This window comes from Pristiophorus japonicus, chromosome 13, assembly GCF_044704955.1.
Source record: "Pristiophorus japonicus isolate sPriJap1 chromosome 13, sPriJap1.hap1, whole genome shotgun sequence".
In the NCBI taxonomy this organism is placed as follows: Eukaryota; Metazoa; Chordata; class Chondrichthyes; family Pristiophoridae; genus Pristiophorus; species Pristiophorus japonicus.
The window spans coordinates 171369682-171441770 of NC_091989.1; positions in this window are offsets into that span (position 1 = coordinate 171369682).

The window sequence follows — 72089 nt, forward strand, 5'->3', positions numbered from 1 at the left end:
TAGATTTTTAACCAATAAGGGAATTAAGGGTTACGGGGAGTGGGCGGGTAAGTGGAGCTGAGTCCACGGCCAGATCAGCCATGATCTTATTGAATGGCGGAGCAGGCTCGAGGGGCTAGATGGCCTACTCCTGTTCCTAATTCTTATGTTCTTATGTTCTTATTATGTTTATTATCATTTTACTGACCTACTTCTCATTTATATTTCAGACCACAATAAACTGACCCACAGCAAATACATCAATTTTTGAACCTAAATTGGAAACCTGAGTACAAACTTTGTTTCGAAGACAGTAAGTGGTGGTTGTCACCCAAGCAAAGCGAGAGATTTAAATGTGGACCTTTGGGACAATAATGGTTGTGAAGGCAAAACAAAATGATGTTATCAATGCTGTTATCATATCTTAGGGTTTCAGTGTTCTGAAAGAGCTGTGCTGTAATCTTTACCATCTTAATGTTTCTGTCCATTAAATTACTGGAACAATAGCATTCACCAGATCTACGTCATACTTGGGTCAATGTATAGACCATGACTGAACACTGAATTGTTTGTCTAACTGGTAACAATTTAACTGATAATTTACCATTGAACTTTCTTGTGTCTGGGCCTATTTATAATTAATAATTAGGTAGGATACTAATTTTCAGAAGACAGAACGGGTTCCCTAAAAATAAAAAAATTAAAATTCTACAGAAAATCTTTTTTAACATCCTTTATTCCAGGAGCAGGTAAGTCACTTTGAATATACCACCATTACTTAGCTATTTGCCTTGACACTGAACTGGCTGGTGACTCTACTTCTGCTCCCACGCCACTCTTGATTTACTGAAGAGGTCTATTTAACCTTAGCAAACATATATTTAACATTGGCAAAAGTAAGCAAATAAATGGATGTAGGAAAATGAAAGTGTTATGTTAACCTTTGTAGTCCCTTCAAGATGCTCACTGACCAGCTGTGCATATCCAGCATTTTCTATATTTTTTTAAGATTTACAATGTTCATGGGTTTTCTTTTTATCTCTACTTTGTGGCAGCTTGGCTCAGTTGGCAATGATGTCACCTCTGAGCCCGAAGGTTGTGGGCTCAAACCTCATTAAAGACTTGAGCACATCGGTGCAGTATCGAGGGAGTGTTACATTGTCAGAGGAGCCATCATTTGGAATGAGACATTAAACCGAGGGCACAGCTGCCTGCTTGGGTGAATGTAAAACATCCCATGGCACTATTTAAAGAAAATAAGCTCTCATTTTGTCCTGGCCAACCTTTCTCGATCAACCAAAGCCACCAAAAAACAAATTACCTCGTCATTCATTCATTTATACTAATGGGAGCTTGCTGTGCACAAATTGGCTGCCATGTTTATCTAGATAAGAACAATGACTGCATTTCAAAAGTTAATGACTGGCTGCAATTCACATGCTGAGTATATGATGAGGCACCATGTAAATGCAAGTTTTTTCTTAGTATTTTTTTCTCTTTTTCTTTGAGGCATGAATGATTGTCCAGAAGAAACTCTTTGTTGTCTCTTTCCTCCTGTTCACCAATTGTTGTCCCTTTCCTTTTTCGTTTGTGACACATTTTGATGAAAGGCACACAAAATCCTGTACCTTCCTCCCAAACAGCACTGTGGGAGCACCTTCACACACGGACTGCAGCGGTTCAAGAAGGCGGCTCACCACCACCTTCTCAAGGGCAATTAGGAATGGGCAATAAATGCCGGCCTTGCCAGTGATGCCAACATCCCACGAACAAATTTTTTTTTAAAGTTTTTAAATACATTTATATTTCTTTCCCTTTCACATGCGGACTAACCTGTTGCTCATCACCAGTTTTTGTTTTACAAATGGAAGTAGAAGCACGTCATCTTTTGGGGTTGTTCACACAGCTAAATAAAGAGAAAATGTACAAAAAACATTTTCTTCTATTTTTACCAAAGATGGGAAAGAACACACTTTTATTATGATATTTTCCAAACTTTTTTCCTGGAAAATTCTGTGCAATTCTGCCAGAGCACATATTTGGATAACTTTGCCGAAGTTTTAAAGAATTATACATTTAAAAGCCAGTGCACAGAGTTTCATGTGTATCAGTGCACTGTATCATGGAATGGTATGGGAAGATTCATGCGCTGCTTCACCAACCAGGTGAGTTCTCAATTGAGATGCATCACCTGGGGAAGACACCGACTTGTCCATAGAGAGGAAGACAGAGTTGATGGGCACATCATCCTGGGCACACATGCACACTTCGTAGCAACTAGTTATAGAATCGCACGTGCAGGGATCCAGAAGGATGCTTTTTCCACTTTCATGACTTGGAAGTATTGCATAAATAAAAGAAAATGGTGCTCAGTGCTTACCCCCAAGGTGTCACGGTACTTAAATATAATTCCTAAAAAAATAAGAATTAATGAATTTGACAAGCACTAAAAAACTATCCCCAACTCGACTTATCAGGCCCATGTTTAGCCCCAAGTGAAAACACGTGTTATCACGTGGAAAACATCACCCCTATCTTTTGGCTTCTTTTGCTAAAGCTAAAACAGCATAGATTTTCCAATCTTACTTTTCACTTAAAATGCTGAATATTATTAATATATATAGAATCAGAGGGATTAAAAAATTAGAGTCGATGAAGGTTTTGGATGTGAAAAAAATAAAATCGAGTGAGAAGTGTGTAAAGCGCCATCAAAACATTGCTTTATGCAGAGATTTTATTTTTTAATTTGATGATCCTAATTGAAAGGCCAAGGCCCATGGCATAACACACCACCATGACTGAAAAGAATAGGGGACATTACAAGAAAAGTCAACAAGTAGGGTAGGTGATAACAAGCTTGTGTTTCAACAGCCTGTAGGAGAAAAGGAAGACTGAAAGATAAGGCTTTCCACAGTTTTGTGGCCCTCAGGAAGAAAGAGTTAGTGAAGGAGACGGCAAAATGATCCTTCATTTCAACATAATGAGGATGCAGGAAACTGGAAGATGCCATACCCGAAGCTTAGAAGAAACAAGAGAGGACAGTTCAGAGGCTCAAACACCATAAAATAGAGGGACGAGAAATGTTATGAAGGAGAGAGACAGCATGGCTAGAGGTAAAGAACAATCACCTGTCAGATTCCTATATCTAACTTGGTCGAGAATTTGAGCACAGTTCTCAGAGGGTTAACCCACTGCACGAACTGTCCCCATAGGCAGCTACTTGCTATGGTTGTCCCAGTGGACGTTGCTGATTCCAGCCGATAATCCACGCACTGACAGGAGTATTCACTTGACCAGCTGTTTGCCTTCTTGGCTTAATAGGCTGATTGGTGCTTAACACGCAGAGTGCATTATTTGACAACAAAAATACTTTGTGTTGACTGACAAATGAACTGGTATGTGACAGATTGGAGTACAAACACAACATGCAGTGTTAGTCTAAAAGTGGTGGGACTGAAATAGCAAAACTAGAGGTTGAGTATTTACACTCAAGAAAAGATTGGAAATGAGATAAAATACCTAAATGGAGATAAAACATTCATCAGCACATATTTAAAATGTCCAATTGATCTCTCTGAACATTAATGGGCTGATAAGAACAGTTCACAACACTAAAGCAATTAGTCTGCATTTTGTAGTGCTTTACAGGGAGTGTCGTGATTTATAAAATCAAAGGAATCAGTCAACTGAGTCCAAAAAATCCCTGAATACTGTATTTAGTATTACAAATCGAGAAGACTGAACATCAGAATGATACAGTTCAAGCAGTGTTTCCAAAAGATATTTTATAGTTTGACCTGATGAAACACTTTTATCTTTATGCTCAGTTTGTCAGTCTATTTTATATTAAACAGCCTGTGACGTTAAGCAAGCTTGAAAGGACAAATGGAAGAGTAGAAATAGAAATCAATTGGTGATTTTTCGAGATGAACTCTTGGCTGGGATTAGTTGCAGTGCAAGTGGTGGCTGCACCCACATTAAAAATTGCCTTTAGCAGAGGATGGTTTCGATCCATCAACCTCTGGGTTATGGGCCCAGCAGGCTTCCGCTGCGCCACTCTGTGGTACTTTACCACAGGTGCATTTAGCAGTAGTCACCCTGTTTAATAGAGTAAGAGGTAAAGAAGTACATTGGATTCAGTGTCTCACAGTTCATCAGTTCCCATTTTAAATCAACAGTAACATTATGCACTTTACTGATTTTAAGATAAAAGTGAAAACAAATTGTAATTAGCCAAATCTGCATATGTGAATTAGCTGCAATGGCCACTGATCATTACCTTAACCCGACTGACATATCAAAACTATCCAAGTTTTATAAAAGTTGCGGAGTCATTAGAGAAAGCTTATTTCATATGAGTTTGGATTATGAATATTAACCCTAATGACATAACACAGTCCAGGTTTTAGCAAGGTTGCGGCGTCATTCGGGAAAGCCGATTTTAAATGACTTTGGATCACATAGGCAAATGTATAGGTAACTCGTATAATTCATGAATACGATATCCTTAACAGCTGTACCTTTCAAGTTTGTACTGGTAAATGCGATTGTGAAAAAGCCAATAATTGAAGGATTGCTGCTCTGTTAGAGGTGCCATCTTTTGGATGAGATGTTAAACCAACTGCTCTCCTAGGTGGACGTAAAAGATCCCATGGCATTATTTCAAAGAAGAGCAGGGGAGTTATCCCCGGTGTTCTGGCTAATAGTTATCCCTCAATCAACATAACAAAAAAATCGGATGATCTGGTCATTATCACATTGCTGTTTGTGGAAGCTTGCTGTGCGCACATTGGCTGCTGCGTTTCCTACATTACAACAGTGACTACACTTCAAAAAGTGCTTCATTGGCTGTAAAGCGCTTTGGGACATCTGGTGGTCATGAAAGGTGCTATAGAAATGCAAGTCTTTCTTTTCTTTATAATTTTAATGCGCCATCTTTCACCCCTCTCATACGTTGCTGGGTGACACATGCAAAGCAAAACTAAATGAAAGGATAGAAACTTTGGGCAACCTGATGCAGAATGGGAAGCACTTCCATTGCGTGAGTTGAGTTTGCAAGAGGGGAAAGGTGCTGAGATCTGCCGTTAGCATTGGTGAGATCTGAATGAGCTCTTCTGTTAATTTAGAAAACACGTGGCTGTATACTCTTACGTTTTCTCTGTAAAGAAAGATTAGCCATTGCCCGAGGGAATTGTTATCTAACAAAAACAAATTTCTACTGATGCAGATTCTGTCAGCACTAGAAACAGATTAAAGGCTGCCTCAGAGAGTTTCTCGGCAGTCAGTCTGTTCACGTGATTATCATGAATATTTTCATGTTTATTGAGCAAGGGATTATCAATCAGATTCTTGATCTATTGACTTGTGGCTTTGTATGTGTGCCTTTACTGGTTCTACTTTATAATATATTTGTGATGTAACCATGAAGTAAAGCCGCCCACACACGTCTACATCCAGCAGGGGTCACTGCACAGTAATCAACAACAGAAAATTGGCTGAGATTCTCTCCTCCCTATCGCAGGGAGCTCGAGTGCCAAGTAGCATCTCTACTGTTGCCCCAGCTCATTCACAAAGGGCTATGTCGTACAGGTCGAATCTTGAAGCTTCCTGGTCTGTAAGCGGTGTAATGTCTGCACCTGGGAGTATGCTCACAGGTTTGTAGAGCTGTTGATAAAGTTTAATTTGTTTAAGTTGTCGGTTTTAGTGCCCCCCCCCCTTTTAGCCAGGGGGCACTTGTATAATTTGTGCTTCTAGTGCCCTCAAAAAAAAACAAGGGAGCACTTGAAAAGTTTTTGGAGTGTGCCCCCCTTCCCTTTAATAAGGGGGCACTTGATTACTGATGCAGCTAAAATAGTTGTAGAGCTGTTGAATTGTGAGCAGCTTAGCCAGTCACGTGATGTTCACAAGACTCAATAAAACCCCAGCCAGTTGGGTTTAGGGAATCCATGATGAGGCATGCGGTTGTGAGCCTGGTGGATGAACTGGTAATGTGTAGTGTGATCGTTAAACCTTTGCTAATAAAGCAACTAGTTCTTAATAGCAATGTGTTGCTGTGAATTCTTAAGCAAGTAACTCATGAAGCAAATAAATTACGTGCAGGTAATTTTAAACTTCACTGCCTGGGCAGTAACCTAGGCCGTTCCCCGGTCCGGGCCTCCAATTGAAATAGCAGATCAGGTCCCAATGACATCATCGGGCCCCGAGCTGCATATTTAAACTGGACCCCGCCAGCAGGTTGCCGTTGGGACACGGCGGGAAGGAAGCGGGATCAGGTTGGGGGTAAGTGGCTGCTCTCATTTTAACTGCTCTCCCACCCAGTTTCCGCTAGGCACAGAGGAGACTTAAAATCATGGCCTCACTGTTTTGGTTCAGAGCTGAGAATACCTGTGGGAGTGTACACCCATCAATATTACTATCTTCAAGACAGATGGAGAGAAAAAGGGAGAGGATTGGGCGGTGGGAGGGGGGAAGAAATCCACGCCCATAATATCGCCCAGCGTTAGTTTCCACACGGAATTAATGCCGAGATTCAATAATACCGCCCGCCCACTTTTTTTTGTTGTAAAGATCATATTTGCCAAAACTAATGGCCATGAGATCGGCCATCGTCACTTTCACCACCTCGCAAACATATCGTCTACAATATCACTCGCCCAAAAAAATGCCCGGAAAAAGTAGAACTAACCGGAACTAATCACAGCGTTATGGGTCCCATGTTCTAGATCACATGTCGCATCCTTTAAAAGGCTGCTCTGCTTCAACCTTGGGGGGTGTTCGGATGTACTCTGGAGGTCTTTGGAGGTGATGTGTATAAACATCTTGACCATACTGTGACCGATTGGAATTTAATAGGTGTCTTCATCGGGACATTCATTCTTTGTGACCAATTGGTAGAAAACAGAGAGCTATTGCAATGGGGCCTGTCCTTACTCACCCTCTCTTGATGACCAATTACATGCTGCAGACTCGAGATGGCCGAAGGTACGCTCCACAGTATTATGTGTCCAATGTAAGATGTGCCAGACTGATGAGGAGGACCAGACGTTACACCCCCCTCAAGTACAGGGACAAGTGGTCTTACCTCGACTTGCCTGACACCACTTGCTTTCGGAGACTGCGCTTCCACAAAGATGTTATCACTGAGGTATGCCAGCTCATAAGGGGAGCTCTTCAGCCTGCCAGCACCAGCACTGTCCATCGGGTTCTTTTCAGGCCTCAGCTGGTGACATTTGCGGTCTGTCTCAGCATACCACACATTGCTGCATTAGACAGGTCACTGAAGCACTGTACGCACGCAGGAGGGACTTGATCAGCTTCCCTATGATCAGGGAGTCACAGAGTGAGAGGGCTCTAGGATTCTCCAGAATTGCAAACTTCCCCAAGGTGCAGGGAGCAATACTCTGTACGCACATCGCGATGCAGGCACCTTTTCAGGTTGCAGAGGTTTTCAGGAACCACAAGGGATTCCACTCCCTGAACGTCCAACTCGTTGTCGACCAGCAGCAAATTATAATGGTAGTGAATGCTAAATTTCCGGGCAGCATCCATGATGCTCACATCATGCGTGAGAGCACTGTATCTGACATGTTTAACAATCAGCACAAGGTTAATGACAAAGGATATGGACTTGCCACCTGGCTAATGACCCCTCTGCGTGACACCCACACTGAAGCCGAGCAGCGATACAACGAGAGCCACAGAGCCACTCGCAATATCATGGAGAATAACCATTGGAGTGCCTAAGCAGCGCTTTAGATGCCTGGACCACTCAGGAGGCGAGCTCCAGTACCACCCTGAGCAGGTAACTCAATTCGTGGTAGTGTGCTCCATGCTGCACAACTTGGCTATCAGGATGGGACAAGATTTGCCTGAAGAGTCTGACAGTCCACCTCACCACAGAGAGGAAGAGGAGGCCGAGGAGGTGGACGCTGACATCGGCCCAGAAAATCAGGCTGATGCTGAAGCCATGCCCCCGTCCCACTGTAGACCACATGAAAGGGCCTGTCATGGCATGATAGCTGCAAGAGCCTTACATCAGGAGCTCATCAATGAGCACTTTGCCTGAAAGACGTTGGTGTTATTTACAAGGCTGACACACTGCTGGGTGTGCAGGTCATACATCAATGCTGGGCATCACCTTGGTGACTGTTAAAGTTTAAGTTGATTTAAGTTAAGTGTAATTATACCCTTTGATGTTAAGGAATCACTAGTACATAACGGTGCAGCTATCTGAGCCAATGCACAACAAGGTTTTGTTAAATAAAAAACATTTAAACTGAACATTTGTCTGAAATCATCAGTATTTCTGTAAAAAACAATCCTTCCCCCCCTCCCCCCCATCCCACCTCACGCTTCTCCTCTCCACCTCTACCCCTTCCCCTCCTGACTCCAAACCGCCTGTCTGAGGAGCTCCTCAGGTGATGCTTCATTTCGTGGGGGGGGGGCGGGCGGGGAGAGGGTGGTGGTGGGATGACGGCCGAACAGCTGCTTGGACGGATATGGAAGCGGACGGGGGTTGGCAATGGGGGTGCGGCACCTTGGGGTGCAGTGCCACACTCTAGGATCACTGGGAGCCCTCTGCCACCAGTATTCCTGGCTACCAGCTCCAGGGCCTCCACCATCCCTTCCATGTTATATCTTATTTGTTGGACAAAAAACTCAATGTCAACTATGTTCTTGGTGCTTAGTAGGCTTTTTGCTGCTGATGAATCTCCCTCGTGTCTCCCACAACAGCCAAACATGCAAACACCACAGCCACTCACACTTTCAGTCCCTCTCAGCTCCCTCTCTTTCTTTCTCCTCTTCTGCACATGTCATGATGACCCTTGACCTCCTGAATCGTGGGACTCGAGTGTTGCCATGCCGTTGCTAAGGATGGCGACACTTTACGGCAGAAGGTCAGGGAGATTTAACGCTGCCGCCCATTTCATATCGCTCGCGGTAACGGCCAATTTCAAAAATTGAGAATGGGCGAGAAGCCGGCGATTGAAAACCCATTTTTACCGCCCACGCCGGAAATAATGCCCATTTTTGGGCGATTTGCACAAAAGTGTAAAATCTAGCCCATGGTACCTCATTGGGTGAATTTTATTTGGAGCACCACATTTGATTATTGCTATTTTCATGCAATACTTCAAAAAGCCATTCATCATATCTTTAAATCAATCAAAAGATTAAAAACCTTATGCAAGATTCTAACACAATAACCTATAATTTGAAGTGACGTTTGCTTTTTCAAATATTCTCCGCTGATGACGATTCATTTTTAAGGGTAGACCTTTCCTGGGTGAAATCCACAAATAAACATTACTGTGTCCCGACTACATTTCTATGTACGGAGAGGAATTAACTTGTTTTCAGTGGATTATTGTATGAGCATGGTAAATGTTTGATTGGAAGTTCCTTTCATTAATCTAATATTCAGACTGAGGTTACAATAGCAACTTGCAGAGTGCAATCTATCCTCTTTTTTTAGCATATTATAATTGTGTCTTCTTAATGTCCTGCATTTCAAACAAATTTACAAATGTAATTAACCCTCCAGGGACTTAAACTGACCTTCCACATGATTTTTATCACCATATAATTTCCGCTGACACATACTTTCAGGATTATATATTGACCTACTGGAGCCCAAATATTAAATGATCAGGAAAAGGTTTCCATGCTTATGAAAATAGCACAGCACTTTTCTGACCTCCTGTTTGTGATTAAGTATTACATTCAAGATAGATTTTGTGGAAATTAGTGATTTCTGACACTACATTTAACCCACAATGTAACATAAAAGATATTCACACCAAAGATAAATTGTGTAGCATAAATCAGATTTTAAAGTCCAAAATGTTATCTGTGGCTCGGTGGGTAGCACTCTCTACCTCTGAGTTGTGAAGGTTGTGGCTTCAAGTCCCACTCTAGAGATCTGCTCACAGAATCTAGGCTGGCACTTTAGTGCAGTACTGAGAGAGTGCTGCACTATCAGAAATGCCGGCTTTCAGTTGAGTATTTAAACCAAGGCCTTGTCTGCCCTCTCAAGTGGACATATCATTAATCAAAGAGTTCTTCCTGGTGTTCTGCCCAACATTTAGCCCTCAACCAACAGATGATCTGGTCATTTATTATATGGCTGTTTGTGGGAGCTTGCTGTGCGCAATTTGGCTGTCATGTTTTCTACATTACATCAGTGACCACACTTCAAAAATATTTATTTGGTTGCAAAGTGCTTTGGAACATCCTGAGGTTGTGAAAGGTGCTATATAAATGCAAGTTCTTGCTTTCTTTCAAACTGAGTGCAAGGCAAAGGTGAGTGAAAATCACTGTCCCAGGCAGTCTCATGTTGCTTCACTCTACTGTCACTTCAGGCTTTGACTCCAGAGTCTGGTCTTTACACTGTAATTGCAGTTTCACCGCAAATAAAACAGCCGTTCAACCACAGGCACGGTGACATTAAGGGTATGGCGGAGGGTGTGGGGGGCGGGGGAATTACGTAGTGCCCCATTTGGGAGTGGTAACAGCCGCGAGGCAGGATTTCCTGTGCCAGGTGCGAAAGTCTCGCCCCGCGACCTATATTTGGGTTACCGCCCCTGAAATATTGCACTCCACTTGCTCTGTGGGGCACGGGCGGGGCACGAGCGGGGCGGAAATACTCCCTGAGGGGGTGCAGCGTTACGTGGTGGGATGTGTCGCTGCTGCATGGACAGGGCCCTCCCCTTCATTAAAGGGGAGGGCCAACAAACCTCTGACTCTGCGGGGGAGAAACGGGTCCCTCCCCGGACTACCAGGGAGCAGGGTTCCTTGGCATCAGCCCAGCACACAAGTGGAGTGCTGAGCTGCAAGATCCAATATGAAGAAGGTCGCGACCAGTAAGTCGGCCATTTTTATTTCAAGTTGCCACCTCCCTTTTAAATTTTGCTCTAGGAGCGGTCTACATACCCCCGAAAATGTCACTGGCATTGCCCGGCACAGCTTCAGGGGACTCTACCGAATTTTCTCTCCAGGGCAAAAATGGGTCGCTGCGCATGGTGATGATGTTGTCATCGCCAGTGCAGCAGAGCGGGACGCTACCGGTTACCGTGCCGCTAAACTCCTGTGGAATTCCTTTGTGCCCCATTAGCGCCCCCAGGAGGCGCAAATGCCCCGAATTTCTCCCCCATAATATTTATTGTTTGATATACATTTGCAAAAATACCATGGGCTAGAATTTCCCAAAAATCTGCCAGCGCCGGATTGCCATCCAAAATACCGCTAAGATTTTAAAATTACCGCGGGCAAAAAATTCCACAAAAAAAGAAAAAATTCCGCCCAGCGAAAAAAAATGGTCCTTGCACCCCGATTCTCAGCAGAAAACACGATCTTGGGTCAACTGGGCGTTTCTTAAACAAACTGGCCGGTATTTACTAAAATTTGGGTCAAGGGACAGGGGGGGAAACACAAAAAATATTTTTTCCAAAAAACATAATGTAAAAAAATCAGAAAACATTCTCAGGACCCTTTTCAACTTAATCGCTGCAAAAGAAATTTAAAATAATTGTTAAAAACCCTTTAACTTACCTTTTTTTGCAGGGCTACTTACCTATCACTCAGCTCCAGCTGCTTCTCGTGGATGGTTTTTTTCTACTTACCTACGGGTCACCGCTGAGTCAAAACTCGGGCGGTGGTGGTTTTTGGGCAGTTAACGCCAGCGATCCGCCCCCCAGCAGTATTTCGAAACTGCCGGCGGAACTCTTGCTGGAAATTTTTACCGGGTGGCTTTCCGCCCAAACCGACCAATACCGCCTAGAAACCGAGAGGAGATGTCGTGGAAAATCCAGCCCTTAAGTTTGTAAGTTTGGAAAATATTTTTGAGCAAAGACATTATATTGTTATCGAATTGATCAGAGTTACAAGTTCCCATATACCAGATGTTGATTTAATATTCTATTTATGCCACATCTGTGTTTAGAAAAATGCTTGTATGTTTCCATGAATTTTTTATATGGAATTTTTTATACAGTTCACTTTGCCGAAGAGTGGAATATTGCTTTGCCATCTTGTGAGGTCAGGTTTCGTGCTGGTAGCTATTCAATATGGTGATGGAGTCCATAAAGTCTGCCTCAAGTAAGGATGTTTTTTTTTGAGCAGTGGAATTTTGTTTTTACAGGATATTTGACTGTGTGTGGAGGTCTTGCCGTCAGTCTTGATCAAGGTCAAGTGCAGTTTTTACAACTATTGAGATACTATCTCAGGGAATCTCTAATTTGACAGCAGTCAGAAGTTGCGGTCACTTGGATCACACAAAGGCCTACAGGAGAGCTGCCTCAAATTCACGTTAATGGATTTTACTTTGCTGTTAGAAATAGTTCCAGCATCTTTATATTAATTCATCCAACGCTGCCTACAACCCTAGATATAGCACAAAACCCAGTGGGTTTTAAGTTTGCTGAAAACCATCTTTTCAGAATTTGTAGTTGTTACAAGGAATGAAAGACAAGTGTACACAATTTAATTAAATGTCAAATACAATCAAACTGGCTGTTTACTGTACATTCTTTGCTATTTGTCTCCTAACCTCTGTTATTTACTACATATTTTTGTCCTGTTGATGATAATTAGTTTATTTTGCAATTTAGTACAAAAACATGTCTTATAGGCAGTGCTCATATCTTGTCTAATGCCAGTATGAGCGTCTGTTTTTCACATGTAGACAATATAAGTTCATTTGTAAAGAAGTCGGGAACCCTAAATAAGCACTATTGGTACATTTTATTTGGACCTTTTAGTGTGCATTTATACAATAGGTACTGATTTGAAAATGCAACCTATTTGTGCATCCCCGATTTTCATCGTTACACCATTGGCGGCTGAGCCTTCAGCTGCCTAGATTCTAAGCTCTGGAATTCCCTCCCTAATGTATTTGCTTCATGGGCTCTTTACTTAAGAATTCATAGCAACACAATTGCTATTGAGAACAGATTGGTTTATTAACAAACGTTTAACAATCAAACTGTACATTACCAGTTCATCCACTAGGTTCACAACTGCATACCTCATCATGGATGACCTAGACCCAACTGGCTGGGGTTTTATTGAGTCTTGTGCACATCATATGACTGGCTAAGCCGCTCACAATGCAACAGCTCTACAAACCTGTCTCTCCTCCTTTAAGACACTCCTTAAAACTTACCTCTTACCTGCCCTAAAATCTCTGACGAAGGGTCATCGACCCGAAATATTGATTCTGCTTCTCTCCACAGATGCTGCCTGACCCGCTGAGATTTCCAGCATTTTCTGTTTTTGTTTCAGATTCCAGCATCCGCAGTATTTTGCTTTTGTGTTGCTAAAATCTTACATGGCTCGGTGTCAAATCTTGTTAGATAGCGCTCCTATGAAGCGCCTTGGGACGTTTGACTATGTTAAAGGCGCTATATAAATGCAAGTTTTTGTTGTTGTTGTTTAGAGTTACGTCGATTTGACAGACCAGAGTTGTAAAGCCAGCCCTGTGTTATTCTCTAGCCAGAGAAACCAGAGCACTGCACATGTGCGCAAGTACTTTTCTAATATTAAAAGGCTGTAAAATTGTATTTAATAGTTTGCTTTGCACCATTTGTAGTATTACTGCAGGCAGGATGAAGCCAAAGTGGCGTTGGATGATGTCCTTTTGTTTGTCTCGCCCGGCATCCCTAAGTTCGATTAAGGGAATTTCACGTCCAAGTTACACTATGCAAACCCAAATCACCTTGCACTGATAGAAAGATAGACTTGCCTTTATATAGCACCATTCATGGGCAACCCATAGCACTTACAGCCACTGAAGTGCATTTGAAGTGTAGTCACTGTTGCAATGTAGGAATCGCAGCAACCATTTTATGCACAGCAAGCTCCCACAAAAAGCAGTAAAATAAATGGCAAATCATGTTTTATGTTTTGGTTGAGGGATACACATTTACAGGGTCACTGGCAGAACTATGTTGCTCTTCTTCAAAATAGTGTTGTGGGATCCTACTTATATCTCCACCTGAGAGGGCAGACGATACATCGGTTTAATGTCTCTTCCGAAAGACAGCATCTCTGTCAGTGCAGCACTCCCTCAGAACTGGACAGAGGTCCCAGCCGAGATTATGGGCTAAAGTCTCTGGAGTAGGTTTTGAACCTATAACCGTCTGATTTGGAGGCAAGCATGCTACCACTGCGCCAAGGCTGACACAAACTGTGTAGTTTAATAGACAATATTAATGGGCTGGATTTTCCGGTGCTCTGTGCCTCTGTTTTCACCCACAGAGGGGCGGGTTTGGCGGCAGTGAGCTCTTCTGGGCGGGCGGTCAGCTTCCAGTGTCCTGCCGGGTTTTTCGGGGTCGGTTTTGTCGGGGTGCGGAGCAGTATCATCCGGAAGAGATGAGTCGGTTTGCAACGCCCCTGGCTGCAACACTGGCTTACTGACCCCCGCCCGACCCATACGCCCGCAGCGCGCCCTGCTGGGACCACCTGTGAAAACGGGAAGTCCGACCAAAACTGGCTGCAGTGAGGTAGGTAATGCCCACCTCAGGTAAGTGTGATAGTTTTTTCTCTTTTTTTTTTTGCGCTTTATATTGTGGTGGCTTGGGCTATGGATTGGGAAGTTTTTTGGTGTTTTTTTTCTACCCAGGCCTCTCTTAGAGTGCTCCCAGGGCGGCTGTTTAGCTCGGGATTTTCGCATGCTCAGCCGGCCTAGCGCCCTCAGACAGGTGTACAATGCCTCCCTTAGCGCTCCCCTCCAAACTCAGGCCCAGTTGACCAATTTTGATGACTGAGGTGCAAACTGTTCCCGGGCACAAACTTTACCGCCCCACCGCCATTACCGCCCCAAAATTAGCAAAGTTGAAAAGCCAGCCCCTTATAAAGCAATGATGAGGATACTTATGCATGATACTTAAATAGGATTGACCAAATTAAAGAAATGGTGCAAAAAAAGTCGGTTGCATTATCACTTCTGCTTTCCTACTTAAACAACAACTTGTAATTATGTAGCGCCTTTAATGTAGTAAAACATCCCAATGTGCTTCACAGGAGTATTATGAGACAAAAAAAGGCAGCATCTGTGAAAAGAGAGCGAGAAACAGAGTTAATGTTTCAGGTCCATGACCTTGCGTGGAATTATTAGTTCAACATTTCACACAAGTAAGCAATTTTCTTTTCATTTTTTTCATTGAAGATTAATCCAAGTCACCAATTAAGCACAGGAAGCCACATCTTATTATGCAATAGTTCAAGCAGTTTTAGGATGCTTCTCACCCAGGAATTTTTTTTGAACTGCCGAAAGTTTAGAGCGCGTCAGTCAGCCATGGCTCAGTGGGTAGTACTCTTGTCCCCGAGTCAGAAGGTTGTGGGTTCATGTCCCACTCCAGGGACTTGAGCACAAAAATCTAGGCTGTACTGAGGGAGTGCTCCGTTACCCAGTGTTAAGGAAATGGAATATTAAATCGTGCCGACGCTATGCGTTATTATGCAGGGCCTGAAATTGGTGGAAGCTAAGCTCCGCCCAAGTACCATCCAAAAGACCGCTGAGAAGTTTCATGGAAAAATCTGGGAAAGACCGCCCGGCGGCAAAAATGGGCTTAGCACGCCAATTCTGGGCAGCAGCAGGCGGTAGCTCCCACTCTTGACGGCAAATGCAATCCTCGGCAAAGTACCGTCGAGGTTAGAGTCGGGCCCAGGGAGGGGGGAACTGTTGAAATAAAAAATGTTCAGAACATTAAAAACAACACTACAAATCCTTCAGGGGAATTCCATCCACCTGAATCCCAGCAAAAAAATTAAAGGAAAGAAATGGACTAACCTTTTTTTGCAGGTCTTCATACTTACCGTTGAGGTTAGACCTGCCTCCACTCGACGGTCTTTTCCCCTGCTGCAGCGGATGACCGCCCGGACCAAACTGGGACGCAGCGGGTGGGAGGACTCTTGTGGGCGTTGCATGTCGGCGGATGCCAGTGGACGCTCCCCAGCGGCCTTCTCTCCCCGCCGGTGTGAGGACCTGACCAAACTCGCTCGGAGGGGAGACCGCCAAGAAAACTCGGCGGCAGCGGACGGTATGTCCATCAATTTCGGGACTCTGCTTTGGATTAAAGTTACGTTTGCGTTGTGTATGTATATATTTCTCTTAGGTTTATAACATTTAAGAATCAAAAATGGATTGCTATCCAATCTCATCCAATCTATTCATGTCGCGTGTATAATAAATCAGTGTACACTTTAGATTGTGTATAAAATAATAGCCAATAATGTTAATAATGTTGGTGGATTAGCTGGACACTTTGTAATGCCTTGTTTTGATGTGTGATTCTTTCTCTCAGACAACGTTCTTCTTTTACCTCAGTCTCTATTTTGCCCTGTAAAAACTGGGTGATTTAATCCCTCTATTGCCCATTCCATAATGGTAGTATGTGCCTCGCGTTGATGGAAATTGACTATAATTAGATATGACACCAGCCACTAAGTAAAATAATCTGCTGTATTAAGGTGGAAAAAAAATTCTGTGTGCTTTGGCACAGTAACGCAGCATGTGGATTTGTGAAAATACCGTGCCACACAGTGTTAGGAAAGAAGTATAAACCCCGCGTGACATGCTCTCAGTCTTGTGCAGTATGTCAGTTCAAATCCTAAAATGAGAGTAGCTTACAGAGACTAGGCTCCCACAGACAAGAGGAAGATAAAATGGAGCGGAGTTCGCCCAGGCTGTTGCAGAGCATCATTGGCAAGGCCACATGAAAAGGTTACTTATCCTTTAAAAACTAGAGGAAACCAAGAGCATGTAGCACTCAGTATGGTTGGTTTTCTATGGAGGGTGATATTTGGGATCATTGGAGTCAATTTGATTTTTGGATGATTGAGCAGCAGAGAAGGTTTATATCTCGATACATTCTGTCCCTCACAATTTATCTTCTTTTGTATGTATCCTGAAAGTCTCCTGGGGTGTGTGCTTGAGGAGACTGATGGTCATCTCATTCCCAGCACCATGTTCCACAGACCACTTAGACCCCTCTCCCGGTCTACTGCCAGTGCAAGTTCACTGAGGAGCACTGGGATAGGTAGGCATGTACCAATGGAAAAGTAAGGAAGAGGGAAGCATTATATTGATAACGACTGGACAGACACACCTTCCGTTTGTTGATAAATGACAGTTAGAACGATCACTGATCGCTTTGTGACTTTTTCTGTAGTTGAACAGGGAATGCAAATGTTGGTGTGCACACTGAAGATTTGGGAATAGGAGGAGTATGCACATTTGAATGGGAGGATTTGTATTCATTACATGATGGAACTATTGCATAGGAGCATAAGAACATAAGAACTAGGAGCAGGAGTATGACACCTCAAGCCTGCCCCGCCATTCAATAAGATCATGGCTGACCTTGGACTCAACTTTCCCGCCCAATCCCCATATCCCTTTATTCCCTTAGAGTCCAAAAATCTAACTATCTCAGCCTTGAATATACTCAATGACTGAACATCCACAGCCCCCTGGGGTCGAGAATTCCAAAGATTTACAAGCTTCTGAGTGAAGAAATTTCTCCTCATCTCAGTCGCAATTGGCTGACCCCTTCTCCTGAGACAATGGGCTAGATTTTCCATTGGTTTTGCATCAGTACAGCCCACTTAACATCCATTTTAACACTGAGATGAGGTATACCGCCCAGATATCGCCCATTTCGCAAAAAATGGAAACTAACGCCCATTTATCGCTCACTTATCGCCCAGCTTTACTTTCGGCATTTAGTTAACGCCGAGAATTAATAATACCGCCCGCCCATTTTTTCCTGCCATAAATTTCAGAAAAATGGAAACTAACACCATAATATCGCCGAGCGTTACTTTCGGTATCTCGCCCACTTATCACCGAAAATATCGCTCACCGAAACAAATGCTGAGAATAAGTTGCTCTCACCTGGGGCACTATAGATGCCATGTGGTAAATCAGAGGAGTTTTCATAAAAAAGGCTTCTTCAACTTCTGGGGAGTTTTGATGTAATCTGGAGTTATTTTAAGATGATTTGAACATCTGGACAAACATCTTATCATACTGTGGACGAATTGAATTTATTTTATTTGTTTTAGTAGGTATATTTATTGTTTGTGAACAATAGGTATAATACTGATAGTTATTGTAATGGGGCCCGTCATTTCTCAGCCTGTCTGGATGACTACACACATGCTGCAGACTAGAGCTGGCAGAAAGTTTATTGAAGAGCATTATGTGCCCAATCAAAGAAGTTGCAGGCTGAGGAAGAGGTGGACGAGAACTTACACCTGACGCACTTACCAGGAGAAGCGGTCTTATCTGAGAAAATGCACAACAATGTTATGTAAAATAAAATCAATTTAATTGTGTATTAAGTCATACTGAGAACTGTACAAAACATCCCACTCCACCCCCACCCCACAACAAAATTAAAAGATTTATATCATCTATTACATTTTTAAACACTTCCAACAAGACTTCAAACACAGAGAACACAAATGCAAAAAATCAAGGTACCCCCCCCCACCACCCCCGCCAAACCTCCCAACAAAATAACAACAACAACATCAAAATATTCTCACAAATACAACTCCTGTGGCCATGCACCTCAGTTTCCTTTTCCCCCTCCTTCTCCTCCCCACCTCCACCCCTTCCCCTTCCCCTCCCGACTCCAAGCCGCCTTGCCGCAGTGCTCCTCAGGCGCTGCTTCATTGTGGGGGGTTGACGATAGATCCGCTGGTTGGCTGGATGCTGGAGAGGACGGTCCCGAGGAGGGAACTGCCTCCGAGCCAGAAATAAGAGCCTCCTCCTGGCTCGCATGTGTCGATGGCATTGGGAGTCCGGCACCTTGGGGTTCAGTGCCGCGTTCCCGGGACCACTGGTAGCCCTGTGGGTGTGAGAATCTCCGAGCTCGTTTTCTTCCTCCCAATTCGACTTCCTCTCTAACTTCACTGCTCTCACTAGCCTCCTCCTCCTCCACGTCATGCTGTCTCGCCTCCTTCATTCCTTCCATATAATTATATTTTTTTCCCCCGAAGTTTCAGTGTCCACAAATTAAATAGTGCTCTAAATTCTTCTTACTCCTCCAAAAAATCTTTCCTACCTCCCACAACAGCCAAATAAACCACAAAGAACCAGACAACCCACCCACACACACTTTCTCTTCCTCTCTGTTCTCTCTCTCTCTCCTCTTCTGTGCATGTATTGATGACCCCTGACCTCGTGAAACGTGGGAAAAGACTGTTGCCATGGCATTGTTATGGACGCCGACATTTTACGGCAGAAGGAAAAAAAAATTACCGTTAACCCCCATTTCACATCGCTCCAGTTAACACCCTCTGAGTGAAGAAATTTCTCCTCATCTCAGTCCCGATTGGCCGACCCCTTCTTCTGACACAATATGCTAGATTTTCCATTGGTTTTGCATCGCTACTGCCTACTTAACATCCATTTTAACACTGAGATGAGGTGTACCGCCCAGATATCGCCCATTTTGCAAAAAAATGGAAACTAACGCCCATTTACCACTCACTTATCGCCCAACGTTACTTTCGGCATTTAGATAACGCCGAGAATTAATGATACCACCTGCCCATTTTTTTCTGCCGTAAATTTCAGAAAAATGGAAACTAACGCCCATAATATCGCCAAGCGTTACTTTCAGTATCTCGCCCACTTATCATCAAAAATATCCCTCATCGAAACAAATGCTGAGAAAAAGTTGCTCTCACCTGAGGCGCTATGGATGCCATATTGTAAATCAGAGGAGTTTTCATAAAAAAGGCTTCTTCAACTTCTGGGGAGTTTTGATGTAATCTGGAGTTATTTTAAGGTGATTTGAACATCTGGACAAACATCTTATCATACTGTGGACGAATTGTATTTATTTTATTTGTTTTAGTAGATACATTTATTGTTTGTGAACAATAAGTATAATACTGATAGTTATTGTAATGGGGCCTGTAATTTCTCAGCTTGCCTTGATGACTACGCACATGCTGCAGACTAAAGATGGCAGGAGGTTTATTGAAGAGCATTATGTGCCCAATCAAAGAAATGGCAGACTGAGGAGGAGGAGGACGAGAACTTACACCCGACGCACTTATCGGGAGAAGCGGTCTTATATGAGAAAATACACAACAATTTTATATAAAATAAAATAAATTTAATATGTGTATTAAGTCATACTGAGAACTATACAAAACACCCCACCCCACCCCACAACAAAATTAAAAGATTTATACCATCTATTAAATTTTTAACATTTCCAACAAGACTTCAAACATAGAGAACCCAGACTCTCCAGCCAGGGAAACAGCCACTCAGCATCTACCCTGTCAATCCCCCTCAGAATCTTACAGGTTTCAATGCGATCACTGCCCATTCTTCAGAACTCCAGAGAGTATAGGCCCAATATACTCAATCTCTCCTCATAGGACAACCCTCTCATCCCAGGAATCAATCTAGTGAAATTTCATTACACCCCCTCTAAGGCAAGTATATCCTTCCTTAGGTACGGACAGCAAAACTGTACACTACACCAGGTGTGGTCTCATCAAAGCCCTGTAGAGAGTAGAGGGAGGATCCCTGTCTTCTGATAGTGGCTATCTGGAGAGAACTAGACAAATATCTTCAACAGTTGTCAAGGGGGCTTATAGTTATAGATTTTCATCTGTCTCCAAATAAAACCATCTTGTAAAGAGGGCGAGGAGGAGTCATTGTACCAAACAGTAAGTGAAAAAGAGTTACAGCATTCTGCAATCATTTCTGAAGCTATAAAGCTATTTTTAATTATAAAGGCCAAAAATAAAAGCCTTTCTTGACAGGTGAAGCCTATCCTTATAAGATAGAAAGCAGGCCATTTTTAACTCCAGCCCAAAACAGGCGTGAAGTCGGCAGCATGTTGGTGATGCTTGCCCCAAGCCACCATTGGGAAGCCTGAACCATTTTGAGGTTTGGGTCTAATGTGAATTTAACCGGCAAGCTGTGGGGGCCAAACGGGCACTAGGCACTGCAGCTCACCACTTTTGGCTTCTGCCGGCTTCTGAATGGAGTCAGTTGGCAGGTTGGGCCTGTTGAGAGGAAGAAATCCTTGTGGGCAGGGGCAGGGTGTCAGAATGGGCCGACAGTGGGCCTGCTGTAGTTTAGCGGGGCCTGGAAGAGCATTCCTCCTCCTCAGATCCCACAAAAATTGCCCCCCAAATAATTTCCCTGGGGTTTTTGATCCTTTTAAAGTGCTGTTTAAATATGCAAATCCACATCCTACAAATGGCATAGGACCCCTGTTTGCACATTGTGTGGGGTACCCAATTAAAGGCCTGTCTGAAACTAGATTCAGGTAGGCCTTGGGCCCTATAATAACAACAGTTACACAATGACAGTAGCAATCTGTTACTATGGTAACAGCAGCCAATTACTACTATAATTTAGTCTCTGTGGATAGCTAACTGTCACACTGGATTTAGTAGCATGAAGGCCACACACTCGTGATTCAGTTCTAATATACATAAAATAAAAGTAAGACTGTGAGGTAAATTTTGCAAGGTGAGTTCTCCATACTCAGAGAAATTGTTTGCCGCATGAATTCAGGCACGACACCAGTGGCAGCAACGACCGTAGCTAAAAGAATGCACCAGAGAAACATGCAAATTTGCTCCCCAAGAGGCAGTGCATCGGTCCTGAAGAGGATGATAATAGCCTGGCAAGCACATCGGTGCAGGCCCGGCAGTGTGTCTGGGGGGCTGGGAGGAGATCGGGGTGGGCAGGATGGGGAGGTGTGGGGGGGGGGGGCGGGGGTGGGGTTGAGGACATCGGGATGGAGGAGGGTGAGGAGATCAGAAAGGGAAGTTGAGGATATCGGGTGAGTAGGTTAGGGTGGGGGAGGGCAAGAAGATCAGGGTGTGAACGTTAAGGGGACCAGGATGGGAAGAGTGAGGAGCTCGGGATGGGGGAAGGTGAAGAGATCGGGTTGGGGGAAGGTGAGAATCGGGATGGGGAGGGTGAAGATCGGGATGGGGAGGGTGAGGAGATCGGGATAGGGGAGGGTGAGGAGATCGGGATGGGGAGGGTGGGAGAAGGTGAGGAGATCAGGATGGGGAAGGTAGGGAGAATGAGGAGATCGAGATGGGGAGGGTGGGGGAGGATGGTGAGATCGGGATGGGGAGGGTGGGAGAGGGTGAGGAGATCAGGATGGGGAGGGTGGGAGAGGGTGATGAGATCAGGATAGGGAGGGTGAGGAGATCGGGAAGAGGAGGGTGAGGAGATTGGGATGGGGTGGGTGAGGAGATCAGGATGGGGAGGGTGAGGAGATCGGATTCGGGAGGGTGGGGGAGGGTGAGGAAATCGAGATGGGGAGGAGATCGGGATGAGGGAGGGTGAGGAGATCAGGGTGGGGAGGGTGAGGAGATCGGGATAGGGAGGGTGGGGGAGGGTGAGGAGATCGGGTTAGAGAGGGTGGGGGAAGGTGAGGAGATCGGGATGGGGGGGGGTGGAGGGGAGGATTGCGAGCAGTGGCCAGCAGCAGAGCCCAGGAGAAGTCATCTGTGAAGATTTAAGTGAGCAATTACTTTTATACCGGTACCTTGTGGCTGTTACTTTTTCAAATTTGATAGACCTTTTCCGTTTTGGTGGCCCAATTTCCAGGCTACCACGAGTTTGACATCAACAACAATAAATGATTCAGTTTTCAGCTCAGCTGCTGGATAATCCTACCAGTGACTAACGTTAGATTCTCTGACTCATTTTCCCCTTTCCTTTCATGAAACAAAAGAATGTTGACAAGAATGTGGTTATGAAGAAGTCATCCCATTGACCAAAAGTTTCTTTAAAGGGGGCAGAAAAAAAAAAGAAGAGATTTGGGAGAAAATTTAAATTTAAGCTTTTTGTGATCATCGCGGATATTCTGCTTGCTACTTTTAACCCTGTTTCACGTCAGTCATTAAATATCTTTAAACGTCAAATTGATTTTCTGGCTTGGCAGTATATTTTTATGGCAAAATAGCTAGAAGGCGCTATTATAAATGTCTTGCGAGGAGAAGTAGAGATAGGATATTTACTTAAGACAAACCTCTTAGTTCACTAATAAGGTTAACATTGTCATATTTGACGAATGGGAACAGAAATGTTAACTTCAAAGTTCAGAGGATTAGGTTACTCTGTAAGCAAGGTGGTACTCTCTCTGTGTAGCTCCCAACTCCCTTTTTATAATCTTCCACTCTTGTTCAGTAAAAAAAAATGCTTTGGATAGTAGCCAAAACAGTGCTTTTTCTTGGGCATCATAACCAATTTATATGTTTACCAAGGAGACTGGAATCCCTTTCCCAAGAGGAGGTGGTGCTTTCATGTGGAAAGTCTGGTACTGGCAAACAAGGTCGGGTTCCCTCCTCCTCTTATCTAAAAGTGCTGAGTTGCGTGCAAGCTTTGTATTCATTCATTGATCGGAGCTGATCAAACTGCCTTCCAGTACTCCAAGGTAAAACCCAAAAGTCTATTAAAAAGGCCACAAGACTCTTACTCATTAGACTATTGTTTTTGCAATTTTCAAAGCCGAGTCACAATGGGAAATCTTCAAAGCGTTGCTTTGAAGTTGGCATTAGTTTTTATCTAGCAAAACTGGCTCCAAAAAGAAGGGGATAAAAAAGTTTTTATCTGTGAACTTAATTTCACAATTAATGTCCTGGAAGCTAATTACTTGAGATGAGATTTTGCTTCTAATAATTAAATGTGATTAAGGGCATTTACCCTCCACAGTGCTGAGAACGGAAAGTCTGTGAAATAGTCCAGAAATTTAGCATCCTTTTGCATCTTCAGTGCATGAAAGTCAGGCAGCTGTTTGAAAACCGCAATTAAAATTGGAGTGCTGCAAAAGGTTCTAGGTTTGATTCTTGGACTGAGTTGAGCTGACCTCAGCTGCGGCAGCAATTAGACATGAAAAATGGCTTTCCCTGGCTGCGATGGAAAGGAAAACCAGCAGGGTAGACCACAGGCAGCCAATCCGCTACTGCCTCCACTGAAGTTGAATTTCCACATGCTCAAAGTATGAAATCTTAACCCGAGGCGGAATGTCAAAAATGAGAAATATTAAGAAAAGTAGAACATTGACTCTTATAGTTGGCACAAACCATTTTGTATCCTCATGACATTGGTTGGACTAATAAAAACGTTGTCTCGGGAGCCTGCTATCAACAAGAGCAGGCATCGACGACGAGATCCAACACCGTCTCCAGTGCACCAGTGCAGCCTTCGGCTGCCTGAGGAAAAGAGTGTTTGAAGACCAGGCCCTCAAAACTGTCACCAAGCTCATGGTCTACAGGGCTGAAGTAATACCCGCCCTCCTGTATGGCTCAGAGCCATGGACCATGTACAGCAGACACCTCAAGTTGCTGGAGAAATATCACCAACGATATCTCCGCAATATCCTACAAATCCCCTGGGAGGACAGGCGAACCAACATCAGCGTCCTCATCCAGGCTAACATCCCCAGCATTGAAGCACTGACCACACGTGATCAGCTCCGCTGGGCAGGCCACATAGTTCGCATGTCAGACACGAGACTCCCAAAGCAAGTGGTCTACTCGCAGTTCCTTCATGGCAAACGAGCCAAAGGTGGGCAGCGGAAACGTTACAAGGACACCCTCAAAGCCTTAAAGTGCGATATCCCCACTGATACCTGAGAGTCCCTGGCCCAAGACCGCCCTAAATGGAGGAAGTACATCCGAGAGGGCGCTGAGCACCTCGAGTTTCAACACCGAGAGCATGCAGAAATCAAGCGCAGGCAACGGAAAGAGCATGCGGCAAACCAGTCCCACCCACCCCTTCCCTCAACGACTATCTGTCCCACCTGTGATGGACTCTTGTAATGGATTGTTCAGCCACCAAAGAACTCACTTTAGGAGTGGAAGCAAGTCTTCCTTGATTCTGAGGGACTGTCTATGATGATGATGATGATGTAGAAAATGTTTATCATGTGAAGATATTCAAGGTTTTGCAGTAAAGGTCAGGTTCAGGAACATATATTGAATTGCATAGGATATACGGCACAGAAACAGGCCACTCGCCCCACCCAGTCCATGCTGGCGTTAATGCTCCACTTGGGCCTCCTCCCGTCTTTTCTCGTCTAATTCTATCGGCATAATGATTTAGCTAACCTGCACCTTTTACCTTTGGGTTCCTGTCAATCACAGAATCAAACCCCAAGGATGAAGATCAGAGATCGGCAACATAAGTACATAAACCACACATGCTTAACATGGACCCCTGCCATAACTATTTAAATATCTCCACAATGGCTGACTGGGCTACCATTTTTTAAATTTGCATTGTATGTTAATTAGTTGCTCCCAGACATGTTGAAAGAAAAATCTTGATACAACTGCAGGACCTTGCAGGTTTCAATGACTATCAGGTCATCCCTTTCTGCTTTCCTGCAGTGTCTGCTGTTTAACACCCTAGAGAAATACATCTTTTCAACAATTTCCTTATCAAAAGACTCTTTCTTTATTTTTTGTTTTTAAGTGGCTGCTTTGAGGGAAACTGTAATTCCAGCCCAACCAAATTGCAAGTTGTAAAAAGAATTTACTAGTTTACACTTTGCAACAGATTTTAGCCATGTTCTTATGTTCTTATGTTCTAAACCACAAATGCTGTTAAAGCTTTCATTTTGTAAAATGCAACAAAAAAAAACTGAGATTCCTGTGGACGTCAAGCAGTGATGTGGTTTAGTTTAGTACAGTCATGAAGATCTCTCCACAATGCACACCAATTTAAATAGAAGAGCCCTGATGTGACTTTCTTATATTTAGTAACTAACAGATATCACTTTTATAAGAAGGAATGTTCATTTTTAAACTCTGCTTAGTTCCAACTTCAATCCTAACAATTCCTATTGTAGCTTCTTGCTCTTTTCTGACCCCAGCTCACAGTGTTTACTTTCTTTGTAATGTGCCCAAGCCAAAATATAGCAACAGGCTCGCCGCCAATTTCATTTGCTGACTCATAAATTAGAATCAATGTTAAAACTCGATGGCGATGCCAGGCATTGTCTCATCAGCTTGGAGAGAAAACTGAGAATTGAAAGGTCACTATTTAATTCATTCCAGTTTTTCATAAGCCTAGAAAACTATTCCAGCTCCTTCCAAGTAGCATCCACCTCGTTCTATATGCCAGTAAACAGTCATGGAAATTTTGAATCTGTCCGAACTGTGAAGGGTTCAAGCAGATGCCTGCAGGTGGAAGTGCATTTACTCAGGGGGAAAAAATATGTCTAGTGACAGTGTAACTCGCCCACAACCACCTCAGAGCCTATTGACACTATCTTGTGTCAACCTTGGTTCAGTGATAGTACTCTCACCTCTGCCAGAAGTTAATGGTTCAAGCCCCATTGCAAAGATTAGATCACACAATCTAGGCTGACACGTCAGTGCAGTACAGAAGAAGTGCTGCATTGTCAGAGATTCTTAATCACAATTTTCATTCACAATCTTAATTCACAAAAGCTAGTGGACAGATACAAAAAAGAAAGACTTTGATTTATATAATACCTTTCCTGACCACCAGACGTCTCAAAGCACTTTAGAGCCAATGAAGTGTAGTCACTGTTGTAATGTAGGAAACGCAGCAGCCAATTTGCGCACAAACGAGCTCCCACAAACAGCAATGAGATAATGACCAGATAACTGTTTTTTTGTTATGTTGACTGAGGCATAAATATTAACCAGGACACCGGGGATAATTCCCCTGCTCGTCTTTCAAATAGTGCCATGGGATCATTTACATCCACTTGAGAGAGCAGACATGGCCTCGCTTTAATATCTCATCCAAAAGAAGGCACCTCCAACAGTGCAGCCCTCCCTCAGTAGTGCACTGGAGTGTCAGCCTAGATGTGTGTGCTCAAGTCCTTGGAGTGTGTTATGTATGCAACACCTTTGTAACTAGCATTCTACCGTCATCTGTTGGAGTCCCAAGAGACCCCAGCATCCCTTGGGAGCACTGCATATAAGCAGGCCTCCCATGCTGTGCCAGCACTCTACAGTCAGAATAAAGAGACTCAGGTCACACTTACTCAAGTCTACAGTATTCAGTCACATTGCTTTATTTGAGACATAACAACTGGTGACGAGTGATAGATAATGAACCATCACGCAAAAATGCAGAGAACTGTTGATATCCTGGACAAATTCTCAGAAGGTGACGATTGGGAAGCCTTCGTGGAGCGACTCGACCAATACTTCATGGCCAACGAGTTGGAAGGGAATGAGAATGCTGCCAAACAAAGGGCGATCCTCCTCACTGTCTGCGGGGCAACAACCTATGGCCTCATGAAGAATCTTCTTGCTCCGGTGAAACCAACAACCAAATCCTATGAAGAACTGCGTATGCTGGTCCTGGAGCACCTAAATCCGAAGGAGAGTGTTCTGATGGCAAGGTATCGATTTTATACATGTCAACGGTCTGAAGGCCAGGAAGTGGCGAGCTACATCGCCGAACTAAGGCGCTTTGCAGGACATTGTGAATTTGGTAGATTTCTAGAGCAAATGCTAAGAGACTTTTTTGTGATTGGCAATGAGGTTATTCTTCGCAAACTATTGACTATTGAAACACCGAACCTGAGCAAAGCCATAACGATAGCCCAGGCATTTATGTCCACCAGTGATAACACCAAACAAATTTCGCAGCATAAAGATGCATCAGCAAGTACTGTACACAAAGTAACGTCGTTTTCAGGTAGGAATGCATATGGCAGAACATACACGCCTGCAGCTGCCTGACCTCAGATGACTCAGAGTCCGCCATCAAGTGTGAATGCGAGGCAATTAACACCTTGTTAGCGCTGCGGAGGTGATCATCGAGCCCATCAATGCCGTTTCAAACACTATGCGTGCAAAGGCTGTGGAACAATGGGACATCTCCAGCGAATGTGCAGACGAGCTGCAAACCCTGCAAACCACCACAGTGCAGAGGAAGACCGATCCATGGTGGATCAAACTGAGCTAGAGTCTCAAACCGAGGAGGCAGAAGTGTACGGGATACACACCTTCACCACGAAATGTCCACCGATCATGTTCAAAGTTGAACTGAACGGAATTCCAGTATCCATGGAATTGGACATGGGTGCGAGTCAGTCTATCATGTTAAAAAGGCCTTCGAGATGCTGTTGTGCCAGAAGGCAGAAAGGTCCAAGCTGAGCCCTATTCATACCAAGCTGAGAACTTACACTAAAGAGCTGATCCCTGTTATTGGCAGTGCAGCAGTAAAAGTCTCCTGTGATGGAGCAGTGCATGAACTCCCACTATGGATGGTACCAGGAGATGGCCCCACACTGTTCGGCTGAAGCTGGCTGGGAAAAATCCACTGGAACTGAGACGACATCCAAGCCCTTTCGTCCATCGACGACGTCTCATGTGCTCAGGTTTTGAGCAAGTCCCCGTCATTGTTTGAGGCAGGCATCGGAAATTTCTCTGAGGCAAAGGTGCAGATCTACTTGGTTCCCAGTACATGACCCATCCACCACAAGCCACGTGCAGTGCCATACATGATGCGAGAGAAAGTGGAGATCGAGCTGGATAGGCTGCAATGAGAGGGCATCATCGTGCCAGTTGAGTTCAATGAGTGGGCCAGTCCGATTGTTCTGCTTCTCAAGGGCGATGGCACGGTCAGAATTTGTGGGGACTATAAAGTAACGATTAACCGTTTTTCACTGCAGGACCAGTACCCGCTACCCAAGGCAGATGACCTATTTGAGATGCTGGCAGGAGGGAAGATGTTCACCAAGTTGGACCTGACCTTGGCCTACATGATGCAGGAGCTGGCAGAATTTTCGAAAGGCCTCACCTGCATCAACACGCACAAAGGTCTGTTCATCTACAATAGATGCCCCTTTGGGATTCAATCGGCCGCGGCTATTTTTCAAAGGAACATGGAGAGTCTGCTAAAGTCAATTCGGCGCACCGTGGTTTTCCAGGACGACATATTGATCACAGGTCAGGACACCATCGAACAATTGCAGAACCTGGAAGAATCGGCTAGATCGTGTGGCACTCAGGTTGAAACACTCGAAGTGTGTTTTCCTGGCACCAGAGATTGAGCTTTTAGGGAGAAGAATCGTGGCAGACGGCCTCAGACACACCGACGCCAAGACGGAGGCCATCGATAACGCGTCGAGACCACAGAAAGTGACGGAGCTGCGGTCGTTCCTGAGACTCCTCAATTATTTTGTTAATTTCCCACCCGGGTTAAGTACCTTGCTAGAATCTCTACATGTGTTGCTACGCAAGGGAGATGACTGGTTATGGGGGAAATCACAACAGACTGCTTTTGAGAAAGCCTGAAATCTGTTATGTTCCAACAAACTGCTTGTTCTGTATAACCCATGCAGTCCAAACCATCAAGCAAAGCTTGAAACGCATGTCAGAAGGCTCCCTGCAGACCCGCCTGTCCTGAGTCCTGCTCAGCTACCGCACAAGAGCCCACTCGCTCACGGAGTTCCCCCTGCCCTGCTCATGATAAGGGCACTCAAAACAAGGCTCACTCTAGTCCACCCTGATCTCCGTGATCATGTCGAGGGCAGGCGGCATCAACAAAGCATGTACCATGATCGCGCAAATTTGGCACGCGATATTGAAGTCAATGACCCTGTATTTGTACTCAACTATGGACATGGTCCCAAATGGCTTGCTGGCACTGTCGTAGCCAAAGAAGGGAGTAGGGTGTTTGAGATCAAACTTGCAAATGGACTAACTTGCAGAAAGCATTTGGACCAAACCAAACTGCGATTCACAGACAGCCACGAGCAAGTTGGAGAGGACACCACCAACTTCAACCCTCCGATACACACACAAGTGGCAACCGACATCACGGTTGACAACGGAGCTGAACTCATCATCCTCAGCAGCCCAGCAAGGCCAGCTGTGCAGCAGCCCAGCGAAGGCCCAACCAACTCATCTGCATCTGTGTTTGTACCGAGACGATTGACTAGGGAGCGGAAAGCCCCAGATCGTCTCACCCTGTAAATAAGTGTAATATTGACTTTGGTGGGGAGTGATGTTATGTATGCAACACCTTGTAACCAGCATTCTACCGCACCAGAAGGCGCTTCTTTTGGAGTCCCAAGGGATCCCAGCATTCTTTGGGAGCACTGAATATATGCAGGCCTCCCATGCTATGCCAGCACTCTGGAGTCAGAATAAAGCGACTAAGGTCACACTTAATCAAGCCTATGGTACTCAGTCACATTGCTTTATTTGAGATTTAATAGAGTGGAACTTGAACCCACAACCTTCTGACTCAAAGAGAGAGTGCTACCCACTGAGCCACAACTGACACAGAAAGTTAATGGAATGTTGTTCTTTTTCTCAAGATGGCTGGAATACAATGGGGAGGAAGTTAAGGTTCAGTTGTACAGAGCCTTAGTCGGACTCCATCTGGAGCACTGCGTTCAGTTCTGGACACCACACCTTAGGAAGCCTTGAAGAAGGTACAGCGCAGATCACCAGAATTATACTGGGGCTTAAAGGATTAAATTATGTGCATGGGTTGCATAAACCTGGCTTGTATTCCTTTGAGCTTAGAAGATTGAAGGGTAATCTAATCGAGGTGTTTCAAATGACAAAAGGATTCGATTGAGTGGATACAGACAAACAATTTCCTGTGGTGGGAAACCCCAAGTCAAAGGGGTACAATCAGAAAATTAGAGCTAGGCAGGTGAGCTGCTTTCCCACTTACAGGCCCACCTAAAATTTGCATCATCGGGCCTTGCACAGCCAAGGGGTGACCAAGGTGCCCCCACAATTTTCAAATGTCGGCCATGCACTTTTCTAGTGAGAAATGGACAAGCGCCACAATGGTCTTTTGCTAACACTAACCATTTAACGATAAAGCGAAGAAATTCAATATCGCCGCATTTGAGGGCGGTTACAGTTGAGAGGCGCGAGACTTAACGGCAGGCACTGAAGTCTCGCCCCTCTCCAAAAATTCGGGTTACATTACCGCTTCCGGAAGGAAATGGAGCACTAAATCAAGCGCTCCACTTCCTACCTAAGGCGCTAAGGTGGCGGATGCCTCAGCAGCGCTGCATACTGCCAAGGGACCCTTCCCTCACCCTATGCTGCCGACTCTGCAAATGAAAAAGGCTCCTACTTGGATGACCATGGAGCAGGGGTGCCACACGGTCAGACCGGCACTCAAGCAGAGTGTTGAGCTGAGCGATCGTGGCCAGGACCCCGCGAAGAAAACAAAGCAGCGGGCACAACAAAGGTAAGGTTTTTTTTTGTTCTACATCAGCCACCTCGCCTTTAATTATTGCCCCGATAGCAGCCGGCCGCCCGAATCACATCTCCTGCAGCTGCCGGTGTTCTCGCCCGGTGCTGCTGCAGGCAGCGAAAGTGAATTTCGGGGCCGGGATGCTAATGGGGCGATGACATCATGATCACCAGGTGCAGGAAATTAGGCCGCAAAGCCGTGGTGCCGCAACGAAACTCCCGCCCAATATGGCGGGGGTCATTACCAGTTCCGCGCCCGGTCACTAAGCCCGGGGTCTCAAATGGGAGGCACAAATGAGTTGAATTTCTAGCCCTAAGGACAAGAAATTCGGTAGGTTAGCGCCTACCGTTAGTGCCTGGTGCACCTGGTGATCGTGATGTCATCGCCCCATTAGCAGGACTGACATGAAGAAAGACTGGATTGACGAGGCTTATATTCACTGGAATTTAGAAGAATGAGAGGGGATCTCATAGAAACATGTAAAATTCTGACGGGATTGAACAGGTTAGATGCAGGAAGAATGTTCCCGATGTTGGGGAAGTCCAGAACCAGGGGTCACAGTCTAAGGATAAGGTGTTAGCCATTTAGGACCAAGATGAGGAGAAACTTCTTCACTCAGAGAATTGTGAAATTGTGGAATTCTCTACCATAGAAAGATGTTGAGGCCAGTTCGTTAGATATATTCAAAAGGGAGTTAGATGTTGCCCTTACGGCTAAAAGGATCAAGGGGTATGGAGAGAAAGCAGGAATGGGGTACTGAAGTTGCATGATCAGCCATGATCATGTTGAATGGTGGTGCAGGCTCGAAGGGCCGAATGGCCTACTCCTGCACCTATTTTCTATGTTTCTATGTTTCCTCCAGCGATATCCTGTTTTGGCACTCCAGGAGGGAAGTGAAGCGCTAATTCAAGGCCCTGTACAACTGCTGTAAGACCTCCCTGCTCCTATACTCCAAACCTCTCGCTATGAAGGCCAAGATGCCATTTGCCTTCTTCACCGCCTGCTGTATCTGCATGCCAACTTTCAATGACTCCCAGGTCTCGTTGCAGCTCCCCTTCTCCTAATCTGCCGCCATTCAGATAATATTCTGCCTTCCTGTTTTTGCCACCAAAGTGGATAACCTCACATTTATCTACATTATACTGCATCTGCCATGCAGTTGCCCACTCACCTAACTTGTCCAAGTCACCCTGCAGCCTCTTAGCATCCTCCTCACAGCTCACACTGCCACCCAGCTTAGTGTCATCTGTAAACTTGGAGATATTATGATCAATTTCTTCATCCACATCATTAATGTATATTGTAAATAGCTGGGGTCCCAGGACTGAACCTTGCGGTACCCCACTAGTCACTGCCTGCCATTCTGAAAAGAACCCATTTATTCCTGTCTGCCAACTAATTCTCTATCCATATCAATACATTACCCCCAATACCATGTGCTTTAATTTTGAACACTAATCTCTTGTGTGGGACCTTGTCAAAAGCCTTTTGAAAGTCCAAATACACCACACCGACTGGTTCTCCCATGTCCAATCTACTAGTTACATCCTCAAAACATTCTAGAAGATTTGTCAAGCATGATTTCTCTTTCATAAATCCATGCTGACTTGGACCGATCTTGTCACTGCTTTCCAAATGAGCTGCTATTAGATCTTTAACAATTGATTCCAACATTTTCTCGTAGTTAATTCATCCACCTTATTACGAATGCTTCTCACATTGAGACACAGAGCCTTCAGGCTTGTTTTTTTTTTAAACAGTATTTGTCCTTTTAGAATTATGTTGAATTTTGTCCTTGATTTCTCTGCCCTCCACTTTTCCTTATCTCCTTTCTACCTTTTGCATCTGCCCCCATTTTACTTCCCTCTGTCTTCCTGAATAGATTCCCATCCCCCTGCCATGTTATTGTAAACCCTCCCCAACAGCACTAGCAAACACTCTCACTAGGACATTGGTTCCGGTCCTGCCCAAGTGCACACCGTCTGGTTTGTACTGGTCTCACCTTCCCCAGAACCGGTTCCAATGTCCCAGAAATTTGAATCCCTCCCTCTTGCACCATTCCTCAAGCCATGTATTCATCTTAACTATCCTGCTATTTCTACTCTGACTAGCACATGGCACTGGTAGCAATCCTGAGATTACTACTTTTGAGGTCCTACTTTTTAATTTTACTTCTAGCTCCCTAAATTCAGCTTGTAGGACCTCATCCTGCTTTTTACCTATATCGTTGGTATCTATATGCACCACGGCAACTGGTTGTTCACCCTCCCCCTCCAGAATGCCCTGTAGCCGCTCCAAGACTTCCTTGACCCTTGCACCAGGGAGGCAACATACCATCCTGGAGTCTCGATTGCGGCCGCAGAAACGCCTATCTATTCCCCTTACAATAGAATCCCCTACCACTATAGCTCTCTCACTCTTTTTCCTGCCCTTCTGTGCATGGTGCCATGAACTTGGCTGCTGCTGCCTTCCCGTGATGAGCCATCTCCCCCAACAGTATTCAAAGTGGTATATCTGTTTTGGAGGGAGATGACTGCAGGGGATCCCTGCGCTACCTTCCTACTCCTGCTCTGCCTGATGGTCAACTATTCCCTATCTGCCTTTGTAACCTTTACCTGCAGTGTGACCAACTCACTAAACATGCTATTCACGACATCCTTAGCATCGCGAATGCTCCAGAGTGAATCCATATGCAGCGCCAGTGCCGCAATGTGGTCTGACAGGAGCTGCAGCTGCATACACTCCCCGCACACATAGTAGTCAGGTACACTGGAAATTTCCCTGATTTCCTACATAGCACAGGAGGAGCATGACATGAGTCTGGGCTCTCCTGCCATGACTTAACCCTTAAATTAACTTAATTTGGCAACAATGCCAAAGGGTTCCTACCAAAAGGAAAAAGAAAAATACTCACCAATCCACCAGCCAATCACTTACCCGCATGTCTGTGACGTCACACTTGGTTTTTGATTTTTTTTAAAACTTTTTGTCCCTGCACCAGCTGGTTCCTCCAACTCTTGGGCCCCTTTTATGGGCCTCTTGTTCCTCCCGCTCCTGCTCCTGTGGCTCCTCTGACTTTCGGGCCCCTTTTATGGGCCTCTCAATCCTCCCGCTCCTGCTCCTTTGGCTCCTCTGACTCTCGGGCCACTTTTATGGGCCTTTTGAGTGAATGATTAGTGCCTGGTGCTACTTTTTCTACTTTCCACAATTTACCACCCCAACAGGGGCGCTTCCGAATTTATAGCCCTTAAGTTTAAAGTGTCTCCCCCTTTCCCTAGAAATGTTTTAATGGTGTGCTTCTTCACATCACTTGCAATTATACTACAACTAGTGTAAAACCAAAATGGCCTGAGGAAATTTAGAGAAATCTCCATTTTAGGAACTGTAAGCAAATTTTATGAAAAGGTTGCATTGTATATGTTCAAGACTGGCCTGGTCCAGTTCTGGCCTCCATATTACAAGCAGGATATAGAGGAACTGGAGAATGTTCAAAAAGATTTACAAGGATGATACCAGAACTGAGAGGTTATGCCTATCAGGAAAGATTGAATAGGCTGGGGCTCAAAAGAAAAGACTGACCTGAGAGATGACCTGATCGAGGTCTTTAAAATTATGAAGGGGCTCAATAAGGTCGACAAAAAGAATGGCCTAGAAATTGGGCCACTTACCATCACCCGTTTGCACCGCTGTCCTGGCAAAAAATGGCAGCTGCCACTCTCACTCTCTTCTTGTGCAAACTTCGACCTTAGCGCAGAGTTCAGCGCTGGGCCCTAACTCGCTCTTCAAACAGAGCATTAAGCAGACTAACAGAGACACTGTCAGCACCTCTTAAAGAGACAAACATCTTTCAGGTAAGTTTGCCTTTAGGCTTCTGGACTAGAGTTTTATAAATTATATTGAAGTAGTGGCTTGGTGCAATATATTTTTTAAGTATTTCACGCAGTGAGTGCAGGGAGAGCTGCTGAATGCTTGCAAGGCCTTGGATGGTAAATCAAGACCTCCGAGAAGACAGAAAATGCTAGAAATACTCGACCGGTCAGGGAGCACCCATGCAGCGAGTAACAGAGTCCATGGGCTAGAGTTTCCTCATTTTTTGCATGCTTAACATCCATTTTACCGCTGAAATGACGTATATCGCCCATATCGCGCTCATTTAGCCAGAAAATGGAAACTGATGGGCATTTTTCAGAAACTTATCGCCGAGTGTAACTTTCTCCATGTACGTAACGCCATGAAAAAATAATATCGCCCGCCCACTTCTTTTGAGTAGAATCATCAGAATGGGGGAAATTAACGCCGATAATATCTCCCAACGTTACTTTCCACACGAAATTAACACCGAGATTCAATAATACCACCCGCCCACTTTTTTTGTTGTAAAGTATTTGCCAACAGTAGCGGCCATGAGATCGCCCAGCATCACTTTCACCATCTCGCACACATATCGTCAACAATATCGCTCGCCCAAAAAAACGCCCAGAAAAAGTGGAATTAACCAGAACTAATCACTGCATTATGGATGCCATGTTCTACATCACATGTCACATCCTTTAAAAGGCTGCTGTGCTTCAACCGCGGGGGAGTTCGGATGTACTCTGGAGGTCGTTGGAGTTGATGTGAACATCTGTGCAAACATCTTGATCATTCTGTGACCAATTGGAAATTAATAGGTATCTTCTGTCGGGACATTCATTGTTTGTGACCAATCGGTGGAAAACAGAGAGCAATTGCAATGGGGCCTGTCCTTTCTCACCCTCTCTTGATGACCAATTACATGCTGCAGACTCAAGATGGCCGAAGGTACGCTCCACAGCATTATGTGCCCGATGTAAGACATGTCAGGCTGATGAGGAGGACCAGATGTTACACCTCCTGCAAGTACAGGGAGTAGAAGTCTTACCTCGACTTGCCCGACACCACCTGCCTTTGGAGACTGCGATTCCTCAAAGAGGTTATCACTAAGGTATGCCAGCTGATAAGGGAAGGTCTGCAGCCTGCCAGCACCATCAGTACTGCACTGTCCATCGAGGTCAAAGTCATCGTGGCACTGTCATTCTATGCCTCGGGTTCTTTTCAGGCCTCAGCTGGTGACATTTGCGGTTTGTCTCAGCATGCCACACGTTGTTGCATTAGACAGGTCACTGAAGCCCTGTACGCATGCAGGAGGGTCTTGATCAGCTTCCCTGTGACCAGGGAGGTACAGAGTGAGAGGGCTCTAGGATTCTCCAGAATTGCAAAATTCCCCAAGGTGCAGGGAGCAATAGACTGTACGCACATCACGATGTGGGCACCTTTTCAGGATGCAGAGGTTTTCAGGAACCACAAGGGATTCTACTCCCTGAATGTCCAACTGGTTGTCGACCACCAGCAAATTATAATAGCAGTGAATGCTCAATTTCCAGGCAGCATCCATGATGCTCACATACTGCATGAGAGCACTGTATCTAACTTGTTTAATAATCAGTCACAAGATCAATGCTGGATGCTTGGTGACAAAGGATATGTTCTCGCCACCTGATTGATGACCCCCCTGTGTGACACCCACACCATAGCCAAGAGAGGATACAATGAGAGCCACAGAGCCACTCGCAATATCATAGAGAAAACCATTGGAGTGCTTAAGCAGCGCTTTACATGCCTGGACCACTCAGGAGGCGAGCTCCAATACCACTCTGAGCAGGTAGCTCAGTTCATGGTGGTGTGCTCCATGCTGCACAACTTGGCTTTCAGGAGGGAACAAAAATTGCCTGAAGAGTCTGACAGTCCATCTCACCAGAGAGAGGAAGAGGACGAGGAGGCTGACATTGGTCCACATAATCAGGCTGATGCTGAAGCCATGCCCCCACCCCCCTGTAGACTGCATGAAAGGGCATGTGGTGGCATGATAGCTGCAAGAGCCTTACGTCAGGAGCTCATCAATGAGCGCTTTACCTGAAAGAACGTTGGTGTTATTTACAAGGCTGACACACTGCTGGGGTGTGCAGGTGATACATCAATGGTGGGCATCACCTTGGTGACAGTTAAAGTTTAAGTTGATTGGAGTTAAGTGTAATTATAACCTTTGATGTTAAGGAATCACCAGCGTGTAACGGTGCAGCTATCTGAGCCAATGCGCAACAAGGTTTTGTTAAATAAAAAACATTTAAACCGAACAGTTGTCTGAAATCATCAGTATTTCTATAATAACCGACCCTTCCCCCCGCTTCTCATGGAAACATAGAAACATAGAAAATAGGTGCAGGAGTAGGCCATTCGGCCCTTCGAGCCAGCACCACCATTCAATAAGATCATGGCTGATCATTTACCTTTCTCTCCATACCCCTTGATCCCTTTAGCCGTAAGGGCCATATCTAACTCCCTCTTGAATATATCCAATGAACTGGCATCAACAACAGCGGTAGGGAATTCCACAGATTAACAACTCTCTGAGTGAAGAAGTTTCTCCTCATCTCACACCTAAATGGCTTACCCCTTATCCGTAGACTGTGTCCCCTGGTTCTGGACTTCCCCAACATCGGGAACATTCTTCCTGCATCTAACCTGTCCAGTCCCGTCAGAATTTTATATGTTTCTATGAGATCCCCTCTCATTCTTCTAAACTCCAGTGAATAAAGGCCCAGTCAATCCAGTCTCTCCTCATATGTCAGTCCTGCCATCCCGGGAATCAGTTTGGTGAACCTTCGCTGCACTCCCTCAAGAACGTCCTTCCTCGGATTCGGAGACCAAAACTCAACACAATACTCCAGGTGAGGCCTCAGTCAGGTCCTGTACAACTGCAGTAAGACCTCTCTGCTCCTATACTCAAAACCCCTAGCTATGAAGGCCAACATACCATTTGCCTTCTTCACCGCCTGCTGTACCTGCACGCCAACTTTCAATGACTGATGTACCATGACACCCAGGTCTCATTGCACCTCCCCTTTTCCTAATCTGCCGCCATTCAGATAATATTCTGCCATCGTGTTTTTACCCCCCTCTACCCCTTCCCCTCCTGACTACAAACCGCCTGGCCGAGGAGCTCCTCAGGAGATGCTTCATTGGGGGCGGGGGATGACAGCCAACCCACTGCTTGGATGGATACGGGAAAGGATGGTCCCGAGGTGGGAATGTGCCCCAAACCAGACTCAAGATGTTTCTCCTGGTTCTCAGGTGTCACTAGCAATGGGGGTGCGGCACCTTGGGTTGCAATGCCGTGCTCTGGGACCACTGGGAGCCCTCTGCCACCAGTGTTCCTGGCTACCAGCTTCAGGGCCTCCACCATTCCTTCCATTTATATCTTATTTGTTGGACAAAAACTCGGTGCTAACTATGGTCTTGGTGCTTAGTAGGCTTTTTTCTGCTGGTGAATCCCCCTCGTGCCTCCCACAACAGCCAAACAAGCACACACCACAGCCACACACGTCTTCAGTCCCTCTCAGTTCCATCTCTCTCTGTCTCCTCTTTTATGCATGTCATGATGACCCTTGACCTCCTGAATCATGGGAATTGTGCGTTGCTATGCCGTTGCTAAGGACGTTGACACTTTACGGCAGAAGGTCAGCGAGATTTAACACTACCGCCCATTTCATATCGCTCGGGGTAACGCCCAATTAAAAAAATGTAGACTAGGTGCTTTGAGAATGGGCGAGAAGCCGACGATCTGAAAACCCATTTTTACCGCCCACGCCAGAAATAATGCCCATTTTTGGCCGATATGCACAAAAGTGTAAAATCTAGCCACTTGCCTCAGGTCGCGATGCTTCCTGGCCTGCTGAGTATGTCCAGCATTTGATGCTTTTATTTCAGATTTACGGCATCCGTTCACAGAGGGAAGAAGCAGAAGAGGATTATTCAGAAGAGGAAGGCACAGAAGAGGAGGAAGCAAAAGAGGAGGAAGCAGAAGGAAGGATGCAACCCAGGAAGCCCCTTTCTGCTTGGGATATCTGGGATGGAATCATCCAACTGCGGTACCACTGACCACAACCCCAATTTTCGCTTTCAACATTTGTCCCACATCTTACCTTCCCTCTGTTACTGAGCATCACAGCATCCTCTTGGCTAAAATGCTGAAATATAAACCTTCACAAAGCAAACTTTCCAATCCAACTTTAAACATCTATCCATCCAATATGACATCAAGAAATCAGCTCATCGCCCTTCTGCATTCCCTTAGTGATTGTTTCGTGTGTGCCTTTGCCTATCCTATTGATGTCACGCAGTGCTACCCCAATGGCTTCAGCATGGCTGGTGGAAGGCTGCTGACTTTCAGTGGGGGACACTGCAAATCACCTTGCTGGTCGACCTTGAGGAGCTGGTGGCTGGGAGTGTCAAATCAAGTGACGGTGTTTCTTCTTCTTCTTCACTCTCCTCTCCCTGTTCTTGGTCAACCACTGGGTGTGAATTCTACATTTCTTGGGTGTGTGAAATGAGGAAGGCACAAGGGTGAAGTTGTGGTGAGGGAGGGCGGGAAAGCAAGAGCTGCATGCAAGAAGGAGGATAATGTATGAGGATTCCATCATCTTGTATTCTTTCTGCCCCACCGCTGGCCAAGGGCTCAGCCATGCCCCTGCCAAGAATGGGCAGCACCATCTCCTCCAAGGGGGTGAGATGAAGTTCGGATTGGGAGGTGTGTCTCACGTTTGGTACAGATTGTTGGTAGATGAGTGATTGGGCGGGCGAGGGGCGGGGGGGGTGGGGAGGAGTCATGCATTGAGAAGTGTGTAGGGCTAGTGGTGCATTTGGAAGGAAATGGCTCTTGAAGATGCATTCACTGACCTTGACCAGTGGTCTGAGGTCATGGGATATGAGGATAATGCAAGGAGGTAAAGTTGAGGTTGAAGGTCAGCCATGATCTTGTTGAATGGCGGAGCAGGGTCGATGGGCCTAATTGCCTACTCCTGCTCCTAATTCTCATGTTCCTATATTCTTGCGTTCTTATGTTCATGAAGCTTCTGTGGGCACTGGAGCTAGGTAGTGGGGGCGATACTGGTGGCAGTGACAGCCTAAGTGATGTAGTCCCACATCGTTCATTTTGGAGAGCCTCCTGGTCCCTGTGGGTAGAGGACCTGTCATGCAGTGTTGATCCCTGCACAAAGCTGGAGTGCTGCGTGCAAGACCCTGGGTGGCCCTTCCCTGGCTTTCTGCGCCATTTGTGTTAATGCTGAAGCACTTTTACCATTTTTTTTTGTTGCGGAAGGGAATTCTGCTTTAAGAGCCGAAGACTCCATTTAAGACTTCTTTTTAATGTTAATTTTTTTTTCATAAGGCAGTTGAGCTGTATGGGCTAAAAACTGCCTATTATCACATGATTTTTTTTTCAGTTCAGAAGGCAGTTCCCCTTTAAGAGACTGACAATGCTTTCTGAAACAGCCTCGCTTTCAGAGCAGGCTGTTCCAGCTGCAAGAACCCTTTGGACACGCTATAATGGGGCACCTTGCCAGGATGAACGCCACCAGGTCGGCGGTGCATGGTGAGTTTAGCATTGGGTTAATGTTAATTGCTCCCCAGCGCCAATTTTTCTGTTCTGCCAGTGTCATCATTTTCCGCCAGCAGTGGCAACTTTTGTGGCATTCACAAATTTCTGAGCCAATATGTTTCCACTTGTGGGGGAGTCCAAAACTAGGGGCCATAAATATAAGATAGACACTAATAAATCCAATAAGAAATTCAAGAGAAACTTCTTCACCCAGAGAATGGTTAGAGTGTGGAACTTGCTACCACATGGAGTAGTTGAGGCGAATAGCATAGATATATTTAAGGGGATACTTGATAAGTGCATGAGAGATAAAGGAATAGAAGGATATGTAAATAGGGTGAGAAGAATGAAGGTGTGATGAGGTTTAAACCTATTGAGCCGAATGGCGTGTTTCCGTGCTAAGATTCTATGTAATTCTATGTGAAACATAGAAAGAATTAAAGTTCACTCAACGTTTTAATTTTTTCCTTATACCTCAGTGGACATTTTTTCTATGTTAAAGGCTCTATCTAGTTGAAAGTTGTTGTTACTGTTGTAATATGGTCAAATCTTAAATAATCAGAAGTCAACAGTCCATGTGATCCTCCTATATGAATAGTTATGAGCACTGGAATCTTACGCTTAATGTTTATTTGCCAGCATACTGCAATGTCCATACATGTTTAAAATTTGGTATGCATAAAGTAATAATGGCTATTTTCCAAATGCCAGATCCAGCAGATATTTCAGCCTTAGATGGCTTAGCAGCTTTCATTTGGCTCAAGACCTCCACCTTATACTATGTAATATCTGCTGTAGCTCCTCCTCCTTCCAGTTCCACGTCTTCACTCCATCACGTCATTACACCTCCAACAATCGTTCACACGAAGTGCAGTTCCATCAGTATCCGTCAGTATTTCCTGCACTAATCTTTGCATAATTGAAATGGAGCCAACCTGTTCACAAGAAAAAACAGTTTTGGACAAATGAATTATTTACTGTGTTGAGACAGAAACATAGAAACATAGAAACATAGAAAATAGGCGCAGGAGTAAGCCATTCGGCCCTTCAAGCCTGCATCACCATTCAATAAGATCATGGCTGATCATTCACCTCAGTACCCCTTTCCTGCTTTCTCTCCATATCCCTTGATCCCTTTAGCCGTAAATATATCCAATGAACTGGCATCAACAACTCTCTGCGGTAGGTTAACAACTCTCTGAGTGAAGAAGTTTCTCCTCATCTCAGTCCTAAATGGCTTACCCCTTATCCTTAGATTATGTCCCCTGGTTCTGGACTTCCTCAACATCGGGAACATTTTTCCATCATCTAGCCTGTCCAGTTCCGTCAGAATTTTACATATTTCTATGAGATCCCCTCTCATCCTTCTAAACTCCAGTGAATAAAGGCCCAGTCGATCCAGTCTCTCCTCATATGTCAGTCCTGCCATCCCGGGATTCAGTCTGGTGAACCTTCGCTGCACTCCCTCAATAGCAAGAACGTCCTTCTTCAGATTAGGAGACCAAAACTGAACACAATATTCCAGGTGAGGCCTCACTAAGGCGCTGTACAACTGCAGTAAGACCTCCCTGCTCCTATACTCAAATCCCCTAGCTATGAAGGCCAACATATAATTTGCCTTCTTCACCGCCCGCTGTACCTGCATGCCAACTTTCAATGACTGATATACCATGATACCCAGATCTTGTTGCACCTCCCCTTTTCCTAATCTGCCGCCATTCAGATAATATTCTGCCTTTGTGTTTTTGCCACCAAAGTGGATAACCTCACATTTATCCACATTATACTGCATCTGCCATGCGTTTGCCTACTCACCTAACCTGTCCAAGTCACCCTGCAGCCTTTTAGCGTCCTCCTCACAGCTCACACCGCCACCCAGCTTAGTGTCATCTGCAAACTTGGAGATATTACACTCAATTCCTTCATCCAAATCATTAATGTATATTGTAAATAGCTGGGGTCCCAGCACTGAGCCCTGCGGCACCCCACTAGTCACTGCCTGCCATTCTGAAAAGGACCCGTTTATCCCAGGTTCAAGCAGTGGTTCACGTGGAAAATTGCTGAAAGACTCTTCATTGTTTTCATATACAATTTGCATTAATGCAAAAAACATCCCAGTTTCTAAAGCCCATTTTAGGGACAAACTCCTCGCGCTGTTTCTCCTCCCATTGGCGCTATCCAAAATGTTCCATGCAAGCAAACATTCCAAGTATGTTGCATGCATGTATTGACCATTTTACAGCAAGGTCACCAAGAACTACGGAAAAAATATTCCTTGCACCATCCACCATTTTATTTTTAAACATTTTTTTACGATTTAAGAACATAGGATCAGAAGTAAGCCATTCAGCCCCTCAAGCCTGTTCCATCATTCAATGAGATCATGGCTGATCTGTATCCTAACTCCATTCACCCGCCTTGGCTCCATATCCCTTAATAACCTTGGCTCGCAAAAATCTATAGATCTCAGATTTTAAATTGTTAATTAAGCTATTGTTTTAGGGAGAGAGTGCCACACTTCCATCAGCCTTTGCGTGCAGATGTGTTTTCTCTCCTGAATGGTTGGGCTCTGATTTTAAGATTATGTCCCCTTGTCCCCGTGGCTTCCCCCACTAGTGGAAAAGTTTCTCTCCAAAAGTTATTTCTTTGAGCTGTCTCAATACCATGCCTGAGAAGGTAGCAAGTGAGCTGCTTCCAGTGTTCTCCCAATTCTGCTCTGTAACTGGTGGCAAGCAGCTGTGTTTAAATTGCCAATATGCCCTGCAATGCTCCCATTTTGCCTGAGGTGGTGCACCTTGCCTCTACTCTGCATCTAATTCTAAGCACAGGCACAACTTGGAGCAGCAACTGAGCAGGTCTGAGGCTGAACCGGGCGTGAAGGGCCCCTTAAGGAACGTTGTAGGAGATCCATTAGTAATTATTTTTAAACTCTAACTGGCAGAATGGTTGATATGAGGAACTTGCTATGTGGGGAGCCAAGGGGTGAATTGTTATCCGCCCAGTCTACAGCACCACAATAACTATCCTGGTACACTTCCCACCGCAGTCAGCTTCAACCAGAGAGAAAACTGGACCGCTGATGATGTAGGACAACTGAGAAATATACAGGATGATCCTGGATAATTAAGGGTTACTTAGACCTTTGAAGCACAAAGAAAGGAAGACTTGCATTTATATAGCGCCTTTCACACCTTAAAGCGCTTTACAGCCAATGAAGTACTTTTGGAGAGTAATCACTGTTGTAATGTGGGAAACATGAGAACTGCAGTCTGCTCGCCTAATTATAAAAGAAAGATTTGCATTTATATCGCACCTTTCACAACCTCATGACATCCTCAAACTGCATTGGAGCACTGGAAAAGCAGCATGGGAGCATGCTCAAGTGGGACTTGAGCCCTCAAACCTTCTGACTCAGAGGCAAGTGTGCTTCCAACTGAGCCATAATCACAGGACAACATGATAGAAAAGCAGCAATCACAAGTGTCGCATGTCAAGATGGGCTCAATAGTTTACAAATATCTCAGACCGCTAGGCCATTCCTACAGAGCAAATGCTAAGGGTTGATAGCCCTTTCAAAGTATTAAGTGGTTTCATTTTTAAATGTTAAAGCGGTTGTGTGTGCCCAGCGTGTTTCAGCAGTGCTATGGAGCCTTGCTTAAATTCCTTATGGCCCTGCAAGATGTGATGTCACGGGGCCACTTATATTGTACAAATAAATATTCCATAAGCAAACAATCATTTGTCCTTCACAGAAAGCAATGCACAAAGTGAAGAAGACAAGATCGCATGAATATCTTTTGGTACTGAGAGTGGTGGTAAGTATCAAGATGATTAATAAAGATTGCATAAATGTGGACATCAGAATTATGCAACGTGTTTTAAGGGTGGTCTGAAGTATACTTAGATGGTTGAGTAAGTCCACGGTAAGACTTAGTGCTAAAAAATATCTCTGGCAGTAAAGTTTACTCAGTGCTAGTCATCTACACAGTTTTTGATATACTGTGCAAATGTTTCAGAGCAGCTTTCTGTCTTACTAGCTGAGGATTGTGACTGGGGGAGGTGAGAGGCTGGTAAAGGGAGAGATGGGATCTTCACACTGTAGATAAGTTTAACTCTACACCTAGGTTCAATGCACTGTTACTGACTGGCTCTGTACTCTGTAATCATAGAAAGAAAAAAGAAAAAAAAGGACTTGGATTTATATAGCGACCACTGGACATCTCAAAGCGCTTTACAGCCAATGAAGTACTTTTGAAGTGTAGTCACTGTTCTAATGTGGGAAATGCAGCAGCCAATTTGCGCACAGCAAGCTCCCATATACAGCAATGATATAATGACCAGATAATGTTTTTTTGTTATGTTGATTGAGGGATAAATATTGGCCAGGACACCGGGGATAACTCCCCTGCTCTTCTTCGAAATAGTCCACCTGAGAGAGAGCAGACGGAGCCTCGGTTTAACGTCTCATCCAAAAGTTGGCACCTCTGACAATTGGCATTATACTGGAGTGCCAGCCTAGATTTTTTTGTGTGCATGTCCCTGGAGTGGGACTTGAACCCACAACCTTCTGATTCAGCGGCGAGGGTGCAACCCATTGAGCCTCAGCTGATACCAGCTGTGTTTTGGTTTATTTCCAGCAGTGGACACTCATTGCTTTCCCAGCTACAAAGGGACCCAGAAATGTTCCAAGCATTCATCTGGAATTCATCTCCCTACCATTTTAGCTGAGGTGTTAACTTGTTTAAAATAAACACCTCCATTAAAATAATAGAAAGACAAAATTCAGATGAGTGCATTGGCTCGCTCGGATCCTGCAAACTAATATTAGGATCCATGAAGTTCCTGCATAACGTAGACGGAAAGAACAACTGCAAGCTGAAATTTAATGAAAACAGAAACTGCTGGAAATGTACAACAGGTCAACCAGCATCTGGACAAGGGAAAAGTAGGTTCATGTTTTGAGTGGAACTCTTTATTAGAACAAGCACTGTCGAGCTGGGGGAAGCCCTTTTGTAGGACTGGCAAAAACAAAGGAGGAGTGGAGAACATGTAAAGGTCAAGAGTTCGAATAGGCCAGCTGCTTTTCACAAAAAAGGCAGCTGTTTTGCTCAGCCCTGTAAAAGAGTTGCTCCACATCGGCGATGCCAGTTCTGATAAGAGGTCTCAGCTGAAATGTTGACCTATCTCCAGTCTTTCAGATAGTGGCTGATCTGCTGTGCCTTTACAGCATTTTCTGATTCTATAATAATGAGACCCATCCTTGTCTCCCCCATTATAAATGCCCCACCTACCTTGCAATTAAATGGTTCAGATATGTTTACAGTATGAAGTTGAATTGCGGCATTAGTGCTGGCTGCTTAACCCTGAAGCAGTACGCATCGTTTGAAATCATTTATATTACTTCAGGGTTAAACAGCCCTCTGCGCGAGCCACTTCAGAGACCTAACGCTAAGGGAGTTTGTTTTTTTCTCAGCGCAGGACAATGTACATGCACTTGAGCACCAACAGCCATATGGAAGAAATACTAAACAACAGTCAATCGCCAACGATAGATGGCTTTGACAGCTGGTTTTCGAATTACTCTGGGTAAAATCTGCACTACTGCTGGACAGCTGAGCAACAGAACTGTTCTGTGGCACAGTATCCATTAGCTTCAGGACACAATAATATAATGCATGCACAGTATGCCGTTATGTGGTGAAATTAAACTCAGTTGGGAAGGGTTACTTTAGTCACTATGTGTAGTGCCATCATTAATGCATGCATGAAGATCTCCTCTGGTCAGCATAGCTTGCGTTTTTATAAATTCATTCATGTGAGTGGGCGTCGTTGGCAAGGCAGGCATTTCTTGCCCAACCCTAATTGCCCATAAGAAAGTGGTGGTGAGCCGCCTTCTTGAACCACAGCGGGCAGTTAAGAGTCAGCCACATTGCTGTGGGTCTGGAATTACATATAGGCCAGATCGAGTAAGGACGGATATCAGTGAACCTGATAGGTTTTTACGACAATCCGGTAGTTTCATGGTCACCGTTACTAATGCTAGCTTTTAATTCCAGATTAACTAAACTTAAACACATGTGAACTCATGTCTTTGGATCATTAGTCCAGGGCTCTGGATTACTAGTCCAGTAACATAATCACTATGCTACCGTACCCATGTGCCAATGTTTACAATACTGCCATATGTGGTAACCAGAGTGTTCCGATTTCGGGTCTGCTGTCAATACCTACCTGGGTTCAGTGGTCACAGCCACTCTCTTAAGAGATGTGATTACCAATGCCCCTCGTAAGCGGCGCTGCCTCCTGCGCAGTTTGCCTCCCTCAATGCGCGACCCATTCAAATTTTTGCACATGCACGCTATCTGCAATGGAAAAAATGGTGAGGGGTTTGCGCAGGATGACTGCACGGCTCTGAGGACATTGGTGATCATCTCCTTCTTACAGAAGTTGATTCCCATAGCCACATTTCTACCGTGACCTATGAGTGTAACAATGAAATTCCCTTGTATTCTGCACTGGATCTCTGCATCTTATGCATGTGTATGGATGCCGGGATGAGTGCAACTCCAACACTCAGGAAGCTCAACACCATCCATGACAAGGCAGCCTGCTTGAATGGCGTCCCTTCCACTTCCTCAAATATTCACTCCTTCCATCACCGGTGCACCGTGTCTGCAGTGTGTACCATCTACAACATGCATTGCAGCAACTCGCCAAGGTTTCTTCGGCAGCACCTCCCAAACCTCTACCACCTAGAAGGACAAGGACAGCAGGCGCATGGGAACACCATCACCTCCAAGTTCCCCTCCAAGTCACACACCATCCTGACTTGGAAATATATCGGCCGTTCCTTTAATGTTGCTGGGTCAAAATCCTGGAACTCCCTCCCTAACAGCACTGTGGGAGTACCTTCACCACACGGATTGCAGCGGTTCAAGAAGACGGCTCACCATTGCCATTAGGGCAATTAGACATGGGCAATAAAGGCTGGTCTTGTCAGTGATGCCCACATCCCATGAATTAATTTTACAAACTCCTTCAATCTCTCTGAAGGTTGGCCAAGTCAGCACTAGGCGAAAGGATGTCCGATTCAATTTGTAAGCTGCTTTATTCCACAGTAGGCAAAACATACAAAACACTAAGTAAAAAAGAAAGAAAGACTTGCATTTATATAGCACCTTTCATGACCACCGGATGTCTCAAAGCACTTTACAGCCAATGAAGTACTTTTGAAGTGTAGTCACTGTTGTAAAGTGGGAAACGCGGCAGCCAATTTGCACATGGCAAGCTCCCACAAACAGCAATGTGATAATGACCAGATAATCTGTTTTTGTTCTGTTGATTGAGGGATAAATACTAGCCAGGACATTAGGGATAACTCCCCTGCTCTTCTTCGAAATAGTGCCATGGGATCTTTTATATCCACCTAAGAGGGCAGATGGGACCTCGGTTTATCATCTCATCTAAAAGACAGCACCTTCAACAGTGCAGCACTCCCTCAGCACTGCACCGGAGTGTCAACCTTGAATTCTTTATGTGTTCAGCTCCCTGGAATTGAATCCACAACCTTCTGATGCAGAAGGCAAGTGCGCTACCCACTGAGCCACAGCAGGATAAAAGACACTTTGTACAATCAGTATCACTATAAGTTTGGGTACTGTTACAAATGTAAAGAACACATGTACATTAGTTAATTTCAACGACTGCCTGTCCCGCCTGTGACAGAGACTGTAATTCCTGTATTGGACTGTGCAGTCACCTGAGAACTCACTTTTAGAGTGGAAGCAAGTCTTCCTTGATTTCGAGGGACTGCCTATGATGATGATGATGAGTCCACTTCAGTGACTGGTCTCACTCAGCTTGAAAGCACAATCTAAGCTGTGTTTTTCAGTGCGGTAGTAAGGGAGTGCTGCAGTATCTGAAGTGTTGTCTTTTGGATGAGACATTAAACTGAGGCCCCGTCTGCTCTCTCAGGTGGAAGTAAAAGATCCCACGGCGCTATGTGAGGAAGAGCAGGGGAGTTCTCCTGGTCTCTTGGCCAACATTGTTCCCTCAGCCAATGCCTAAATCAGATAATCTGGTTATTTATTGAATTGCTTTTTGTGGGAGTTTGCTGTGCACAAATTGGCTGCCGCGTTACCTACATTGCAACAATGACTACAGTTTAAAAGTACTTCATTGGCTGTAAAGCACTTTGGGATGGCCTGAGGTCATGATAGGCGCTATATAAATTCACGTCTTTCTAATATGATTTCAGTTCAAATGAAGTGATTCCACAGCAGGAGCCTGCCACCTGTTGATTTGTGCGATGCCCGCTCTCCACCATTTACTTTTTAAATCAAGAAACCTAGGTGAAGGGAAAAGAACCAGAAGTGCAGGGACTCGACTAGGGTTATGGAAGGAGATAAGAGTAAATAAATCAAGAAGCAACTGATGCCGAGTTTGCGTTTAATAGCCTGAAGGTTGTAGGAGAGAGGGAAGAATGAAGTAGATAAGGCATTCTGCAGTTTTGAGGGAAAGAATGAATTAAGAGAAGGAGGCAGTTCGATAAATAACATTTTAAAAACTACCCATACCAGAAACAAGCTCTGTCCATGAGCTTGATCTCTATATATGATAACGAATAACAGATATTGTTTTAAAATAAGAGTGTGGCTGAGTGTTTTTTTGTACTGGGACTAATGATATGCAATGCTAAATTAACATTGGATAAATTAACTGTTTTCCGATACAATTCTCCACCTCGCTCCTCAGGTTGCAGCATTTGCACATAGGCTCAGTAGCTACATGCCACAAGTACCAGGTGTTCTGTGTCAGACAGTTATTTATGCTTTCTTAGTAAATCTGTCTCTTTTGGGTCAATTTAATTTAGTTTGGAGGATTCACAGGTTGAGAGGTCACGGAAACAGAATTACTGGTGGGTTCTGTCATGATGCAGCGTTAAACGCTAACTTTGAATTTGTGGATTTAAAAAATTAAGAACTTTTTGGGTTTAGGTTTTCTAAAACCTCTGAACATTGAATCCTCAAAATACTCCTGAGTAGAGTGCTTGTGATCTACCTTTATTCTTCCGTTTTCATCTTTAGCAAAACAACAGATAGTTTCCGTGTCATGTGTAAAGCATCAGTGAATTCTGGCAAAGCAGATTACATTGAGGAATTTGTACATAATATATCTATTTATATCCATCACGTGTTTAGGTATGATCTGTTAGAAGCAGCAGTTTAATTAGCTGAATGGCCATTTCTTGACCCATGTTGCCTTATCCAACACATCCAAGACATCTCAGTCCTCAAAAGTGAATGGCAAATTGAAAGCCTATCTTACCTTTTTATTTGTCATGCGATATTACAAATAGGAGCAGGAGCAGGCCATTCGGCCCCTTAAGCCTTAGTCACACTGTGACAATACAATGACAGTCAAAGTGCCATTTCAGTGAAATATGCACTAATTTTCACGCCATTCCTCTTTCGTTTCTGTTCAAGTACCACTGATCTTCTCAGATAGATTCTCAACAAGTAAATGGCAAAAAAGATACAATTACCAACGGCTTGCATTTATATAGATCCTATAACATAGAAAAATGTTACAAGGCACTTCATAGAAAGAAAGAAAGATTTACATTCATATAGCACCTTTCACAACCAACGGACATCTCAAAGTGCTTTACAGCCAATAGAGCTGTCAGGAAAAGAGCAGGGGGCATAAGCCTACTATTTACTATTTACAATAACAAATGTTGCTATATGTTTCGATGTTGTAACACAAGAATGAATTCATAAACACATAAAAAAGCAAGGGACGAGAAAAGTCCATTCAGCCCATCACTCTTTCTGTAGATCGTGTACAAACTAACCTATCATGAAGTTCACCCTATCCATTTAATCTACTGATGGATAATCCTCCATAAATGCTCCCTCAGCCCCCAAGGTAATCAAGCAGACCAGCAGAATATCCATTCATCCTCACATCTATTGATTAACCTTAGCGTGATGTCCTCTGTAGAACATTCCCTCCATTCAGCAGCACAAGAAAGACATGTTGAAATCATATTGACCAATGTTAGTAACAAACACATTAACCTATTTGGATTAGTAGACAAAGGAATGTAATTTCACTGTATTGATTACTAATACTGCAATGTGATTTCAACTGCATTATGTCCCATTTGATCATCTCAGTCCATATCTATCTCTGTAACCACCTATTCCATTCCCAAGATGATATGTACCCAGCTGCAAAAATTGTAAATTTTGGAAATCTGGAAAAAAAACACAAAATGCTGGAAATGCAGAGCAGGTCAGTCAGCATCTGTGAAGACAAGTATTCTGGGTGTAACACTTCATCAGAACTGGGCAGTTTCAATAAAGGCTTACACCTTAAGCATTAATAAAACAGAAAATGCTGGAAATCTCAGAGGGTCAGGCAGCATCTGTGGAAAGAGAAACAGAGTTAATGTTTCAGGTCAATGACTCGCGATCAAATCTGACGAATGGGTCATCGACCTGAAACGTTGACTCTGTTTCTCGCTTCACAGATGCTGCCTGACCCACTGAGATTTCCAGCATTCTGTTTTTATTTCAGATTCCAGCATCCGCAGTATTTTGCTTTTGCCCTTAAATATTAACCAGTGTGTTCTCTCCTTTCATCAGCATTTTGACCATTGTTCCCATGGTTATGGTGTCATTTGAACTCCTCTGTGTGTTTGAGTCCTGGAACATTATCCACCACGTATCACCCTATTTAGCAAGAAAAGAAGAATCATTTTAACTAACCACATTGAAACTGCTTTTCAATCAAACAAATGATTATCACCACCATGATTTCCATTGAAACAAGATGAAATTGTATTGAAACTGGAAAGGACATTTTACATTGCAGCATCTGTTTTGCAGTCATTAATATTATACTTCTGTGCAACATTTCCATGATGTTGTTTTCTCTTGTGAGTAGAATTTATTTCTGTACTAATCTAAACAGCCATCTTTAAGTTGAAACTATAATGTTTCATTCCCAAGACCCCCCAATTAACTCAAGCGGTGGTCTGTTGACTTAAAATATCATCAGGAATGCTCTAAGGAACATTGTAGGCACTATTCGGGAAAAAAATATTTTATCATAATGTTTCCAGTAGTTGTTTCACTAATGAAGTGCTCTTAGATTTGCTTATATATAGATATATATAAAATTTAAAACAACAACACGCTCAAAATGGACTGCAAGTTTTTGTGTCGAGTCTTTCGTCATGCTGTGAAGTCCAAAAACCATAGGCTAGTAATAATAGGGGATTTTAACTATCTTAATTTTGATTGGGGCAAATATAGTGTGAAGGGTATAGAGGGTGTGGAATTCTTAAAATGCATTCAAAGAACTTTTTTAGTCAGTATGTAACAAGCCCAACACGAGATGGAGCGATTTTGGATTTAGTTTTGGGAAATGAAGCTGGGCAGGTTGAAGAGGTATGAATGGGAGAGCACTTGGGTTCCAGTGACAATAATTCAGTCAGATTCAAGAAAGTTATGGATAAGGACAAGGATAGGCCTGGAATAAAAGTCCCAAATTGGGGAAAAGCTAACTTTGCTAAGTTGAGGAATGATTTGCCAACAGTGGACTGGAACCAGCTACTTGTGGGTAAATCAGTGTCAGAACAGTGGGAGGCATTCAAGGAGGAGATCCAGAAGGCTCATGTCAAACATGTGCCCTTAAAGAAAAAGGGTGGGAATAACAATTCTAGAGCCCCCTGGATGTCTTGAGACTTACAGGGAGGATAAAGAAAAAAAGGGACACTTATGTCATATACCGATGGCTAAATACTGTAGAATCTTTGGAGGAATATAGAAAGTTAAGAGGTAAAATTAAAATGGATATTAGGAGTGCTAAGAGAGAGCATGAAAAATTCTTGGCTCGTAAAATTAAGGAAAACCTAAAGATGTTCTACAAATATATTCAGAACAAGAGGGTTACTGAAGAAAGGGTATGGGCCTATTAGAGACAATGAGGGTAATCTTTGTGTGGAGGTGGAAGATGTTGGTATGATTCTTAATGAATACTTTGCATCTGTTTTCACAAAGGAAAGGGGCAATGCAGGTATTGCAATCGAGGAGGAGTGTGAAATTCTGGATAAAATATAGTGAGAGAGGAGATATTAAGGAGTTTAGCAGCTTTGAAAGTAGATAAGCTCCCAGGCCCAGATGAAATGCATCACAGACTGTTGAGCGAAGTAAAAGAGGAAATTCCAGTTCTCTTTGGATTTAGGCATGGTGCCGAAGGACTGGAAGACTGCTAATGTAGTACCCTTGTTTAAGAAGGGAAAAAGGGATAGGTCGAGTAATTACAGGGTTGTCAGTCTAACCTCAGTGGTGGGAAAATTATTGGAAAAATTCCTGAAAGACAGGATAAATCTACATTTGGAAAGGCAAGGATTAATTAGGGACAGTCAGCATGGATTTGTTAAGGGAAGATCGTGTTTGACTAACCTGATTGAATTTTTTGAGGAGGTAACCAAGGGAGTCGAGGAGGGTGGTGCGGAAGATGTTGTGTATATGGACTTTAGCAAAGCTTTTGATAAGGTCCCATATAGTAGACTGGTCATGAAGGTTAAAGCCCATGGGATCCAGGGCAAAGTAGCTAGTTGTATCCAAAATTGGCTTAGAGTCAGGAAGCAAAGGGTAAGGGTGGATGGATGTTTTTGTGACTGGAAGGATGTTTCCAGTGGGGTTCCGCAGGGTTCAGGGTCCCTTGCTTTTTGTGGTATATATCAATGATTTAGATTTGAATATAGGGAGTATGATTAAGAAGTTTGCAGGTGACACTAAAATTGGCTGTGTGGTTGATAATGAAGAGGAAAGTCATGGACTGCAGGAGGACATCAACCTACTGGTCAAGTGGGCAGAGCAGTGCCAAATTGAATTTAATTCGGAGAAGTGTGAGATATCGCATTTTGGGAGAGCTAAGAAGAAAAGAGTATACACATTAAGCGGTAGGCCACTTAATAGTTTAGATGAACAAAGGGACCTTGGAGTGCTTGTCCACAGATCCCTGAAAGTAGCAAACCAGGTGGATAAGGTGGTTAAGAAGGTATACGGAATGCTTGCCTTTATTGACCTAGGCATAGAATACAAGAGCAGGGAGGTTATGCTTAAATTGTATAATACTCTGGTTAGGCCACAGCTGGAGTACTGCGTGCAGTTCTGGTCGCCGTATTATAGGAAGGACATGATTGCAGTAGAGAGGGTGCTAGGGTGCTGTCTGGAATGGAGAATCTTAGCCATGAGGACAGATTGGATAGGCTGGGTTTGTTCTCATTGGAACAGAGGAGGTTGAGAGGAGATCTCATTGAGGTGTACAAAATTTTGAGGGGCCTGAATATAGTGGACAGCAAGGGCCCATTTCCATTGGTGGATGGGGGTCTCTTACGAGGGGGCATAGTTTTAAGATGGTTGGTGGAAGGTTCAGAGGGGATTTGAGGGGGGGCTTCTTCACTCAGAAGGTTGTGGGTGTCTGGAACTTACTGCCTAGAAGGGTGGTGGATGCAGAAACCCTCACCACATTTAAAAGGTAGTTGGACGGACACTTAGAGTGCCGTAACCTGCAGGGTTATGGACCGAGAGCTGGTAAGTGGGATTAGACTGGATAACGTCTTGTTGGCTGGCTAAGATACGATGGTAAGTACTGCAGGGAATCGAACACAACCAGGGTGATCTCCTGGACTAGTTTTGATCGCCTGGATGGGTCGGAGAGGAATTTTCCCAGATTTTTTTCCACAATTGTCCTAGGTTTTTATCTAGTTTTTGCCTCTCCCAGGAGATCACATGGCTCCGGTTGGGGTGGAGTGTAGAATGTTTCAGTGTAACGGGTGTTGCAGTTGTGTGGGGAGGACTGGTTGGGTTGGGTGCTCTTTACTTTTCCGCCATTGTTCATTGTTCATAGGTTTATATGTAACCTGCAGGGCTGCTGACCGAGGGCCGTGCGGCTCTTTGTCGGCCAACGTGGACACGATGGGCAAAATGGTCTCCTTCTGCGCATTATATTTCTATGTTTCTATGTTTCTAAAACAATCCTGATTAATGGTCTTGGCTGAAGCTGTTAACCTCTCTCTTTTTCAGGTGCTGTCTGTCCTACTGTGTATTTCAATTTCTATTAGCGTTCACTGTTTTTCCTTCATTTCTTGTTTAGATATTTAGTAATATTCTGTTGGTGGTGCACACCTGGAAACTACTGCAAAATGTTTCTACAGCTCAGTACCCTTCATGTGATTATCCTATAGGTCCAAACCTGTCACATGATAGCCTTTCTCCGATGACATTTAACCTTCCCAATGCCACTAGTAAAATAATCCACTGCATTTCTCTCTCTACCATCCATAGATTATTTGTATTGCATTTTAAAAATACCTCCCACCTTCAGCTGATCTTTTTTCTTCATTTCTACAGTGACAGTGAAACCTACCCAATTATCATTCCATTGAATTTAATTCCATTGAATGGATCAAAGGTTAGGTGTGGGGGTTTTAAAAAGAGGAGGTAATCCATTCCACCAAGTTACCGCCTAGTCACTGAAGTTGAAAATTATCCAAAGTGTCTCTCAAACTCTCCAGGGCCATTTTATGTGCAATTTTACCTGTTACATGGCTCTCTTTTCAATTCTCTTTTCTTCAGTCTTCATTTGTTCCTCTCTTCTCCTAAAGGTGCCGACTCTCACCTCGCCAAGTGTCCTTTCCTCATCTTTGAGCTTAGACAGAGACTATCTCTCTCAGGCACTATTTCGGAGAAGAGCAAGGGCGTCCGCCCCAATGTCCTGGCCAATATTTATCCCTCAATCAACATAGCAGAAACAGATTATCTGGTCATTATCACATTGCTGGCTGTCTGTGTGCACAAATTGGCTGTTCCATTTCCTATATAACAGTGACTACAATTTAAAATGCTTTGGGACGTCCGGTGGTCATGAAAAGCTCTATGTAAATGCAAGTCTTTCTTTCTTGTCCCGAGCTGAAATCCACCTGTGCATACTTTCCAGCAGAGGGCAACAGTCAGGAAGGGAACAGCACTTTTATTTTCTTCCATCGCTCAGAAATGCTGAGGCTAATCGTAAGTGTGATATATTCACAGAGCACAAGCACACACAGCTCCGAACATGGCAGGCAGCTCTCTCAGAAGCCTTCGGAAATCTGCCTGGTTCTGTTTATTATTAACCCTGCACTTGCAGTACACAATACGTCCACATCCACAGTGTGGAGCTACAAACATTACAAGCTTTCAGACATTACACTTCTCCCTCCTTAATGAAGAAGCCATCATAACAAACATCATACATAACTTTCATGTTTATACATAACATAGGATATAAACTTATTTTTTTTCCATATTTACAAATTTAACGTTACCACTTGTTTTCTGTTTCGAAGAGGATACCTTCGCTCTCGAACAGAACCTTCCAAACATGGTGTCGATTTCACACTCATTCCTCCACGAACGTTTTCCTCCATGGAATGTCCTTGATTTTCATTTGAACTCACTCTAACTTCAGGCTTTTTGTTTTCCTGACTCGGTCTCAGACTTTCATTCTGATTCTCTCCTGGATTTGTTTCCAGTACATTGGATTTAGGATTTGCTACTGGTATATCAAAACTATCTAAAGAGTCAGAAATAATTGAATCATTCTCACCTTCAACTCCTTCCATGTCTGTAGGTAAAATATGATCAATATGAACAAATCTAACCTGTCCATTATCAAACATCTTTAACAAATATGTGCGAGGACCACAGATCTTCACCACTCTTCCTGGTAAACACTTTAACCATTTATGGTGATGGTTCTTCACTCTCACCTTCTGGTTTAATTTCACACTTCCCCCTTTTACTCTACCTTTATCATGATTCTCTTTCTGTCTTAATTGTGTCTCTTCTATGAACTGTGCCAAATTTGGCTTTAACAACGAGAGTCTGGTTCGTGGCTGTCACTTGAGAAACAACTCTGCTGGTGTTCTACAAGTAGTTGTATGAGGAGTATTTCCATATGTAATCAAAAAGTTAGCTAATCTGTGATCCAATGACAACTGTCGTTTCCTTGGATTTGGATCTAACATTTGTTTTATGAGGGCACGTTTTACAATTTGTACAGTGTGCTCTGCTGCATCATTCGAAGCAGGATGGTATGGTGGAACCTTGGTATGTTTCACACCATTTTTGCTCATGAATTGTGCAAAGTCTTCTGAATGAAATTGTGGTCCATTATCCGAAACAATCTCTTCAGGGAGGCCAAATGAGGAAAATAATTTCCAATATTTTACTTGTTGTTATTTTCCACATTGGAAACACCTCAACCCATTTCGAATGGCTATCAATCATAATGAACAATTGTTGTCCTTCTAATTCAGCAAAATCAATATTTAGCCTTTGCCACACCCTGGGAGGCCATTTCCATGGCTGTAATCGTACTGGTGGTGGTTGCTTGCTTACCGATTGACATGTCGTACACTGACTCACGATGTACTCTATGGGCCCAAGTTTCGAGCCGCGCCTAGAACGGCACAGTCCCGACCTGGACGCCCATTTTTCACGCCACAAAGTGCGCCTAAAAAAAACTTCCAGATTCTCCAGCTCCCTGCAGGTCCTCTAGCCCTCGGCGCAGCGCAGCAGTAGCTGTAGGGGGCGGAGCTAGGTCCCTGTGCTGAAAACAGTGCCGGGACCTCTGCACATGCGCGCTACAGTGGGCACGCATGTTCAGTAGCTCCAAGCACCCAAAACTATGTGGGAGGGGCCGAAGCATGCAGTCCCTAGCCCTGGCCCAATGGCCTCACTGCAGCTACGTGGATCAGGCTCCTCCCACGGCCAGCTCCTGCTTCTTCCCAACCCGACTCGACTCCCACTTCCCGCTTCCCGCCTCCGGACCAGACCCAACACCGACCCGACTCCCGCTTCCCCCCCTCCCCCTCTCCGCCCCCGGACCAGACCCGACTCAGACACCGACCCGACTCCCGCTTCCCCCCGCCCCTGGACCGGACCCGACCCCGACCCCAACCCGACTCCCGCTTCCCCCCGCCCCTGAACCGGACCCGACCCCGACCCGACTCCCGCTTCCCCCCGCCCCTGGACCGGACCCGACCCCGACCCCGACCTGACTGCCGCTTCCCCCCGCCCCTGGACCGGACCGACCCCGACCCCGACCTGACTGCCGCTTCCCCCCGCCCCTGGACCGGACCCGACCCCAACCCGACTCCCGCTTCCCCCCGCCCCTGGACCGGACCCGACCCCGACCCGACTCCCGCTTCCCCCCGCCCCTGGACCGGACCGACCCCGACCCAGACACCGACCCGACTCCCGCTTCCCCCCACCCCTGGACCGGACCCGACCCCGACCCAGACACCGACCCGACTCCCGCTTCCCCCCACCCCTGGACCGGACCCGACCCCGACCCGACTCCCGCTTCCCCCCACCCCTGGACCGGACCCGACCCCGACCCCGACACCGACCCGACTCCCGCTTCCCCCCGCCCCTGGACCAGACCTGATCCCAACCCCGACCCGACTCCCGCTTCCCCCCGCCCCTGGACCAGACCCGATCCCGACGCCGACCCGACTCCCGCTTCCCCCCGCCCCTGGACCAGACCCGATCCCGACACCGACCCGACTCCCGCTTCCCCCCACCCCTGGACCAGACCCGACCCCGACCCTGACACCGACCCGACTCCCGCTTCCTCCCGCCCCTGGACCAGACCCGACCCCGACACCGACCCGACTCCCGCTTCCCCCCCCTCCGACTGGCCCCGACCTGACCTCCCTCTCCCTCCCTCCCCCTGACCCGAACCGAACCGACCTCCCTCCCACCACCCCCCCCCGACCCGCGCTCCCCCCGACCCGACCCAACGCTGCCTACCTGTAAATCTGGTGCTAGGGACGGGCCCTGCCCGAAGTCTTGAGCCCTGCCCGAAGTCTCGGGCCGGGCCCGGCCCGTTCAGCCTCCCTCCCCCTTCTCCTTTCGCCCCCTTCCCCTCCTCCTTCCCCCCTCCATCTCCTTTCTCCCCCCATCTCCTTTCCCTCTCCCATCTCCTTTCCCCCCATCTCCTTTCCCCCCCTCCCCTTCTCCTCCCCTCCCCCCTCCCCCTTCTCCCCCATCCCTCCCCCTTCCCTCCCGCTGCTCACCCCTCTCTCCTTCTACCTCACTCCTCCCCCTCCCCTCGCTGTCAGAAACACAGACACTGACAGACAGAGAGTGAGAGACACACAGACAGACAGACAGAGAGATAGAGACACTGACAGAGACACACTGGGGGGGGAGGGCATCCCAGCACACTGTTGGAGGGCTCCCGGTGCTGCAGTCGGTAAGTAGAAAATGTTTTATTTATTGATTTAAAAAAAAATTATTTCTTATTAATTTTTTTTGATTGATTTATTGGTTGATTTATTGATGTTTTTAATCATTTATTATTGATGATGGCTCTTTATTTGTAAAACTGAAGTGTTTAATGTTTGTAAACTTCCCTTTAAACCCCCCCCCCCCATTCCCTACGCCTGATTTGTAACCTACGCCTGATTTTCTAAAGTGTAGACAAGGTTTTTTCGAGCGTACAAAAATCTTCACTTACTCCATTCTAAGTTAGTTTGGAGTAAGTTTTCACTGACGAAACTTTGAAAACAGGCGTAAGTGGCCGGACACGCCCCCTTTTGAAAAAAAAGTCTGTTCCAAAGTGAAACTGTTCTAACTGACTAGAACTGGAGCAAACTAAATGACGAGAATTCCGATTTCTAAGATACTCCGTTCTACACCAGTTGTTCCTAAAAATCAGGAACAAATCATGTCGAAACTTGGGGCCTATATCTTTATCAAGACCTGGCCATCATAAATAACTGCGTGCAAAACTCTTGGTCAAACACATTCCCAGGTGCTGGTCATGGAGGTCTCCAAATAATTTGGACCTGAATTTATTTGGTATAACCACTCTTGCACCCCACATGATACAATCTTTATCGGCAGATAATTCATTCCTACGAATGAAGAATGGATGTGTATCCTTGTCTGTTACCTGGTTTGGCCATCCATTTGCAATATACTCATACACCTTTGACATCACTGGGTCACGTTTGGTTGCTCTACCAATCTCTTCAGCTGTGACTGGCAGTTCATCAATGTATGAAAAATAAAACACTTCTTCCCTGTCGGGTGTAACTTATGATGGGGAAGGCAATCTAGACATTGCATCAGCATTACGGTGATCAGCTGATTGTCTGTATTCAATATCATATGTATATGCTGACAAAATCAAAGCCCATCTCTGCATTCGAGCTGGCAGCTAATGTTGGAACTGGGGACTTTGGATGGAGGATTGCTGTTCGGGGCTTATGGTCCATAACGCTGGTAAACTTACGACCATACAAGTATTTGTGAAACTTCTTGACCCCAAAAATTAATGCCAAAGCTTCTCTTTCAATTTGCGCATAATTATTCTCACTGGCACTGACACTCCTCCCCACTACTTAATACATGAGAGATTACTGCCCTAACTCCATACGGAGAGGCATCACATGCTAGCTTAATCTCCTTAGATATGTCACAGTGAACTAACATGGTGCTCTCTATCAATTTGCTTTTACATTCCTTGAATGCTGTATCACATTCTTTTGACCACTTCCAATGGACCTGTTTTTTCAAAAGTTCATTCAGTGGATGTAATACTGTAGCCAAATTTGGTAGGAACTTCCCATAATAGTCCAAAGACCCAAGAATGAACGAAGTTCAGTGACATTCCTGGGAGTGAGTGCATTTCTGTTGCATCCAATTTTTCCATGGTTGGATGTAAACCATCTTTGTCTACTCTGTACTCTAAGTACTCCACTGAGTTTTTAAATAACTCACACTTACGAGCAGACACTCAAACTCTGTGCTTCTCTAGCCATTTGAGGACTTCATTCAATATGTTATTATGAATTTGCCTATTTGGTGCCAAATTAGTGTGTCATCCAAATAACATACTACCCCTTCAATACCTTGCAAAATCTGGTTCATCACCCCTTGGAATATGGCAGGGGCGGAAGGCACTCCAAATGGTAGCCTATTAAATTAATATAGGCCTAGATCAGTATTTATAGTCAAACATGACTTGGACTCCTCACCTAGTTCAAGCTGTAAATAGGCATTCGTAAGATCCAGTTTTGAGAAGATCTGACCACCTGTCAGTGTTGTGAACAAATCTTCTATATTCGGGAATGTATTTGGGACATTACCCTCGAGAACCTGGTTTACGGTTACTTTATAATCACCACACTATCTTACCTTACCATCAGACTAAGGTACAACAACAATGGGTGTAGCCCAATTACATCGATCTATCTTACAAATAATGTTCTGAGTCTCTAGACTTTTGAGTTCTTGCTCAACTTTCTCCTTGAGTGCATATGGTAAGGAACGTGGCTTGTAGTAAACCGATCTAGCGTCCTTCTGTACCCTGACACTCGCCTTGAAGCCTTGGATCAGATGCCCGTTTCGCAGAACACCTTTGGATACTTCTTGATAACCTCATCCATTGATGAAAATCTCGCTTCCACACAGAAAATCTTACTCCAATTCAGCTTCAGTGAGCTCAACCAATTTCTTCCTAGTAAGGCAGACTTGTCTCCTTTCACTACTATTAGAGGCAAGTTCTGAAATTGATCTTTATATTTCACCGGTACGGTGATATGATCTACCAGAGGAATTTTCTCTCCCGAGTAGCCTCGCAGCTCTATCTTGGATTTCTCCAGTTGAAAATCACGCAATTTGTCGTGATCTAATGACTCCGGTACTACACTCACGATGCACCCGTGTCAATTTCCATTGGTATCTTGAATCCCGCAACATCTATGTGGATTTTGATGCTTTCCGAATCGCTGTCCATTAACGTCGTGCTCCTGATGACGTGTAACTCTAACATCTCCTCGTTCTGTTGTTGTGCTTCCATGCTATGTAGTCTCTTTGGATTTCTACTCATAGCTTTGAACGCTGGATTCATAGCTTTTAAAACTGGTTTTAGCTTCAATCGGCATGCTTTTGCAAGATGCCCAGTCTTTCTGCAGAAGAAACACTCTGCCTTCACGTATGGACAACTTTGAGCAATGTGTTGTCCCAGGCACCTATAGCACGATTTCGACGCTCTGTTAGAATTTCCCGTTTCTGAGACTTTGGGCCCCCACCATCTTTGACCTTGAACCTGCAGGTGATTTACCTCGGTTGACTGACAACCGTAATTATTATTTAATTCTCGGGAATATTGTTCGGCCATGTCCATCGACCTCGCTGTCTGACAAGCAATCTCAAAAGTCAAGTCATCCGTCATCAATAACTTCCTTCTGATCGCATCATTTTTCACCCCACAAACAAAACGATCTCGTAATGCTTGGTTTTGAAAGTTTCCAAAATTACAGTGCATCAATAGCTTTTTTAATGCTACGATGTAATCACTGATAATTTCATCAGCCTTTTGATTCTGAATCCCGAAACGATAGCTTTCAGCAATTTCTAACGGTTTGGGGTTATAGTGCTGCTCCAGCTTCGTTAGAATCTCTTTAAGCATTGTGTCCTTTGGCTCGTCAGGCACAAAGAGATTTACAAGGGTTTCGTACAATGTCGGACCCGCCACCAATATGAAGGTCGCTTTCTTACGTTCCAACACAGCCCAGTTCTGGACTGCATTGTCTGGAACTTCGATGATGTTATTTGCAGTGAAATACATTTCTAGCCGGTCCATATACACTTGAAAACGTTCCCGGTCGTGTCTATATTCCCCCAAATGGCCGATTACACCTACCATTTTAATCTCTAGTTGTTCACACTGTGAGCTGTATTTTACCTTGGATTTTGTCGCTTTTTTCCAAAGACAGAAACTTCCAAAGTCTCTCTGTCGGCTGGCTGAATCATTCAGCAACACAATTTAAGCTTTAAATCATCTGAAAAAATCCCATCTCATCGCCAAATGTGATATATTCGCAGAGCACAAGCACACACAGCTCCTAACATGGCAGGCAGCTCTCTCGGAAGCCTCCGGAAATCTGCCTGGTTCGGTTTATTATTAACCCTGCACTTGCAGTACACAATACGTCCACATCCACAGTGTGGAGCTACAAACGTTACAAGCTTACAGACATTACAGTAAAGAGCCTGTTATTTGTTCTTGTGGATGTCAGCTAACTCAGCACAGTAAGAAAATCAAGCCAGTGATCTGTTTCAGTTCTGTTTCATTCAATTCTATGCCAGCTTTTAGCCACTGGTCATCAGAGGAGTTCCAGGTTTTTTTTTCATAAATCTTTACCATTTTAAACAACCTCATCACACAATTCTATGTTTTCTATTGGTTCTGAATCCATCCCTTGTGCCTTTAATTTAATAGATTTAAGGTTTATATCTTCACAGTATGATGAATGGTAACATAGTGGTTATGTTACTGGATTAGTAATCCAGAGGGCCTGGACATGAGTTCAAATCCCACCATGGCAGCTAGGGAATTTAAATTCAATTAATTAAACTTGGAATTAAAAAGCTCATATCATTAATAGTTACCATGAAACTGTCATAAAAGCCCATCTGGTTCACCAATGTCCTTTAGGAAAAGAAACCTGCTGTCCTAATATGCGAGTCCAAACCCACAGCAAGGTTGGTTGACTCTTAACTGCCCTCTGAACTGGCCTAATAAGCCAGTCAGTTGGGATGAGCAATAAATGCCGGCCTTTCCAGCGATGCCCACATCCCATGAATTAATGTTTTTAAAGTATGTACAATAACAAATACCTGGGGGAGATACAAGACTGTAATTCAATCTAAGAGATTCTGAACACTGTATAAGCTATTCACTTTTCATTCTTGTAGGCTGCAGACTCATTGGAATCCTCTTAATTGAATGATAGCCCTATAATAAGAAATAGGAGCAGGGGTAGGCCATTTGGCCCCTCGAGCCTGCTCCACCATTCAATAAGATCATGGCTGATCTGATCCTGGCCTCAACTCCACTTCCCTGCCCACTCCCCATAACTCTTGACTTCCTTATCTTTAAAAATCCTGTCTATCTCCACCAAATACATTCAAAGACCCAGCCTCCACAGCTCCCTCGGATAAATTTGAGAGATTCACGACCCTCTGAGAGAAGAAATTCCTCCTCATTTCCGTTTTAAATGGATGACCCCTTATTCTAAACCTCTGCCCCCTAGGTAGCATCAAGGCTGTACCAAAACAGATCACATAAGCTGTCTCGACAGAGAGCATATGAGCATCCTCTGTGATTAGTTTGTCAATGTTACATAGGTTTGAAGTCTGACAAGCTGATATTCAAAGGAGAGTGGATTTGATTGAAGAGTAATATAATAACCTGGAAATGGCACAGTAATATTCTAGAAATACACTATTCCAACCTTTCTCCAGTCACCAATATCATGGTAGTATTTCAGCGCAAGTTTCCAGATCAGGCTGTTTAATAACCCCAATGTCCTTTCAAGGCCTGGTGCCCTGCTAACTGCATGTTTATAAGCAGGGAGTCAGTACCTTTTGCAAGGATAAGAGTTTAATATCAAGCACTGACATATGAATAATGTCTGCAAGATGTGAGCCAAACTATTCTTCTCACGACAGCCACTGTGGGAGACTGCAGTCTTATCCAGGCAAGAAGTACATGTTTATTACCTCGGTATAAACATTTCATAAATCATTCCAATATTTTTTTTTATCCTCAGCTAAAATCTGGATGAGATTCTGTCTACCTTCCATTTCCTCCATGCTGTGTTCCCCTTATTGGGGAGAACATCCATGTGTAATAAAAGCAGGAAATGTTAGAACTCCACCTCAGGTCAGTCAGTATCTGAAAGAGAAAGATAGGTTTATTGTATGGATAATAAGAGGGACTCTGCATCTGCTCAGAAATATTAACCTGGCATTTCTCCTTCACATGATGACTGACCTGCTGTACATTTCCATCACCCAATCTGGTCAATTACCATTCCAGCAGTATAATCTCAGCCCCAGGATATCACTGCAGAAGTTCTTCAGGCCCAACCATCTTTATCTGCTTCATCAATGACCTTCCTTCCATCATAGGGTTAGATTTTGAGATATTTGTTGATGATTGCACAGTGTTCATTTCCATTCGCAACTCCTCAGATAATGAAGCAGTTCATGCCCGCATGCAGCAAGACCTGGACGAAATTCTGGCTTGGGCTGATAAGTGGCAAGTAACATTTGTGCCACAGAAGTGACAGGCAATTACCATCTCCAACAAGCGAGAATCTAACCACCATCCCGTGTCATTCTACGGCATTACCATCGCTGAATCCCCCAACATCTATATCCTGGGGGTCACTGTTGACCAGAATTTTAACTGGACCAGCCATATAAATAATGTGGCTACAAGAGCAGGTCAGAGGCTGCATATTCTATGGTGAGTATCTCACCTCCTGATTCCTCAAAGCCTTTCCACCATTTACAAGGCACAAGTCAGGCGAGTGCAGCTCCAACAACTTACAAGAAGCTTGACACCATCCAAGGCAAAGCAACCCGCTTGATTGGCACCCCATCCACCGTCTTAAACATTCACTCCCTCTATCACCGGAGTACCATGGCTGCAGTGTGCACCATCTACAAGACACACTGCAGCAAAGACTTCTTTGGCAGCACCTCCCAACCCGCGACCTCTACCACCTAGAAGGACAAAGGCAGCAGGCACATGGAAAAACATCACCTGCAAGTTCCCCTCCAAGTTACACACCATCCTTCATCGTTGCTGAGTCAAAATCCTGGAACTCCCTTCCTAACAGCACTGTGGGATTATTTTCACCACATGAACTGCAGGAGTTCAAGAAGGCTGCTCACCTCCATCTTCTCAAGGATAATTAGGGGTGGGCAATAAATGCTGGCCTTACCAGCGATGCCCACATCCTGTGATCATTTGCTGTCTTTACTTCAGATTTCTGCTATTCATTGATATTTTTTCCTTTTTATCCCCACATCCTATTGAGAGCGACACCCAAAAACTGTACTGCTGCAACTTACAACATGTGAATGTCCTCGGCTAGTAATAGCTCCCCTCTACTGTGAACTTAATTTTCCTTTCTCCAGATTATACAAATTCTGCTCAATGAAGCTCATGTACAAGTGCTTAACATGCCCTTGATACATTCGTATGTGTATGATTCTTACACAGGCTTTAAGCCATTTGTTTCACAATGGTTATCGCTTACATTAAAAATAGCCCAAACAGGAACATGATATAAGTACATTCAGCATTTGTGTGTCAACCTCACTGACTGGAATTTCTGCTCTATAGTATCTTCAAGGTGAGCTACATATTCCATTTATCTCACTCTTGCTCTTTTTGCTTCAGACCTTCAGCTGAAGTGATTTAATTTATAATTAAATTTTAAAAAATAAGAGCTGTACGCTCTTTTATTTATAATACTTTTAAAATAACATGCATGGTTATATTATGTATGGTATATGTTTTCCCTTATATATCTTGCTATGGTGATGGATGTATCTGTGTTGCTTCAGTAGGTTCGACACCTCTGGGACCTCGGTTTAAATCGAGCCCAGACTGCAATGAAAGTCTCCTAAATGTAATTTATTGGTTGTGAAGTGCTTTGAAATTTCCTGAGGGCATGAAAGGTGTTACCTAAATGCAAACTCTTTTTTTTCTTTATTCTTTTGCCTGCTGGCTGTAAGGGTCTTGTGTAAATTGAGTTCCTAATGGGCATGAACCTACAGCACAAAACTACTACTAATCCAGCACCAATTGGCAATCTAATTCTCAGTGTTTTCCACGGGATCTTGCTGTGTGCAAATTGGCTGTCGCATTTCGCTGCATCACAACAGTGACGACACTTCGAAACTACTTCATTGCTGTGAAATGCTTTGAGACATTGTGAAGTTGTAAAAGGGGCTATATAAATGCAAGTTCTTTCTAAAAGCTGAGAAGTTACAGGAAGACTGGTGTGGAAAATGGAAAATAATGTCACATCGATACAGTAGGGCACGTTGTTCTGAATCTGGGACTGTGGAACATTTTTGGGTCAGGTAGAGGAAGCTTTACTCTGTATCCAACCTCTATATATCTGAAAAAAAACAGAAAATGCTGGAAATACTCAGCAGGTCAGGCAGCATCTGTGGAGAGAGAAACAGAATTAACGTTTCAGGTCGATACATCCACAGTATTTTGCCTTTGCTCTACATCTCTGACCTTGACATTTTTAATGACATATAAAGTTTTCCATTTCCTAGCATTAAAGTCCTCCACCTATATGAAAGCAAAATACCTATTTTTTAATCTATCAAATTAAAGCACCTCCCAAACCTCTACCACCAAGAAGGACAAGGGCAGCAGACACCTGGGAACATCATCACCTGTAAGTTCCCCTTCAAGTTACACACCATCCTGATATATTGCCATTCCTTCATCATCGCTGGGTCAAAATCCTAGAACTCCCTCCTTATCAGCACTGTGGGAGTATCTTCAGCACAAGGACTGCAGCAGTTCAAGAAGGGGACTCACCACCACCTTCTCAAGGGGAATTAGAGATGGGCAATTAATGCTGGCCTTGGCCAATGATGTCCACATCCCAGGAATGAATAAAAACAAAATTCCTGCAAAAGTGTCCACTGTGGCTCAGTGGGTAACACTCTCGCCTCTGAGTCAGAAGGATGTTGGTTCAAGGCCCACTCTAGAGACTTAAGCACAAAAATCTAGGCTGACACCCCAGTGCAGTACTGAGGGAGTGGTGCACTATCGGAGGTGTCGTCTTTTGGATGAGATGTTAAACCGAATAGACATAAAAGATCCTGTGGCACTATTTCGAAGAAGAGCAGGGGAGTTATCCCTGGTGTCCTGGCCAATATTTATCTCTGAATCAACAAGACAAAAATAGATTATCTGGCCATTATCACATTGCTGTTTAGTGAGAGCTTGCTGTGTGCAAATTGGGTGCTGGGTTTCCCACATTACAATGGTGACTACAGGCCAAAAGTACTTAATTGGCTGTAAAGTGCTTTGAGACGATCAGTGTTCGCGAAAGGCACTATATAAATGCAAGTCTTTCTTTCTTTATTACAACAGTGATTACACTTCAAAAAGTATTTTGTTTGTTGTAAAGCACTTTGGGATACCTGGTGGTTGTGAAAGGCATTTTATAAATACCAGTCTTTCTTTCTTTCCTCATGATTTACATATTTCTGTTAAATGAGATTCTTAAAGGTCAATATTTCAGTAAAGTGTGTCTTAATGTTCTCTATCCTTCTGTGGCTATGTGGAAAGGGTTGTTGTTTCAATTCCATCTTTCTGGCTTTCATATCTATCCATTTATCCCATTTTCTTCTAGGATGATATATGCCTCCATATCTTCCCAGTCTTTAATATCAATGTTGCGATGTTTTTTCCATATTATAATATTGTGTTTCTGCTAAAATCAGCCCTACTTGAAGTAAAGCAGAATCCAATTGGTAACTATCTATAGTGGATTTTCTCGTCAGTAGTAATTTGTTTACAACAACAAAAATTTGCATTTATATAGTGCCTTTAACATAGTAGAATGTCCCAAGGCGCTTCACAGGAGCGTTATCAAACAAAATTTGACACCGAGACACACAAGAAGATATTAGGGCAGATGAGGTAGGTTTTAAGGAGCATCTTAAAGGAGGAAAGAGAGGCAGAGAGCTTTAGGGAGAAAATTCCAGAGCTTAGGGCCTCAGCAGCTGAAGGCACATCCACCAATGGTGGAGTGATTAAAATCGGGGATGCCAAGAGGCCAGAATTGGAGGAGTGCAGATATCTTGGGGGGGTTGGAGGAGATTACAGATATAAGGAGTGGCAAGGCCATGGAGGGATTTTAAAACAAGGGTGAGAATTTTAAAATCAAGAGGTTGGTCAACCGGGATCCAATGTAGGTCAGCGAGCACAGGGGTGATGGGTGTACAGGACTTGGTGCGAGAGGACACGGGCAGCAGAGTTTTGGATGAGCTTAGAGTTTACCTACTATTTGAGTTAAACTAGCTACTATGTTAAGTAAACAGAAATCTGCACCATTAGGTTCACTTTTATGAGTGATGGGAATTTCTAATTTCAAGCAAAGAAATCTTGTATCACAATATTTGTCTTTGTCATTTTAATTGATTTGTTGGTCTGTAAATACACTTGCAACTACTTCCTCTTTTAACAAGCTGGCCAGGCACAATGATGGGTAGCAGACGCTTGAAGTCCTCAAGGGACACTCTCGGGTTACCATTTTCATTGCCTGAACAAATGTCCTTATTAGCCTATGGTCCCCAGAAAGAATCCGAAAGGTGTAGCGTGACACTTTTATGCTGTTAAACAGCATCTGCTGCTGTTACAGTTATACAACAGATTTCGTGTTGATGTGAAGTGGTTTCAGCTTCACACCCATGAAAATATGTGCTGTAACTTGGATGCTAAGTTGCTGAGCTGATTCCTGCTCTCATTTTTACAAATGAAGCAACAGCATCTTCAGGAGATTGTCCCTTATCACCTGGGCTTCACAATGGTTGCAGTGTAACTTCAACAGTGCAAGCAACATTGAAAGAGCTTCCAAGTGCCCACATAGGAATTGTCATTTTAACCGTTTTAAAGATAACTTTAACCGTTTTAGTACTAGTAGCACCAGCTGCCCTACAGCTCTTTGCTAACATTAGAATGTAAGCAGCATTTACATAAGAACATAAGAACATAAGAAATAGGAGCAGGAGTAGGCCATACAGCCCCTCGAGCCTACTCCGCCACTCAATAAGATCATGGCTGATCTGATCATGGACTCAGCTCCACTTCCCTCCCCACTACCCATAACCTCTTATCCCCTTATCATTTAAGAAACTATCTATTTCTGTCTTAAATTTATTCAATGACCCAGCCTCCACAGCTCTCTGAGGCAGCGAATTCCACAGATTTACAACACTCTGAGAGAAGAAATTTCTCCTCATCTCAGTTTTAAATGGGCGGCCCCTTATTCTAAGATCATGCCCCCTAGTTCTAGTCTCCCCCATCAGTGGAAACATCCTCTCTCCCACACGCCAAGCCCCCACCCGCCCCGCCTCTCCATTCTCCCTCAACACCTTGCCCATTCACGCTCCGCCCATGAAGCTTCGACCTCGGTGGTCCGGCTCGGAATTTATGACGGATTCAAACCGCCGCCAGCCCATGAACGAAGCAAATTGCCGCCTCCTCCTCGACAGGTGATGGTGAATCCCAAGCCTTGCCCCGCCATGCCCACTCGCCCTCCCGCCCTTGAGGGGCATTGACTGATATCTTCCTGCAGTCCGCAGCTTTCTGCTTCATTATCAACCACACAGCCGATTTTAGTATCATCTGCAAACTTCTTAATCATACCCCCTATATTCAAGTCTAGATCATTAATATATATCACATTTGGATGCAGGTAAGTGGGAGCACTGCACATTTGCTTGCTTGAATACATGCGCAGTACTCCATTTTCTCTGACCAGAGAGTAAACAAGAGTGGCAGTATAACTTCAGTCTTATATCATTCAGCCAATTATAAACCAGCGAGCCTAAATATGGTATCTCCTACTCTTATATAATTCTAGCACAAAATAGCTCCCAATTCACCTATATAGCAACAGTTATTATACTGCAAAAAGAAATTTGCTGTGTAAAGTGTTTTGAGACATTTTGACATGAAAGGCACTAAATAATGCAAGTATTATATCGGCTTGAAATGATGCTATTGGTATATAAATATGTAACATATTAACATGATGTTCCTTTGCTATTTTGGTGGAGGCATGAACATATTTATTTAAAATGGGTTAATGTCTCTGTTAAAAGCAGAGGAAAGTAATTCTTACTAATGCATTAAGCATTTGAATGCTAACATTTCACAGTGCAATTTCCAGGCCTGTAGTATTAGAACGTGTCTAAATTCAATGCATTTTTTGGTTTTCCGTGAGCAGCAGAATGAACAAACCAATCATTAGCAACACAAAACTTTGGGATGCAGTCTAATGCAAGAGTGTTGTCACTGTTTTAGTTGAATTTTCAGTCAATCCATTCAATTTCAAATTGCTCAAGAGAATCCTGTTATGAAGCCAGCAGACTTTCCCTTGTTGACCTTACTGAAATCATTTGCTACCCAGATGACAGACAACTGCATCAATTAAGGGCTATTTAGCAAAGGAAAGTTAAAGGTCAAACTGCTGGGCAAACTGTCTCCTGGTTTTGACCTGGTCAATTATTCAGTCCATAATGGAAATGACATATTCTAGGGATTTTACTACAGATTAGAAAACAACTTACTATCAGAATTGTATTTAGTTGTTAAATATAATTGCATAATAATGGGTAGATCACATTTTTTTTAAAGCTGATGTAGCTTGACAGGACTAAAATGTACCTAAAAACTACTGTTCCAATAAAAGTGCTAATTCATACGATATACGGATGATTTGCTGTATAGAGGATAAAATTCTTAACTAATGCAAGGGTTTTGATGCAGTTCGATAATTGATTGCACATTTATGCATTATTGTGGGGTGAAATTCAATTTTGGCTGGGGCAGAGATTGGGTGGTAACAGATTGGCGGGGTGTATAACGGGTGGCTAATTCGCTATCACCCAGTTTGTGCCCCTGCCAATGTTGAATTTCAACATATTGTTGCTAATGTTTATACCTAAATTAGAGGAAAGTTCAGATGTAAGATGAATATGTAGGCTTGCATTTTGACAATTTGACAATAATGCTTGATTAAAAGCCTGTTACACTCCATAAAGCATCGAATCATAGAATGGTTACAGCACAAAAGGAGGTAATTCGGTCCGTCAAACCCGTGCTGGCTCTCTGCAAGAGCATTTCAGCTAGTCCCACTCCCCCGCCATTCTCCTACAAATTTCTTTCCTTCAGGTACTTAACAAATTTGCTTTTGAAAGCCACGATTGAGTCTGTCTCCACCACCCTTTCATGCAGAGCATCGCAGATCCTAACCACTCAAAGGATTAAAATTATTTTCCTCATGTCACCTTTGGCCCAGCTTCGGCGGCAGTCGGGAGCAGCGTCGAGGAGGTCCGTTGGTGAGGCCTATACAAGGCACAGCAGGGAGTCTGGGGCCCAGCGTCGGCGGCAGTCGGGAGCAGCATCGGAGGTATGTGGAGAGGCCTATAAAAAGCACAGCAGGGAGTCCGGGGCCCAATGTCGGCGGCAGTCGGGAGCAGCGTCGAGGAGGTCCGTTGGTGAGGCCTATAAAAGGCACAGCAGGGAGTCCGGGGCCCAGCGTTGGCGGCAGTCGGGAGCAGCGTCGAGGAGGTCTGTTGGTGAGGCCTATAAAAGGCACAGCAGGGAGTCCGGGGCCCAGTGTCGATGGCAGTCGGGAGCAGCGTTGAGGAGGTCCGTTGGTGAGGCCTATAAAAGGCACAGCAGGGAGTCCGGGGCCCAGCGCCGCCGGCAGTCGGGAGCAGCGTCGAGGAG